This window comes from Candoia aspera, chromosome 6 (assembly GCF_035149785.1).
Source record: "Candoia aspera isolate rCanAsp1 chromosome 6, rCanAsp1.hap2, whole genome shotgun sequence".
NCBI lineage: Eukaryota > Metazoa > Chordata > Lepidosauria > Squamata > Boidae > Candoia > Candoia aspera.
The window spans coordinates 41,661,128-41,729,687 of record NC_086158.1 but is presented as its reverse complement, the minus strand read 5'-3'; the positions used below and the strand labels follow the sequence as shown (position 1 = coordinate 41,729,687).

The 68,560-nt window shown below is 40.2% G+C and overlaps 2 protein-coding genes across 2 annotated transcripts; both read right to left on the bottom strand.

Moving 5' to 3' along the window:
• Window positions 1–4,438: 4,438 nt before the first annotated feature.
• On the bottom strand, window positions 4,439–5,466 carry LRRC3 (leucine rich repeat containing 3). Its single transcript, XM_063306124.1, has one exon. It carries the CDS (start codon window positions 5,270–5,272, stop codon window positions 4,487–4,489), a length of 786 nt encoding a protein of 261 aa, XP_063162194.1. The 5' UTR covers window positions 5,273–5,466; the 3' UTR covers window positions 4,439–4,486.
• An 11,082-nt stretch (window positions 5,467–16,548) lies between these two features.
• TRPM2 (transient receptor potential cation channel subfamily M member 2) lies at window positions 16,549–68,049 on the bottom strand. Its single transcript, XM_063306835.1, has 33 exons — window positions 67,968–68,049; window positions 63,093–63,280; window positions 62,604–62,689; window positions 58,744–58,912; window positions 51,175–51,355; window positions 50,652–50,815; window positions 47,759–47,939; window positions 46,593–46,654; window positions 44,755–44,955; window positions 43,262–43,364; window positions 41,986–42,107; window positions 40,484–40,828; window positions 38,868–39,005; window positions 38,294–38,423; window positions 35,622–35,767; window positions 33,976–34,088; window positions 32,837–33,050; window positions 31,971–32,089; window positions 31,175–31,307; window positions 30,868–31,039; window positions 29,919–30,102; window positions 29,354–29,535; window positions 26,493–26,625; window positions 26,036–26,123; window positions 25,431–25,518; window positions 23,382–23,533; window positions 22,105–22,178; window positions 21,790–21,891; window positions 20,748–20,834; window positions 20,034–20,139; window positions 18,600–18,701; window positions 17,391–17,507; window positions 16,549–16,852 (listed from the first exon to the last, which is right to left on the bottom strand). The coding sequence occupies exons 1-33, from the start codon at window positions 67,969–67,971 to the stop codon at window positions 16,727–16,729; spliced, it is 4,512 nt and encodes a 1,503-aa protein (XP_063162905.1). The 5' UTR covers window positions 67,972–68,049; the 3' UTR covers window positions 16,549–16,726.
• Window positions 68,050–68,560: the final 511 nt, after the last annotated feature.

Sequence of the window (68,560 nt, the reverse complement as noted above, 5' to 3'; positions counted from 1 at the left end):
GATTCAGTTGGCATTTATAAAAAGTAAAACAAAGTGAGAAAACTTAAGAATTCAGTACAGTACTTGTATTTACTTTGAACAATGGATAGTGAAATTATGGAATTGCCCTATATATGGTGCAGGGCATGTGTTTAAATCACAAACACCAGATGGAGCAGGAAATTAGTGCACTGAGTAAGACAGATCTGTGTTTGCCTTGGAGCCTGCCTTGCCCATGCCCCCAAGTTAGACTGTCTGCCTTCAGCTGCAATGGAGGATACCGTCATATTTTGTTCTATCTGTGGAGAGTGGTATAGAGAACTTGGAAAAGGAACACATGGGCTCAAGTCCTCACACCAGTATACAGCTTAGTGGGTGACTCTGGGCCAGTCACTTTCTCGCAGCCCAACCTACACATGAAGACATGGTAGCAGGGATAAAATGCATGGAGACATCCCCCCCCCCCCAATGCACCATTTGACATTCAATTAAAATGTCTTGGTGTCAAGGACCTTTTGAAGTGCTGGGCACTGTCACTTGATTTCACAGGATCACCAAATTCCATGAAGGTCTCATATGTTCATCCTTGAAAACTCATGAAATTTTGTCAGTTAGCCTTAAATCCTGAGGATACCAACATCTCATGAGATTTGGTGACCTTACAATGTGAAATCTTTTTGCCCTATTTTTTAAAGACTATATCTTCCATTTTTTGAATCCTTCGATACCTTCTAAGGCTATCATGCATGCTCTGTCTTCTGCAGGTCCTATGCTGCCAATCTTTGTAGTGAACCAATATTACTCTTTAATCAATATGTATTTGCACCTGAGTAGCAATAGCTAAACGTCTTTCTTTCTGCTAGCTCAACATCATAACTGATTCTTATATTAAGCCAAATCATAAGCCATTTAGGTAATGTTTGTTTCCATATTTTATCATATGTTTACATCAGTGTTATTACCTGGTGCCTTGTAATGATTCCTTACTCTAAAATAATTGATACATAATCCCTTGACAATATAAATGAGTTTAATAGTATTAATGAATCTATTACTTTCCCAGTCTGTTAAAATGGAATGCTCAGAATTTATCAAGTCTGTTGACCATACTGACCAGAAATCTTGGGAATTGTTGCCACTGTCCATCTGGAGGGCACCAAGTTGAAGAAGGCTGAATTATTCACTATGCCACTTTGCTGCAGAGCATGGGTGGGTGAAAAAGTGTCAGGAGCAGGAGCAACTTGCAACCTTCTGATGACTTCCCCATTGAAATTGTGATCACATGACAGCATCTTGCTATGACATCATAATTGAAAGCCAGGCACCAAGTGCCCAGATCACAATCACATGACCCTGGGGATGTTGCAATGGCCGGAGCTCCGAGGACTGGTCATAAGTCCCCCTTGTAACTTTGAATGGTCACTGAACAAGTGATCATAACCTAAGGACTACCTGTAGGGACACAGTCCAAAGCAACTGTTCCTACTTGATTTTCAACAGCCAATGTGACTAGAGATAATGGAACTGTAATCCAAGGGTGATCAGAAAAATCTGCCCTGTGGAGAAGAACAGGCAAAGGCAAGCCAAGTGGGAGAAAAGAAGCAAGGGAAGGAAACAGAGACTTGCCCTTCTAGGCAGGGTCTATTTTCATGGTATTATTTCCATATACATTCACACAAATGTTTCGGTCTTGGGTTCCGTTTCTAGCTCTGATAATACAGTAATTGATAGGGCTACAAGCAAAACAATGAGGTTTTTTTTAAAAAAAAAAAAGACTATTACACAGAGCATATGATGAAGAGTCACAACTCCTCTGTCTCATAGACTGATATACCACTATCCTTCTAATTTTCCTTTGCAAATGTTCCATTCTTCTCTGCTTCTTCCAACCTCTTCATATTATAGCACTAAACTCTAGTTCACGCCAAACAAGCAAAATATTGCAGATAATTAATTTAAGGCTATGTAATCTGGTCTTAAAAATCCAGAAGGCCACTAAATGTCAGCAAAGAGTATCTTTTGGCTGCCATCTAGTGGTTGTCCAGATTTTTGCAGCCCAGATATAATAGCCCTAATTAATAAAGTTGTGTGTAATCAGTGCTGCCAAGTTTCTTCAGCCCAAAGTAAAAGGGTCTATTCCTTTACAAGACCAGTTGGGGGCAATGCAGGCATATGTTCCACTGGGAGGGGAATTGGCCTCCTGCAGGTAACAATTATAATAATTATTTCCAAACCCACAGGCAAGTTCTCTGGGCATTAGGATCTGCAGGTAGGAATTATGTGTCCTATATGAAGAATTAGCACTTAATTTAACTTGTCTTCCTGTTCCTTCCATCTTCCTTTCTTCTTATGGGCTACATTTATTAAATTGTCAGCTTGTAGGCAGAAATATTACTGATTTTTAATGTTTGCGCAGCACCTTTTTTAGTAAAAGGAGAGGAGGATAACCTTTTTTAAAACTGTTTGAAAGAAAAAAGGTCCCATTGAATGACCTCTTCAGGATTTAACTACATAGTAGATGGATGCACAGCCACCAGTATTTTCTAAGTTCACAAAATGGTGCAGGAATCTGTATTACTCATTATGAGAGATGTCATAGCCACATTCTACACCAAGAATTATGCTTTTTCAGGAAGAAGATAGAACAGTTCCAACATCAGACTGAATTATATCCCCATAACTCAAATGTTACCAGAAAAGAAAACATCTGTACCCTGCACAAAAAATAGCAAAGGTACATAAGCAGTAGTGTAAAACCAGTAATCAGAAAAAGGCCCCAAACGTCTGTCCTGAAAATTGTCAGTGTTGATTAGTCAGCTGTTGCACTGTGGGGCTTCAGATGTGATCTCAAAAAGTATTCAGAGTGCACAGAATTACAGATGTGGCCCCTGCAACAACCTTACACAGATCACCTGCAATCCAAGAAAATGGCCTTGATGTTTTAAGGTGTTGCAGAGAGGTGCCACATTTGTGCTCCCACATGTTCTGAACACTTTTGGGTGAGTGAAGCTGTAGTACTGCACAACCATATAGGATAGTTATAAGGAAATCTGCCAAATACATCTAAAACCAATCTCTGTGTGTTGGGTAATTGGAACATACATTTTCCAAAAAGTAGCCAGCCAGAAAGTTGGGAGCCATGATAGCACACTAGAACAGTACGGCAGGGAGTCGAAGGTACAAACCAAAGGTTCTCAGGTGTCTTAAAATGCATCACAACTGGGTCCACGCAGGATGAAGACTTAATTTGGAATGCTGTTCTTCAATGGCAAGCCCAGCATCTTTCTGTGCCTAGTGCAGTGTGTGAATACTAAGTAGTGTTGCTGTCAAATCTACTTGCTGTCAGTAGATTCTATTCAGTTACTGAACTTGCTTTACTAATGTCTGCCAAATTCCAAAAAGGTTGGATTCAACCTGTTTTTCAAAGACATTCTGCTAACTTCACAGAGGATCTCTTTTAATAGAGATTTTGAACCTTAAAATCATGTAAAGAAGCATTCATAATTTTATATTCACAGCCTTATTTACTTTTTCTATTAGCTCATTCTTATATTATTATTTTTTCTTAGCCTGAAAATGTCTCTCATTCTCACAAACAGGAACTGTTATCAAATAGCAAGACTAGAGTTTTTTTAAAATTAAAACTATTATTCATTTTTCCCTTTTCAGATTTATTAATCTCCAGACCAGCTGAACTTTTGGACCACCATTTGCAATACATAGTAAGCATATATAGAAATAGACAATTTCACCATTATGTATCTGCCCCACCTACCTAAGGGGAAACTATTCAGCACTGTTGTTTATAACATGTGCTTACTTTTTCCTTTGTTTCCACTATAATGTTTGTGGAATTCAAGACACATTATTAATCTGATGGAGAATGAAGAGTTATGGGCTCCAGATGCAGTATAAAGTGTATCCTCTTTAGATCTGCAGCACACACACAAACATACACATCACATGTATCATATTAAATTACACCAATCTATACGGGTTCTTGTTTGCAAAATCTATGAATTTGGAGACAGAACTTTCTGTAAGCTTTGGAGAAGGTGTTTTGTTTGTTCCTGCAGAGTATCAAGCAAAAGTCAACCATGTACATACTTCCATTAACATTATGAGAACATTTGTCAGGATTATATTGCTCCATTTGAGGGTTTTTAGATTTCTCTCTTGGAATCAGATCCTGATTGTGAACTTCAGGGAGCCATAATACACCATGTACTGTCCAAATGTCTTGCCAAGGAGATCTTTTTATATGTTTTCTCTATAGAGTTTGCTGGGTCCACTGTGATAACAATAGCATAGAACGTAGGGAAACATGGTTTAGACATTCTTACTATGTTTATAATGTCAACATTTTTTTACCTTTTATGAAACATTTTGTTTTTTTAAAAAACTAGAAAAGTCCTGGCTGAACTAGCAGGAAATAAACTTTCTGTGTTTCACCCAACATTTTCTTCTTTAGAAAACAGGCTGTATAGCTGAGGGTCAGCACTCCTGTCTACAGGATTGTGCTGATAGTCTCTTTAGGAACTCTTGTGCTAGGTAGTGACTTCAAGTATTCCAGATGCTTCTTTGTATCCTCTTGGTTGTGTCGGACATAGTATACCACATAGCTAATGACCAAGGTAAACCAGCTGAACATGGTAACAAACATGGCAACATCAGTGGTTTTATTGTGCATGTTGCAAAAGTTGATGCCTGAATCCAGGATGTGGAGCAGAGGTTTTCCAGCATATTCCTCTTGCACAGATGTTTGGCAAGTGATCTCATTGACTGAATCAGGGTCCAGTTTCACTTTCCACACAACTTCCTGCAAAGTACATTCACAATGCCAAGGGTTGTTGGATAAGCGAATCATGGCACTCAAGTTGACCAGGGCTTCCTTTGGGATTCTCTGTATGTGATTGCCAGAGAGATCCAGCAATCGCAGGCCATCAGCAACACCTTTAAATGCTGCTGAGTCAATCTCCTCAATGGCATTTTTTGAGAGATCTATTTCTTGTAAGTGGGCAAGGTGCCTGAAAGTGCTGTTAGGAACTGCAGTAATTTTATTTGCATCCAGCTTCAGAAACATGGTATCTTTGGGAATATCTGTTGGAATCTCTTCCAAGTTGCTAGCACTGCACAGAACAGCAGTTGCTCCTGAATAATTGGTACACTGACACTGTTCGGGACAGGACGTACAACAACAGGAAGGGGTACAAAAGAAGAGGCAGAAGAGAACTTGAGAGCAAAGGAACAGTGCAGGCCAAGATGTCTCAGTTGCCAAAAACATGCTGGTCATCCAATCAGAAGTAGGCAGTCCTGCATGGTTGCTAAGGCAAAGAAAATGAGTCTTTTCTTCACGCTCCTTTGAACTGGGAAGCCCCACAACAGTTTCTTCAGACTACAGATGGGTTGATTTGCACTGAGGTCAGGTGTGTCACAGCCATCCACTTACTCTTCTCATTTTCCAGAGCACAGAAAGATGGGGAAGTAATCTCTATGGGGCAGACAATATGAATACATTTTCATCTAATTCCAGCACAGAAGTTAAAACTGGCACCTACGATCAGACAAATGTTGATGACCTAAATATCTGTGACCACAAATTTCTGTAACAAAGCCCTGATAGATAGCTAGTTAGCTTTCCTTCTTTCCTTCCTCCACTGGAGAAGAAATGGTGGAGGACAAAACCCTTGTGAACATTTCTCTCTCCCTTTTTCAATTACTCTGTTACTAAAGGTGATGGAGAATGTTAGTGCTGGTGTTATTGCTTTTTGGAAAAATATGTTTTCATCACTGTGAAGCAGCCCAGCTTGCCCTATCCCATTCTAAAATCCCCCATGGAAGGGATCCCCTCTTAGGATTTAAAAGAAGCACGGAAACCAGGGAAGTTGCAGATCAGTGGCATAAATAAAGTGAAGCTAGGGGTGGCAGGTACCATGGCTACTCCGACTGGGGTAGGGTTATTTTATCTGGTCTGCAAAAGTCTGTATGACCAGCAAGCAACAGCAAAAAAAAATTTTCATATTTCTTTGCTTTATGGGTGGTGATTGTCCAAGTTTTTGCAGCCTAGATGTGGTAACCCAAAACAGGGCCCCAGTGGGAGTTGTAGCAGGTGAATGCTGTCTGTGGAAGGAAGGCGAGAATAAGTGAGGGGATAGATATCTCCATTGCTGCTGCTCTCAAATAATTTGTCACTTCAGAAGCAGCAACATATTCTGAAAAAGGAGCAATGGGAGGTCCTGGTGGCTTCCCCACCACTTGCTGCTGGCTGCTTTCTTTATCTACTCATTTGCTTCCTCCTTTCTGCTTGTAAAGGAATGAGGAGAGAGAATAGGCATACCATATTTGGGCTGCTACATTCAATATGATACAAGATACAAACAACTTTATTTATCTGCTGCCATCAGGTACTTATCCAGAACTTTGCAGCTTATTTACAGTATGGCATGGGAAGGGAGAGGAGATCCACCCTAAGTCTAATGGTCAAGTAGGAGGGGAGAAGGAATATCTTGGATGACCAAGGTGATGAGGGAAAAGCCTCATAAGCCTCACATCCTTAAGGGAAGAAGCAACCATGTGGCCCTGTTCATTCCACCAGACTGCCACTGCTACAGCCTTGGGGGAAGCTGAGTACCTCAGACCCCTCAGCAGTGAAGGGCCCATCTGAGGAGTTTGTTTTGGGTCTATAATGCTATAAAGTTACAAGACCAACTTTTAACTAAGTAAATGCAAGAGCAGCATACTCCACCATGAATTTGCACCAAAATTCTCTTTTCTTTTGAAAGAAAATTCACTAACAAATTCTCTTTCATCAAAAGAGGAGAGGGAGATGGAGGGGGGAGGAGGAAGGGAGAAGGGGAGGGGAGGAGAGGGGGAGGGGGAGAAGAAGAATTTTCTGCACTAATACAACATAGTTGTTTTATTTAAAACATATTCTGAAATATATGTCAGCTGAGCTAATAGGAGTGCAAGTGTGAGAACTACAGGGGAGAAAGGAAAAAATGCCTGTTCAGTTTGGATTCACTGCAGTGGGAAAAAAGTTTGTCCATAATAAAGTCAGGAGACTTTTGCAGGGAAGAAGCACTGAGTGGGGAATGATTAACATTACAAGGAAACAGGGAGCTTGGGAATGCTGTTTTCATTTGTAACATGTTCTGACCTTAAGGTGGAGACACCATAGAAAGGAATTCCACTTGTCCATACCCTGTTTCATATTCTACCCCTGAAATGAATTTGCTTGTTGAGGGTGGAGACATTCACAGCATGGTAGTTTGGCCAGGGAAAGAGATGGGTGGGAAAAGGCTAAGCATCTGTTCTCTCTGCTACTTTTCTGCTGTAAAGCACAGTCATCAGAAACCTTTTCTTTCTGTCTGTCTGTCTGTATTGGGATTACTTTGCTGTTACGTTTTTTGAAGCTCTCAGATCCTAGAAGGGGAATCTATACATCTAAATCCTTTTCTGTTGATGACGTAATTCTTATAGTTGAGGAAATGGACAAAATAAAATGGTGCACATGACTGAAAGTAATTATAAAAAAACTATGACTGACATTATATGCCAAAGATGGTAGAAGCAATTAGCCTCACCACCAAGCTGTCTCAAAAGACATAAATAGGACCACAGAACTGTATGTGTTCTATACCAATTTAACTGTCATGGCTTCTGCTGTCGAAGAATGCTGGGAATTGTAGTCTGGAGAGGATGCAGAGAATTCTATCAGGGATCTTTAATAGCTAGTCACAGAACTACAATCCCCAGAGTTCCCTGAGGAAATTGACTGACTGATAAATAAATAAATTGAATTCTGTGATATAAATAGGCCATTTTGGGGATCAGCTACAGCCACCAATTTGGTATTTGAAAATCTAGATTTGTAGGTGCTGCCTATATGCAACCTGCTATGGCTCTTAGGATCCTGCTGGTTGTAGTGATGGGGGAAATCTCTTGGATATGGGGGAATCCTCTCTATCCCTGTAAGAATGCTTCCTTCTCCTCTTCAACCTTGCCATAACCTATCGCCTAAGATGAAGCTTTCAGCACTCAGGCTCACTGGGGAGGGAAATGTTGGCAAGCAGATTTTCAAACCCCTGTAGCACTGTGACATGACAGGCAGGGCATCTGCTGCCTTTCCCCCAAACTATTAAAGGTACATGAGTCATAATGTTGAACTGTTGGCAATCCCTGCTCTAAGCATAACAGGGAAAGCTGCTAATCTTATTTTCCTTCAGGAGATGTAAATATGACACTAAATCTGGCTGCAGTCTCCACCTACATCTTCCTCTCAGAGTTTCAACCATGATGTCAAAAACAAGAGCAGCACAGATGTTAGACGCCTACCTAGTCACAGCAGAACCCTCCCCCATGCACACACACACATTTGGCTTCTTGGGTTGTGCCTCTGAAAAGAATCCATATAATCACCTTTCACTGCTCCATCGTGGGAATGTGCCATCACTGGTCTGCCCTATTCACGCTGCCTTCCCTCCTCCCTTTTTGACCATGATATCTGAACTGAGGTCGGCTGAGTCCCCTTTACCTGAGGATCCCAAGTTTCTCCAGCATCCAAAGCTCACGGCTCTTGCTCTGCCTTCTCTCGCCACACCCTTGCCTGGATGTGGGGGCAGTTCAGGGCGGCAGCGGAGATTCGCAGCCTGCACACAGCACTTGTTGCTGCCGTCCTCTTCTCTTCCTTCCCATCAGTCGCACAGAAAGCCATTCGTGGCAAATGCCGGCTGTAATTGGATCGCATCTGCTTGTCACTGCCACCCTTGCTGAGCATCCTGGAATTTTTAAAGGGGCCGTTCAGTAATAAAGGGCGTATAGCACGCAGAGGAAGCAACATAGCGCCCTATTGCTTGCTTGGGAGTTACACATTACAGGATCACATACTTGGAACGCAGTAGCTGATAATCACCAGGCATAGACCAGAAAACAGGCATTCAGTGTTGCTTTCCATTATTGCACAGATGCCAAAATGTTAAGCTTGCGGTATATTTACTGTTAGGGGTGCTTTGTGTTATGCCAGCATGACATTTCCCCTGCATTAGTTTCAGGTCATAATATCTCCTACTCTTCCTTTTTTATCCTAAAGAGCAACACTGCAGGCATATTCTTCCACTGCTATTGTGAGTCTCTTTAATACTGAAAGAAAAACTCATATTGCACATTGCAGTACATGCATGTCAGTCATCTGCTGTAGATTAATATTAGGAGGCTCATCATGGAACCCATTTTAAAATCATAGAATTAAAAGGGTCTGTTGAGTCGAACCTGCTCAATGCAGGAATTCAAAGCCCCACTGGCCAAACTGCTATCTAGCCTCTGCTTAACACATCCGTTTCTGGGTAATGGATTCTGCCGTCAAACTGCTCTGTCTGCTAGGAAGTTCTTCCTTATGTTCAGTCAGACTTTACCTTCCTGTAACCTAAATCTATTATTCCAAGTCCCACATTCTGGAATAGAGACAACATGTCTTGGCCATCATGTGTGTGACATCCTTTCATATATTTGAAGAGGGCTAGCCTTTCCTCCTTAGCTGTCTTTTCTCTAAACAAATCCAGTGCCTTCAATTTCTCCATAGGAGTTGGATTCTAGTTCCCTATTCATTCCTGTTGCCTTTCGCCAAACCTATTTCAATTTCTACGGATCTTTACTGCAATGGGCAGAACTCAATACTTGAAACAGAGTCTCACCAAAGCAGAATAAAGTGAATTGATTACTTTAGTTTTTAAAAATTATACTTCTGTTGCAACCTGAAATTGCATTTGGCTTTTTAAATAGTCATATAGAAGAAATATCTCATATTCAGTTTGTAGTCAACTGCTACTATTTATATAACTTTGTTGTTGGGCCTAGATTGTATTAATGGGCCTCACATACTCCCAGTCATCTATATTATCAAACTGTTCTGTAGTGAATTGGGGTACGGTCTCTGCCCAGGCTGGAGCTGGGGAAAAGCAAGAATGACTCTTGGCTACTGTATGCACCTTCCAGCCATTGATTGCCGCAAACAGACCCTGTGCACAATCTGGGGGTCCTCCTGGACTCACAACTCCTGCTCGATGAGCAGGTAGCAGTTGTGGGTAGGAGGGCCTTTGCACAACTTCATATTGTGCACCAGTTGCACCTGTTCCTGGATCGGGGGACCTATTTGCAGACTCATACCCTGGTCACCTCCCAGTTAGACTACTGCAATGTCCTATACATGGGGCTGTCCTTGAAGAGTATCTGGAAAGTTCAGCTGGTGCAAAATGCAGCTCCACAAGCAGTTATGTGTGCCTCTGGTAGAACACACATTATACCTCTGCTTTGCAAGCTGCATTGGTTACCTGTTTGTTTCCAGGTCCAGTTCAAGGTGCTGGTATTGACCTTTTAAAGCCCATCATGGCATGGGACTGGGTTACTTGGAGGACTGCCTCTCCCCAGTTTCATCTGCCCATCCTACCAGATCCAGAAGAGAGGGCATGCTACGGGTTCCAATGCCTAGAGAGCTACATTTGGTGGGCCCTAAGCAGCAGGCCTTTTCTGCTGTGGCACCCATGCTGTGGAATCTTCTTCCCCTTGAGGGGAGGTTGGCCTCACCACTATTGAGCTTCCAAAGGTCTCTCAAGACTCCAGGGGAGGGGTGATCTAGTGAGGTGGCTCCATTATTTTTAACATCCCTTCATCTATTATTCTCTGTTTTAATTGGGTTTTATATATTTCTTATACTTTTTAATGTGTTTGTTTATTGTTTTTTAGCCCTGTTGTATGCTCCTAGAGTCTCTTGGAAAAGTGAGATGAGCGGCTAAGAAATTGGAATAAATAAATAAATAATTTCTTTGGCTGAAAACCCACTAAAAACCCCAAAGGTTGCCATGCCCATGTTTATCATACGAACAAAACCATGAACTAACATATTAGCCCAAGAACTAGACTGCTGTTAATGAGATCTGCTTATGTGTGATTTAGCATGATGAGTAAACCTAGACAGTATGGTTTGTAAACCATAGTTTATGGTTTAGCATGTTGTGTAGTTTAAATTGTAGTTTATCCAGTTAACCATGGTTAACACATTGTCTTAGTGTATTGTGTGAACACAATACCAGAGAAAATTTGTGTGGATAGGTTTTGGGGACTGGTAAGGCTATTCCATGAGAGCCAGTTTGGTGTAGTAGTTAAGCTACCAGGCTAGAAACTGAGAGACTGTAGTCCCTCCTTAGGCATGAAGCCAGCTGGGTGACCTTGGGCCAGTCCCTCTCTCTTAGCCCTAGGAAGGAGGCAACGGCAAGCCAATTCCGAAAATCTTGCCAAGAAAACTGCAGGGAGTTGCCCAGGCAGCCACTGACTTGAAGGCACACAAACAAGCCTATTCCATAGCAGCAGCAGTGTCTATAGATGCATTCTTCTGATAGGAGAACATAAAATGTTTCCTAGAATTTACAAAACCCCAGAGAACACTGTGTGTGTGTGTGATGAAACGTGCATTACAACATTGCAAAGCAAATTCCACCCTTTAGGTACTTGCATGTGATGTCACAATGTAAGTATGAAAGAGTGGAGCTTATATGGTGATGTCATAATATTTGATCATTTTGGTGTCCTTGTGGTTAGGAATACTTATCAACTGTACATGAAATAAATTGTTATACACTCTAAATCTATTGGTCTTCAATGAACCATAAACTAACTACACAAGCTGAATTCCCTCAGCATTCTAGTCTAAAATGTGGTTGCCTAGTTTGTAGTTCAATTGTGCTGTATTTGCACAGTATCCTTCAGTGTACTACTGTTTGCAGGATACGCTGCATTCATATAAGAAGATAGTCTTGGTTACTTTTGACCTTGGTTTGTCTCTTTGTGGCTTAGCATATTATGCAAGTCCAACCTGGATGGTTCATGATTCAATGAATTGCACAACATCAGTAAATGAGTTCATTTCACTAACCAATTTAAGCATATTGTTTAAACACAGGCAGACTGTTGTGTGAGTGTAGCTTTGTTGTTCTGCTGATATACAGAGAAAGAATACATGTATGATAGGAACTCAAGCCTTAGAAGTCCCAGGACTCAGTTATAATATCTGCACTTAGTTAGAGCTAAGGTTCTTTACTGAACATTACTCCTTTACTGAACATCTGCTTTTCTTGCATAGAACTCAGTCTTTTTCTACCACAAGAAGCACATGTGTATTTGTAATTATTCAGATTAAAAACAGACACTGTTCAGGACTGTCTGAATAATCCCTTATGGCATCAACCACATCATTTGTGAAGCTTGTTAGAGTGCGCCCTTAGCAAAAATTGTTGGGAGAAGTAGGAAGATGCTACTTTAAAACTGGAACTAAAAGTTCTTGAAGCTGCCTCAGCTGTGAGATGCAGATGACATTAAGGCAGTGCTGTGAGGACGTGTCATACAAAAACAGTCTTCTTGGGATGTTGTGTTGTGGTTAGAGTGATGTGAGGAGATGGACCCTTTAGGAAAGCGGGTCATACTGATGGTTTTTCTTTGGCTGCTAGTGGAATTAAGTGTATACATGATGTTAGAACGAAAATACTGTTTTTGTTGTTCATTTTATGTCCTGCCTTTTCTCCAGAGTTTCATCTCAGAGTACAGACTGCTCCCTCCAAGTTTACCTCCATTATGACCACTTTATTAAGCAGATTAGGCAGAGAGAGTGACTGGCCTAAAGTTAGCTTCTGGGATTAAGGGTGGATTGGAACCTGCACATCCCTTCCTACTCCTATACTCTACCACCACAACAGCCAACTTGAGGTTTTTAACCAGAGTCAGGGCTGGATTTAGACATAAGCTAGAGGAAGCTGTAGAGGCTTTATCTGGCAAATGCTAACAGAGAGTAAGGCTGTGTAACAATTGACCTTAGCAAGAATGCTGTGATGATGCATAACAAACCCATGAGGGAATGGGGAGGAATAGTCTTTGAAAAGAAGGTGTGAATCCATACAGGAGGACTTAATTTATGGAGACTTTCATATACGTAATTATAGTAAAACTGTAATAAATGAAAAAAAAAACCCTGAAATTTTGAGTGGCCCTTACAGATTGGAGGCCCTAAATTGTAGCTTGCTTAACTTATGCCTAAATCTGATTCTGACCAGAATTTGTTTGTTTATTTCTACTTGGAAGAGCTCAAGGAATTTTAGAAGCTGTTTAGCTATTTTTAAAATTATCATCCTGGGAACCGCACAGAAAGAAGATACTGTATAGACTGCAATCGTAAGCAATTTACATGGTTGCTATGGTTGAAATTCTGCTTCTGGAACATAAACATAATTTTTGGGCACCTGTATCTGTATCTGGGCCAGGTCACGCATCGATTCTGTTTGTGAAGGCACAACACATCTTGGTCAAGATCCAGTTCATGGGCAAATAGAAATATATACTGTATACATTCAGCTGTAAAGTGTGTGGTCTTTTTCTACACATACCCATACTTTATTTGTAAAAAAAAAACAAAAACAAAAACTTTGATAGAGATGAGAGAGCAGCCTTGTGATTTGTGCTCGGTCCAACCAATCTGCATGTGAAAATGCAGCTTTGACTGAAAAACAGTAATTCTTGTTTCCTTAGCTTACTTTGAGATTGACTAGAAAGAACTACAGTATAACACAAATGGTGAATTGCTTAATCCTTCCCACCACATACTTCATGTGTCAAACCGTGCCAAGTATGGTTCAATAGTGGATATGCTGTTGAAATAATGTATATGAGAATATTTCACATTTTTGGGGAATTGTTTTATGACCACAAATATGTTTGCATACTTTCTGTGGACCTTCTCAGATTATTTTTCTCATTCTCCTTGAATATTTAAACATAAAACTAGGAACACAAATTGCTATTCAAGCTGCTTTGCTTCTGATTAATAGAATGAAATCTTTGAGGAAAAGCTGTTTATAAAGCAATTTATTCTACAGTCTTTCTATCTATAAGTAACAGCAGTAAAGTTAATGGCATTGCTGGCACTGATATATCAACACATGCTGAAGCAAATTGTTTTATTGAGAAGAACAGACCAAAATGAAGCATAAGTTCAGATTCCATTAACATTACAATTATTGGACTAAATTAAGAAATATCACAAAATCCCCATCTATTATGAGTATCAAGAATAAGTATTGAATACTGTTGGCAAGAAAAAATAGAAGCAAAAAAGACCTCAACAATGACATTTTCAGAAGAGAGAAGCAGCTTCTTTTAATTAATTTTGCACATGTTGAATTAATGATGCCTTCCATAATTAGACCAGCACCATTTCAATGAATATGTTCCTTATATTCTTTGTTAAGAGTGAAACATTCTATCCTGGGAGGATCATTTGATGAACAAACTGGGAACCTCTGGAAATAGATAGCTCTGGCACAAGGGTGAAGTGAGGTTTTACAATTGCCTTTCCCCTAATTTATGTAAAACAGCTGTCATTTGAATTAGAATGAAGAAAGGGAAAACCTGTAACCCTTTCCTTACCAGCCACTTCCTCTAAACCTCTAATTCCAGTTGCTTTTTGGATGGCGGATAGACTAATTTTGTAGACTAACCATTTTTCAAATGGTTTAAGAGGTACTGTGCATTTTTAAATCATCAAGTGCTCTTTTCGGGGAGGCATACGACAGAACTTTTTTATGTCTAGGCCCAATTAGTCTTTGCTAGTTGAGATTCATTTCACAATGGCTTTGAGGTCACTTGATTTTTCTCCCCATTTTGTTACTCTGTTATTTTGACTATTGTGTCTAATTCTGTCATTTGCTTTTAATGGAGACAGGATTCTACATGTTTTAAGACACTATTTAAATTGTTGCAAAAATTCCTTATATTATGTGTGCATTAATGTATCCCATTTATTTCAACTGAAGGATCTTATGATGTGTAGATGAATTTGAATGTGGAGATGTATTTGCATACACACCTCACCTTCCTTTACATTAAATAAATAGGGATTCATAAACAGCAACTTCAGATGTACACTTGGGATATCCCCATTCTTTTCAAAGAGGGGAAACTAATCTACAAACAGCAGGCCTAGAAATATAGCCTATCACTTAAGCATATGAGATATTCACAGCAGATACTCAAACTCACAGAATTGTGAATCAGGCTACCTGTTTATCAGTGTAGCTTACTGTAGGGTTTCATGGCTCAGGCAGAGATAGAGGATCTCACAAACTCCAAGGCAGTGCACCTCCAACTTCTCTTAGTAGATAAGCTCTGATGGCTATTAGAATAATACAAAAATAGTAAAAACTGGATGGATGGACGGACAGACAGACAGACATAAATGATAGATGATAGATAGATAGATAGATAGATAGATAGATAGATAGATAGATAGATAGCTCACCAAAAGATAACTACATTCATGGCACAAGTTAATGCAAAGTAAACCTTTTTGTATCCAAATGGTAGTACAAGATTTATATAAGAACACATGAGCTTAATTGCTTTTTATTGCTCTGGTAAAACACCCAGAAGAGTCTGGAGGTCTTTGTTTTAGGACATTTTTGTTTGGTATATTGTTTTTCTGCTACAGGGATTAAGGTTACTATGGTAACTAATCATTCTGGCTGGGTGAAGAGGTTGAATTTAATTTTCCTCAGTTTAGGTGTTAATAGTTGCATTGCCTAAGGGAGGAACCTTGCCTGGACTTGTTTTAGTTTCAGTTTTCTTTTAGCCTTGCAGCCAGTAAGCAGCTCTCTGAGAGAGCTCTCTCCTCTCTGAGAGGCTGTGAAAATACACAAGCCTGTAAATACGTTTTTGTGCTTTCTGTAAATAAATTTATTTTTATAGAAATGCCTGGTGTGTGACTTTTCTGATCTCTCCTGGGCCAAATGTTTTCCAGCACTCTGCCAACGATTTTTTCTAACAGTCAATTGGAATTTACTGTCCTGTAAATATGTCTCTTATTCTGTGTCCTGCCTTATGTAATAATGGAGAACAAGTTGTGACCTTCTTCAGAGTAACATCCTTTCAAGTATCTGAAGAGTACTATCACATTCCCTTTTATTTTTCTCAAGATTAAATACTCCCAGTTCTTTCAATCTCTCTTCACAAAACTTAGTTTCTAGTCCCCTGATTATCCATCTCAGATATTCTTTCAGTTTCTCCAAATCTTGCTCAGAATGTGGGGCCTAGAACTGGACACAATACTCAAGGTAGGGCCTGGCTGACATAAAATTAATGTGAAATAGTTAAGTAGCCTAAAACTACATTTGTCTTTCTTGCTGCAATATTTCACTGCTGACTTGTACTCAATTTGTGATCAACCACTATTTCAAACTCTATTTCACAGCTAGAAATTTCCCCAGTCCTATACCTTTGCATTTGATTTCCATTTCCTAAGTGAAGAACTTAGGAATGAACTTAGTAAGTTTCCTTTAGTTATTGTAAACTGATCAAGTATTGGTTTATAGTAAGTGGCATAGAAATGTTTCAAATAAATATGTAAATATTTTAGCCCATTTCTCTAATGCAGCAATATCATACTTATTTTTGATCCACAGGAATATGTGTGGCATAGTTAGAAAGGGAATTCAGGGCTCCAGTAAAATGAAGGAAAGCACTGATCCTTCTCTTTTGCAGTTCAAACAGACATACATTTTTGGCCAAGTCAAGAAGAATTTCATCTCTAAGTTCAGCTGGAATGGAAAAATGCACCAAGAGATTCACCGAAAAGCAGGGCACAGCTTGGTTTGCTGCATTTAAAAAGAGCTGAGGGAGAAATGCAAATGCAAAATTTGGCGCTGCTGATTAGTCATTAGAAATATGCTCCCAAAAGGACGGATGCTTTCCTCAGAAGTTCTTTGTGATTGACATAAAGGGGGATCTTCTTGTCCACCATCTGCCATCGCACCATCACATCAAGGTCACAACCCTGGAGAAACTGGAAAAAGAAATGCCAGAAAGCAAAAGGAATTTGGTCATAATTAGTTACCCTGCAGCCTCATGAAAGCCAGAAGGAAACAATCTTGGGACATGTGATATGAGTAGAGTTGCTCAAAAACCTCAGTGAGTCTATTAACCAGTGATTGATGAGTATATAAAACACTCCTAAGGGCTGCACTTTTTTTCTCTGCTCAGCACTATATACAACACAGTGCTCTTCATCGGAGCTGCTGAATGTTCCTCTTATTACATGCTCAGGGATTGTGACCCATTCTCTATCTCTCTGTCTCATACATGCACACACACACACACACACACACACAGACAAAATCTCTCTCTCTTCTCTAATATGTGTCCATTTCTTTCTTTTCCATGCTATGGTCTTTCACCTTTCAAAGTGCTTTCCTAAATTTCCCCTAGACACCTCACCTACCTCTCTGGGCATCCACCCTGGGTTTTGTTCACAGAATCTTAGAATCTGCATCTAGAGGATAGCTCTATGGCATAATGGTAAGAAGTGCCCTAGTGACATGTACCGAATTTAGACGCTTCATTTCTACATCATTCTGATCTTCAAAGTGTACACTGATGGCCACTGTCTCTATCCAAGCATTGTCTGTGTTCCTTGGATCATCCACATACCCTTTGTATATCTAGAAGAAAGTAGGATCCAGGGAGATAGAGAGAGGAAAGACAGAAAGGCCGGTATCATTCAGAGGATAGAGCAGTTTCTTATTAATCTAAAGCACAGCTCTCTCAGGATAGTGGGTAGGAGTAAATATTTTAAAAGTACCATTCCCTCTGTGAAAGACGCTGGTGGTACTATTATTTTACTATAGAAAATAGCCTTTAGTTCAGATGCCCAAGAAGGCAGGGCATTTTTCTGTTTTTTGTATGCATGTGAGATTAAGGAGTTTTTATCGTGTCTTGCAACAAATGGACAGAATCAACCCAGGTTTTGACTGGAAAACGGCTAACATTTTACATCAAGCCAAATCCAAAAGTGCTTACATACTATTTAAAAGAGACAATCAAAAGCCTAGGAAGGAAAGAAACAGCCTAGAACGTATCCCTTCCAGCAGCCAACACACAGATAAGCAGGAACCAGCACCAGATAAATTACCAGGGAAGGAACAATACCCTATCCAGGAACCATCAAGGAAGAGCCACATCCCTACCAAAACAGCAGAGCAAGCTGCTGTATGTAAACAGCCAGCAAACTCCACTCTCCCTCACACCAATGATGTTACCCAGCCTGGTTAATGAAAAGTTGGCCAAAAAAGCAACCAAGCTCAGATAGCACCAAAAACCCAACCCTGAGCTTCATACATTCTCTTCTATTGGATAAATCATTGGATCACAGGCTTGTGCAAAAGGATAACAAGTCTACATTGCTAAATACTGGGGACCTTACATAGTATAGTTACATAGTATAGTTGCATCAGTGCATATAGTAATGCCCCCTAAACTCAAGAAATAAAATGTGCATGACCAATTCTGTGCCTTCAGTAAATTGCAAAATACTGTGATTTGTCTATTGTTCAAAAATGTGGTCTTTAAAAAAATGTATCTTTGATTCAAACCTACATTATGTGCATATTTATGCACTATGTAACTCCAGCATCACAAGTGCAATTCTCTACTACTGTTATGTCTTTAGAAAGGTAGTGGGAAAAGTTCACCAACAGTGTCTATATGACCCTTTTCTCTCCTTTTATCAAGCCCCAGCTGAATGGCCCAAATACCTCTGTTCCTTGATTCAGCAATTTCTGAAATTGTGGCCAGAACTCTCGTCTTAGGACCTGTTTTATTTTTTGTGGCAATGCTTCCCCAGGTTCAAGAGATCCCTGGAAAGAAACAAAGTATTATTTAGTGTAAGAGGCAGCTAACACTTTACACGTACTATTAACTATAATGCTACTCAAAACAGGAGTTTCTATTCAGTTTTCAGTTGACAGTTTTTTGGTGTGTGTGTTCCTAATAAATTTAAAACACAACAAAACAAAACAAAATAATAAATCTCCTAGATGCAGGAAAATATGAGTTGGTTTCTTGGCTACCAGCTTGGTGAATAGTATATACAGTGATGGAAACTCAGATAAGAATTCTGGAATCCTTTGCCTGAGTTATTAAAATCAAGGATTTTAAATACACATCTCTCCCCTGGAGCCCACCAAGTGACGCTATTGAGGTGCCAGAGCTGGAGCGTATGGAGCTGGTGCTGGAGGCTGTGGAGATCTGAAAGGGGAAGAACAAGCTTCACTCGACGCTAGCAAACTGGACAGATTTGGGTCTCGAGGCCCTCTGGATCCAGAGATTTACCATCCTTAGTTCTTTGTGGGGTTGCCCTGCCCCAGGCAGAACTGGACACAGTTTGGGGATCCTCCTGGAATTGTGGCTCCTGTTTGAGAAATGGGTAGCAGCCATGGGCAGGAGGGATTTTTGTACAGATTTGTCTTCTGTGCCAATTGCATCCTTTCCTGGATTGGAAGGCATTACTAAGGATCATTCATGTCTTGGTTGCCTCCTGAATAAATTACTGCAGTGCACTCTAAATAGGACTGACCTTGAAGATCAGCAGCAGCTGCAGCTGGTTCAGAATGCAGCAGCATGGGTGCACCTCAGTGTGCCCATGTTGCACCACTGCTCTGTGAGCTGCATTGACTCCCAGTAGGCTTCTCGGTGCAATTCAAGAGGTTGGTTCCTACCTATAAAGCCCCTCATACCTTTTTCCAGTTGTTTATGCCCAAGCCACTAGATTTGGCTAAGTGGCAATGCTCTGGGTTTGATCCATTTGACATTTCATAATCTTTAAAGACCTGGATGTTTCCCCAGGCATGGGGCCCGTAGATGGGATGAACCTGTCATTGTGGGGTTTTTTTGGCATGATTGTATTTATGTGGGTGAATTGAAGTAAGTAAGTATGTAAGGTTCTTAGACACATGCCACATTGTTGGAATCAAGCTCAGACTACAGCACAGAACACACACTTACCTAGTTAATGGAAAATGCACCCAACTCATATGTTTTCCTTATGAAAAACTTCAGAAGGCAGCCACACTTTTCTCTTTCTATAGATGCAGCTGATTGTTTTAACAGTACGTATTATTAAGTGGCCTGACTTTATTAAACTATCAACTTAGAACCTACTGGAGATGGACTGCCCCATATATGCTTACCCCAGGCAAAGCCCAATTATCCAAGAAAGGGAATTTGACCACCAGGACTTCCAGCATTTTCTTCAAGTTTTTTCTATAAATGGATCCATCAACATTCCTCCGCCAACTATAAAGGAAGAGATTACATCTTGCTTTTGTATGCTCTAAAGGTACATGGTAAAATCTATAGTACTAAGCAGACTGAGCTCTGAATATTATCTAGATGAGAGGCAGGATACAAATGTAATTACATAAATATATACAGTCAATAAACTTTATTACACCAGTGTCAGATATTCATTATGCACACACACACCCCCAAAAAAAGATACAGGCCTCTGCATAGTAGATTAGAAATCACTGTAATGGATTTTTCCAGTGTCTCTATCCTATTCAGCCTCAAATATTCCTTCAGTAACTTATCAATTGCAAACTTAAGATGAATGCTCTGCTTTGTGATATCAAGAAAAAGTCTTCTGAAACTACACACAGCTTCTTATGACCTACATCAAATCATGAGCATCCAAGTTTTTTTTTCTTCTCTGCTGTTGTCATGGATACCACACTTCAGCTGCAAAGGTACCTAACACCTAAGGCTCAAAAGTGCGGTAAAAAGAGGAAGGTAGATCACAATACTGACCTGTGAAAACAAGACTTCTGCTTCTAATCTCTCAATGAATATAAAACTGAAATAAGAAAACAAATCACAAAATGAAGCAGATAAAATTTCCTTACCGTGTCACAACTGGATGCAGGCCATGATTGGGTCCAAAGAACCTAAGGATTCCTTGGCCCCTCAAGCCTGTCCTGCCCATGGGATTTCTGAAAGAAAAAAATAGTTCTGCAATGAGCTAGGGCCATAGTGATGTTGCTTCTCATGGGATCTATCATCTCAAAACAAATGCACAAGGGAATGACCAGAGAATGGTAAGCTCAACAATTATTAACAGGGATTTAATTTGAACTATGGCTCACTAGTACTTACTCTTGAAGAAAAACCCAATTGCTGACAAAGGCAACTGGATTGACTATCATCCAACTAAAAAAGTATTATTTGACTGACCTGGCTCTCCCTATGGAGTAATCCATCTCTAGATAACCTGCTGAAAGAGAAGAGGCTGCCTCCCAACAAAGTAGGAAAGTAATTGATTTTGTCTCTTAGGAGTCTCCTTAGCCAGCATGGGGCTGGGGAATTCTGGGAGTTGAAGTCCACACATCTTAAAGTTGCTAAGGTTAAGAAACACTGCTCTAAGGAAACAGACAGAGGTATTTCACAGAGCTATGACATCAACTCTTTGAAGCTGGGGAGGTGAAGTTCAGCACCTGTGACTATGAGCCTTTTATTCTGAGACCACTGGACATTTTCACATTATCCTTTCACTAGCTTTATTGGTATGATCTACTATCAAGCCGAGTGAGGAGAATGCCTGGGTGCAAATGCGGTAACCTGTCTTCCTATTTCATACTGAACAAAATACTGTGTATCACACCCATCTGACCCTGGTTTTGTCCTGGCCACTCTCACTGCTGGAATGTGCACTCCCAACAGATCTGATCAAAATACTGTGAAATTGAAAAGGAGAACAAGATACTTCCAAGTATCTTGCTTTGTTATCTACTGTAACATCTGCACTTGAAATGGGATGTTTGAGTTCAAGCATAGACATTCAGCACACCCCTGATAGGACTCTATCTGACTGCTAAACTTCCACAATAACTAATTTTCATCATAAAGTGGACAGAGTAACCAAGACCCCCCCTGTGTTATCAGACTCACAGTGGCAGGCCATCCTCAATAGCATAGGTGCCGCGGAAGCTCTGCCTGTTGATATCTCCATCCAGGCTGTTGAAGTTTATTCTTGAAAGGTTCTCCAGATTGCTGGAAGATAGGCGCAAAACTTTTACCCTTTTAGTATTTCTGGTCACTGAAAAGCAGCCTTTAAACCAAAGGACCCCAGTGTAACAAGAAATAATCGGTAGAGAATGTGTGATAGAAGCAAACAGAACAAAAAGCACCTCCATAAAGAGGATAGGCATGGTCAGGTATAGTGAGAGGAACGTAGTGGTAGGAAATAGCTATAAGCGCACTTACTCTCTCAGGAACTTTGGTGTAATCTCTTGTGTTTCGGAACTGTAGAAGGGTGGATTATAGATATCAAACTCTATCTGCCAGGAAAAAAAGGCTATTTTTGACTTCCTTCAGAGCTTTGCATAGCAGTATGTACTCTCATTTCAAGCACCAAGTATTTTGGAGAATTCCAAAGTGAAAACCCAAATTCTGCCTGATCTGTCTTTCCTTAAACTCACCCAGTGGATCAGGACTCTTCTTTCACAAATATGATACCATAATTGTTTATTTTTTCTATTGTTTTAGAGTTCTGCTTTGTTATTCTTGTGATCTTGTGAGATGAACAGCATACATACCTTCTAATAAACAAACATGGTTGTTCATGCATGAGCAATAGTTACGTACTGTACATATGCATGAGACAAGAAAAGGAAACAAAAGAAAAGGAAGCAAAATTTAGTTAAGCCAACACCATTTGCTGTACCTCTCCATATCATTTTTTTACCCTTGCTTCCACCATGTTCATATACTGTTTATACATTGCTTTGTGTTCTTTAAACTTCTCAACTCACAACTCTCCCTTTTAAAGGATCTCATTAATTCCTTCCAGCCATGACTTTCTTGTCTTCCCCTTCCTCACATTGCGGTCTATTGCAATTCAATCCTTATTCATTTTTGCTATAGGATCAAATCACCTCTACATTCTTTTTGTCTACTTATCATTTGCTTTTTTATTCAATCCACATTCAGGACCCGTTAATTCTTGGCTCTATCTCTTTTTGTTTTATCACACACACTTCCATGCCTACTGCATTCAGCTTAATTTTATATTTCTCCTAATATATCCAACTTTCAATTCCATATAACAAAGTCAGAACAGGCACACTCATACATGCAATTTTGACTTCTTTCCACAAGCATTAATTCCTTGCTATAAACCAGATACTACCCATTACTTTTCTACCAACGTTTGCAGAGCTTAAAATTTCTCCACTTACATGTTGAGTTCAGAGTCAAAGCTTCTCAGACAGGGCTGATCAGGTCCCACCAACTATATTTATATCACTTTATATGTATTTATCTAGCTTGTAGTTTTCCAGAATTCTCAGAATTGTAGACTGGTTAATTTATGTAGAATTCTTTACAGGAGATCCGTAGCACAGAATTCAGATTTGCCTGGTAAGAGGGTAACTTAAATATGCACTATTAATATGCCTCAAATCAGTCCTAGCTGATCCATTTGGCAATCATTCCTTTTGACACAGACCCTGACCCAACTCTCTTAAATTTAAGATTCCTACCTCCCATGGCACCTTCTCATCTGGCACAGGAAAACGAATGGCAATGGACTTGGGATACAAGAGGTTCCTAGCACTCACATGGTACAGGGTGAGTACAGATTCTGAGACTTCCTCTGCATGGTGCTCCTTTGTTTCAGGAGCTCTGCTAGGGACTAGAAAAACACAGTACTCTATTTATTGTATGCATAATCAATCAATGCAACATTTTTTCTGCATCTCTGTACTTTTGGAATAAATTCTATTTGCACTTGAGGAGCATTAGTGACTTACACTATTCTAAGATAGAATAATATCTATCATTGTACTAGCATATGCAATCTTGGATAAGAAACACATATACTGTAAAGGCAAGTCAAGTACCTCAGCTTTCCCCAGTAATGTACTGTATCCTCTGGGTGTATTAAGTGTTCAACTTCTATAATCCCCAATCAACATGGGCCCTTGACCAGACTATAGGATTATATTCACATAATATATTTTTTGTTTATTTTTATTTTATTTTATTTTCTCTATTGATAACTCTTGCAGATCCGTAACCTGCGTGTCCTGCTAGACTCATGGCTACCACCTGACGGCAGATAGAGACCATGGCTACAGGGAATTGTGTCCAGTTGTGACCCTACCTGGAGCAAGGGGCCCTTGCCATAGTAACTCATGTTATTATCACCACCTGTTTGGTTTACTGCAATGCACTCTACATGGTGCTGCCTCTGAAGACTACTCAGAAATGCAATTGGTGTGAAGCATGGAGGTGGCCCACCCAACTTCTCCAATATGGATCTTTTGCTGATATCTTTTAATGAACCCCCTAAAGTGGAGATGAAAGGGGCTGGGATTACAGGCAATGTTTTTCTACTGCAGCTCCCATGTTACGGAACACCCTCCCATGTTGCAGAACACCCTCCCATTTGAGATTACATTGTCATTCTCATTGTAGGGCTTTCAGACAACATTGTACCAGAAGACCTTTGAGGGTTCACCTACTGGTTTTATGGTTGTGTTTTTTATTGGCTGTTATGTTTTTATTCTGTTTTTACATTTGTGTTGTAAACCACTGGGAGTCCTTTTTGTTGAATCCAGTGGTAAACACAACAAACAATTAAATATAATATAGTACATAAGCAGGAGAGAAAATAGAATTATTTTCAGTATTGAGAACCCTTCTCGCTAAAGAAAAGTAACACTACTTTTTCCTTCTACAGCGTGAGATACTTGTCATGCTATTGAAAATTCTTTGGAATAAAAAGCAGACTCCCTAAGTTCCTACTCAATTCATTCCACATCAGGCTTTTAGATCCAACAATAGTAAAATGTGTATGTAAGCAATTGAGACAAATTCTAACATTCTCACGTTATGAACACTTAAGTGGTCTTCCCTCCTGAGAAAGTGCCATTGGGGAAGACACATACTGCTTTTCCTCTTTAAAAATTTAAAGAATTTAAAGTGGTGCTTATAGAGATCTCTTCTCATTTTATCTAGGTAGGCTGGTCAGAGGGATAGTAACTGTCCTGAAGTCATCTAATGAGCTTCACAGTCAAGTGAAGACTTGAGCCTGAAATATCCCTCATTGTAATCCAGTACCTTAATTATATCTGATAGTTTCTCAGCACTGCAGTAAGGATCAACATGGTATGGTCAATATTTGTTGCAGGAAGTAATACAGCAAATTAGGGACCTGCCATCTTCAGGAAAGATTCTGCCCATAATATCACTACAGCTGAGATATATGGCAGATATTCCATAATGAAAGTCAGTGCTAAGCAAACTCTACATGCATCTTCAAATGAGGTAAAGTGAGCAGAACAAAATATAGCTTGGAATACTAAGAATTCCTTGTTTACTTCTTGTGGTATTTTATATTCAGATTCTAACAATTAGAAAAAACACAGTTCCACTATAAAGGATGTGTATGTATAATTGTTTTTTTCTCAAAATGGAAAGTGTCAAAGAAAGATTAGGCTCCCATTTAGGAATATTTCAGGAGAAATGGAAAATGATACATACATGTGTACCAAAATACAAATCTGGTCCTTTGCAGTCAAACATACCTAAAACAGGAATATCTTCCTCTGTACCAAACCCACTATGAGACAATGATTGAACAATCCATTGCAATGCCTTCACAAACTGGAATGTCTAGAGAGAAACAGTTCATTGCGTTTGTTAATTACTACATTCATCAAATAGCGACTCTGTCTAGAAAGGAGATTGGGAGATATGGCTGTTAAGTGCATTTAATCCCCCCAAAAGAACTCAAAAGTGATGTTTATAATGTTGGTTCATGTGATAGTCTTTCTACTAGAGACCATTAAAAATTGGTCATCCCACTGAGAAATGTGTCTACTTGTATAACATAGCTTATTATTATATAGCTTAATCAACAACTTACCGTATTTCCTGACGCTGGGGAATTTAATGACAAGAAGCGTCCGTAGAATTTGGGGATCTGCAGAGACCCCTTTACTTCTGAAAGCATGCAATGTTATCTTGTAAATACTATAGTATGGCTGACATGATACAGTCTTATACACTTCCAGATCTTTTCAGTTCTCTGAGAGGGCTGCCTTATGTTCGGATGGACCCATGCTTTGCATAACTCTTCAATTTTCTCCAGCTACATTAAGCTGAAGGAAGCTTCAGAAGTCAGCCTCACCTGTTCTTCCAAGTGCAACATCCTTTGTTCCAATACCCCTATCATTTTCCCCTGATCAAGGTCCAGCATTTCTGTTAGTGTATCCACTCTGGGAAAAAAACACACCAGAGATTAGCATTTGAAGCAGGATCAAAGGGAGAGTGACTATGCCTTCTAAATCTGATGTTTGGTGAAATAACCAACCAACTGCCCCACATTCAATTAGTTAGGGTGCTCTTCTACTACTGAATATATGCAGATCTCTTCTGAAGTTAAAAAAAAAATCCTACCAACTTGTGTTCTGAATCCTAATGGGAACGCTAGGGACAAGTGGGGCTTGGAGTAGTCAGAAGGCCTTAAATGAGGTATGCATTAGCAGGGCTACTCAGACCTTTCACGTTCTTCTGAATTATATTTGACAATCATGATAATAAACTGACCTGATGACATTTACTACCTAGGCAAAGACAGTCTTCACCTGTCTGTGATGTGCTGGATCTTCTGCTCAGGAGTCTGCTCCTGTTGACACTGTTGGAGTTGCAAGTAGTTTTCCTTCAAGTACATCTCCCAGGACAATAAAGCTGCCTCTTCATTCTTCTCAAGTTTTTTTTCTGCAGGCCAAATCAAAATTGATTAGGAATATAATACATAGAGCTTTCATCTTCATTTCTTCCTGCTAAGTATCACAAGGGCACTCTCAGCCTTTATGTGAGCAATTGTTCTACATTCATAAAATCCCCTTGTATGTCTCTGTTTTAGTTGAGCTGTTACCTTATCAGACACACTTAGAGGGTTTCAAGTATACCATCAAACTTTCATTGACATTGATATGGTATTGCAGCATTTCAGATTCAGAGACAAAAAGAGCACATAGAGGTGCCAAAGATAACACTGGGGGCTGCAAATGTAGTGTAAACTCCTTAAAGAAAAAAGATCTTTTTCTGGAATTGTACACCAGCAGCCACATAATCCTGGAAAAAAAGAGATGCAAGGAGGTGCTACATACTCCGAAACACCCTTTTGTCTGAATCCAAAATGCTGCACCATCCTATACACTAGTTTCTTGAGGTCTTAAAGGCAAATTATCATTACATCTTTGATTAGGCAAAACCAAAATTCTACTGCAGGTTAAACCAGGCAATAGTAGTATCAAAAGATTATATGTTATTTTAGCAATATTCGCACAATCAACATATTTCTGTGTAAACACTTGTAAAGTACTTGTTTAAGAGGTCCACCTGAAGCACAGCCAAGTAAAAATGAACTGTGGTGACCATTTGTAACTTCAGCATGTGTGCCCTTTTATACTGTTCCTAATTTAGTATTTATATGTACCTTAATGTCTGATAGTTATTTATGAGCAGATAACTTCAGATAAACAACCCAAATCTCTCCCAAACTGGAAAATGTTCTGATATCAAAAATCTTGATGAATGTATAATCTTCTGAGATAGAAAATTTTTGTCACAGGTTTGGCCCAGAAACATAAAAACCCCTTCTGGTCCTTCTCCTCTGTCATGGGCTGTAAAGGGGGGAGGTGGAGGATTGATTGCTGTGTGAGAAACGGAGACATCATTGACTGATCCAGCAAGCTGACGCCAGAGTGTTGTGGCTAACACCTTATCAGCAAACGGACAGTGGAGAACGCTGCTGGGAATCATGTTGTAAAGCCAATAGCAGCTGCAAATATTCAATTTCAAATGAAGGCGGGAAACTGGGGCATGTAAAAGGAGAGAACTGGGGCATCTTATTCACTTGCATCTTTAGATGGAGATGGAACTGTATCTTACAATAAAGAAATACTTTACTGAAACCTGATTGGTTCCAGAGAGATTTCTTACTATTGTGATATCTGAACCCACGATCCTCACAAATTCAGATAAAATAATACTCTGAATATTGGATGTGTCTTTAACAAAATTTCTGCCATTTTCTGAATGTTTACCTAACTAGGAATCAAAGAAGGAATTGATAATTCTAACATCCCTCATGTTATGGGCATTCTGGATTCTCTGTTCCATTGATATGGTATCACAAGAAGCAAAGATCAGAGTTAGGAAAAGAAATATAGAATGCTTTCTATAAAATTAACTGTCAGCTTCTGTTCGTAATCCTTTTCATTTGATAGGTCTCTGGCCAAGTGATTTCTTTTGGAAAATTTCTATATTTGATTAACTGACCCAAATTAAAGTCTGCAGACAGTGCTTCCTCTGTCACATAGGACAGACTGAGTGGTTCTTTATTCTGTCCATAGAATTCTAGTAACTTTCCCCATAGGTCTTCCTTCCTTCCTATTCAACTTCTACAGTCATAAATTACCACTGGAAGAAGTATTGCTTTAATTATTTTTGCTGGAACTGAGATGCTCTTATCCATCATGATTTTGTATAATTTTGTCACTGCCTTTCTAGAATTAGCTTCCTCTTTATATCAGCTCCTTGATCCTTAGAAAACAAAACTCTGTATCTGCTTTGTACTCTGCTTTTTAGTCAACTGTCAGTTCACTAAACATGGGAGTGGGCATTACCTTTGTGTACTTTCTTAATATTTCACATTAACCCAGGGTTTCCATTTACCAGTTCTGTTTATGGCCAGTTGGTATTTCTATTTTTGTTCCTTATTTATTTATTTATTTGTTTGTTTATTTAGGTTCTCATCTTTGCAATGAATAAGAAACTGCTGTAAGAACTGAATTTGGAGAAAAGAGTAGAACAGAATAAGGTAGGGAGTAAGATGAAGGTACATATTGTTCCCATACCTGCTTAACTAGAATTTACTGTAGAAATTTATAGGTGGCAGGACTGAAACCAAAATCTGAGGTCTTTGATTAACAATAACAAATTGAGATACAAAAACACTCCTTTTAACCAAAAGTCAGAAAAAGACTTAAGAGTTCATTATAAAAGTAAAAACAGGAAGTGAAAAATTTGGTTTAATATTAAATATTAAGAAGACAAAAGTAATGTTAATGGGCGTGTTTAGTAAACCTGGAGAACATTGGTTCTGTTGAATGGTTGGCTGATAACCTCCATTTTGCTGAGAACAACTACAACAACAAAGAAAAGTACAGAGGCGCACACACACACAACAAAAACAGCCCCAAAATTTTATAAATAGAGGTACCAATTAGTTAAGTCATAGTGCTGGTATGCTCTGAGATCTATAAGAGGTCCAAAGGCTCTGATGGCCTTTTCTACGCTCCATGTTCTAAAAATCACCCCTTTCCAATCTCTTCTTCCCTTTGTTTCCAGTGTTAATGAATTACAAGTTGTCACAAGCTGTTGACAGGCAGAAGCTCAACAGTGACACAGCATGGCTCAACACAACAGAGCTCCTTACTGAGCTGCTTGTGCTGTGTGGTTGGCTTCCGACAAAACACCCATTTGACAAATAGGTGCAGGTGGTTTAGGAGGATAAAGGGTGGTGGTGCTGGCGGCCTGCCATTATACTCTTCTATCAGGTCATGACGCTGAAATTTCCAGATCTGGTCAGTGTGCTCCTGCACTTGCTGGAATGTGTAACTGGGGGAGAAGAAGAGCACATGTATTAGTTTGCTCTGCCATGCAGTGAGTTTAATCTTCTAAATACCCCATTAATACCACAGAGTACAATGGTGCTTTCCCATGTTTCCCACTAACTAGGGGTCAGTACAGAAACAACATCTCTATTTACAATAGTGGAAGAATGGATATTATAGAACTATTTATTACTACTTATTAATGCTACCTCTCTTTAGCTGCCTTTGAGCCAATTATTTTTGGTTCACTCTCTGTTCTATACCAGTTTATAGTTGTTACAACAAATGTGGGAGATTCAGCAGCAGACATGTTCATTTTCTTTTCTTGTGAGCCTCAGGGCCCTTTATGATGATCAGGCAATGCAGAATGCAGAGTGTGAAACTTACTTGAACATAGCAATGAGGAGATTGAGAAGGAGAATGTTGGTGAAGAGTAGGAACAGGCAAAGCAAAATTACTGTCAGCCACTCCGGAAAGATGGGCTTCTGGCTGGCTTCACTGCTTTCAGGACATTTGGGCTTGTATGGATCAGTCCCATTTGGGCTGCACTGATCAAGGTTGAAATTCACTCCTGTTAGGAAACACAGTGAATCCAACAAGTGCTGGGTGTTACTGCAATAAGAGGAAGCTCATCTAGTTCTCTGATCCATCGTAAGTAGCCTGTATTGCCATATGAACAGCAGATTTCTATCACTATAAAGGCTTTAGAAACTTTTTTTTTTAATGGAAAGGCCTGGAATAAATGACTCAACCCTATATGATTTGATTTTTAAAAGACAGTGCTACATATGAGATGATTCAGACCTGCACATACATTTCTTGGTCTATGAAAAGCTATTTAGATGTGCTGCCATTGAAATGCTGCCAGGGACAGGTCACAACTCATCTGAGGACCTTGTGGTTACTTGGTCTTATATTTATAGCCACAGTCTAAAACACAAACCCTGGAGCACAGCAATGTAATTGTTTTGGGAGCAAGAAGAGAATCTGGAGGCATATACTTCATACATGTCATTTAAGCAGACCAGAATTGGATTAAAAGAGAGGGCTTCATCTGGTTAAAATTCTCTCATATAAAGACAAGCAAAATGACATAGTTGCTATTTATGCTGCAGATTTATCTGGCATAGCATAATCTATCACATCTACCTACCCTGTTAGCCATTCATTCATAGTCAGGTTTTGCTGATTCTTGCACACTATGAACTTTGTACAAACACTCCTCAGATAAGGTCAGTTGTGGGATAAGATGTTTAGTGATGAATAGATATTTAATGACAATCAAACAAACTGGCCCTTGCTAGTCCAGAGTATGAAGTAATTCTGTATTCCATACCATCAATATAGGAGGGGATCTGTCCAAATAATGTCAAGTACGAATGGTAAAAAACACCTCGGAAGATCCAGTCTACCCGTTTCTCATTGTGGATTAGGATAGCTTGCTTGGCTACTCCAAAGGATACAATCCAAACAGCCAAGAAGAAGAGGAAAAAAAAGACATCCTTCATCTGTAAACCAACCAACCAAAGCAAAAAAAACGGTCACTCAAATTTTCTTTGGCCGTGGTGTCCTCATCAAAAAGTGAATTATGAAGAATTACTATTAAGTTATCATGGTGCTTATCAATAGAAACAACAACTTACCATTCTCTTCACTATTATGATCTTGGGGCCAAGAGTTTTACTGACTGTGAAAATGTGCAACAGACGCAGGCAGAAAATGATGAAAGCTAGGGATAGTATAATTCTTCCAGGGTATAAAGTGGCTGGAATCCATCTTAGCACAGAGGATAAAAACAAAAACACATCTATTAATTGTATTACCAATGTAACATTGGGGCAATATTCCCAAAGATTCCTGGTCTTAATTATAAGGAGGTCTTCATTACCAAAGGATTCAGAAATCCAAACTAGTATTTTTCTTGAGGCAAAAAATCATTCAAACAGACAAAGACGATTACGCATACATTCCCTCTACAGCAATATCTCACAGCATGCTTAGCATATTAACCAAATTATGAAAAAGGATGAAAGAAGTTGTGGGGACTTAACAGGATAGTAATCTCTGTATAGGAAAAGGCTAGCCAAAAAGGCTGTATACTCAGGACAATTCTCTGTCCAACTGATCAAAGAGCTAACAACGGGGAATTGCATACAGATGAAACTTCCTCATATGTAGAGCTAAAAGGAAGTGATTTTAATTCTGAGGTAAATGTTGAGAGAATACGATATAAGCCTAAGTCTGATCTTAGGGTACTTAGAGCAAAAGCAACTGGGTGAAAATGATTTATATTTTGATTACTTTTTCTTCTGTAGATGATATCAGGTATAAAATAGTAATTTAATTTAAAAATAGTAATCAGCATACTGAAACAATTCTCCCCCCCTCCCCCAAATTTTTCTCAGCAAAATAGGGTGGTACCCATGCACAGTGACTTACCTACAGATTAACCCAACTATAAAAATCAGAATGGCACACACATCCAGTTTATTCCAGAAATCACTGAAATATAAAGAAGCCATTTTCACCAAGCCAAACCCATTAGGTTCACAAAAAAGCTGTCAAAAAAAGGAGAAATGGGTTGGTTCAGGCATTGTGATCCTACATAATAATCCATAGCTTATTGAAAAGAAAGTAAGTTTGGATGTTCTTTCTTCCTCAGTCTCATGCATTCTTCTAAAAAACAGATTTCTGGAGTTGTTAAATCACAGTTCTTGTTACACTGAAACTAGTAGCCCATGGATTAATCTGATTTTGAATTAGGATACTGAATGCAATGCCCTTAAATGGTTAGGGAGGTTTGTTCCCTAACCATTTAAGGGCATTAAACAGAGAAAACATTCCTAGCATACAGAACACACAGATAACTTCTCAAATTTATATATATTTATATATATACACACACACACACACACACACACACACACATATACATATAGCCTACCTTCCCTTAAGGTCCTAGAATAGAAAGAGATACAGATACTATATTATGTCATGCCCCCATGTATGGGGTTTTACATGAGTTCTCTATGTTTACACAATGTATATCCTCTGAGGTATTTTTCAATTATATTGACCACCAGGAGGCACCACATTATTGGTTTCATCCTTATTGGGAATTGTCAGACATGGGTAGCTAAATGTTATTCTATGGGATTCATACTCTCTACTGGGTACCTGCATCCGACAATTCCCAATAGGGATGAAAATGGTAATGCGGTGCCTCCTGTTGGTCAATATAACTGAACGATCAGGTGACAGTCTGAAGCTAAAGAGCAATGTTGTGGAGATTTGTGCAACAATACCTGCCGGGTCTCTTCACACACCAAGGAGAAGAGCCAGAAATAGATGACATATTCTGCCCAGGATGGAGTTGACTGGAAATCTGTCATCAACACAAAAGCGAATAGCCAGAGAAAACTGAAGTAGGAAAGGATGTTGAGATGGAAGATTACTACAGGGGCAGTGAAGAAAGCTCTGAAGCGGTTCAAACCAGTAATTGGCTGGGTCCTGTTTTTTCTGTGGAAAGGAAAGAAGGATGGCAGGTTGACATGGCTGTAATTGCAGCAAGAAGTTAATTTTGCATACCTCTTCCACATATCACTATGTCTACTATATGGTTATGACTGAAATACCACATGGATAGTCTTAACTCTTGGTCAATGATCTTAGTTTTCTCTTCATCAAACAAAGCTTGTCAAGACTCACCTTGGATAATTGCTGACAATGCTTATATTTAGCTTTAAAAATTGTGCCAACTTTTTTTTTTATTCCCTCTTGGAATAGCACGAGTACCCCATATTTTAAGCATAATTAAAAGGCATTTGTTAACATGGAAGCTACACCTAGACATAGCAAAAATATATATAGATACATGCTTTTATTGGCTATTGAACTGAATTTGATTCTGTGTTTCATCAGCTTCAAGTTGGACATAAATCTATTGCTTGATTGTGTTACTAGAAAGTGGGAAATACTAGACTATTTGTTGTACTTATTGTATAGATTTCAATAATCTAGAGAATGAAGAAGCTGACTCTCTTATGAAAGCCGCATATTGCTGAAAAACATAACTGAAGGTGCTTCACGCATGATACTAATATGGCTGTAGAGGGAAAAATAACAAATCTAATAATTAAGGTGATGGACATATTTATTTTGCTATCTACATATATGCTGGGAATTCAAAATAATCAGGACTTCTTTAAAAACTATCACACACAATTTTTCTTGCAAGTATTATAGGGGTGATAAATAAAATGCCACATAACATATAAGTTAATCAGCCTTTTGGAGAGGAGTAGGGTAGTTTATAGGTTGGGCACATCTGAATGTTGCCCTAGTGGCATTTTATTTTCCACAATGGGGAGGTGAAATGAAGTTACACAGCCCTATAAATCTCCCTGTACTGCCATAAGACAGTTCAGCCAAGTTCTGTAAGTACCTGAAAGTTATGAGGCCTGTATAGAGAAGAGGGAAGAACAGCATGCACAGGATGACCTGACATATCCCATTATCGACACTCAGCTTCCCCCACCAAACTCTGGTTAAGAAGGCCTGAAAAGAGAAGTGGCATTGTAAGAGTTAGATGTCCTGGATATGAGACATACATGGGAACCAGTTTGCAGAAAAGACTGAGACTGAACTCACCAAGGGACTTAGGCCAAAAAAAGTGAGGCTAAGTAATGAACAGATGGACAATAAGGGATTATGCAATACACTTTGGCCATGGTCTATCAAGACAGAAGGGGTCACCATGGGTGTATCCCAGCACGATACAAAATTCTGAGCTGAGTTAGAAACAATGAATCCCAGTAAGCCGCTACTGGGAAAATATAATCCAGGTATGATGGGCTGCTATGCGACAGCTGGATTCCATGTTTCTGACTAGAAACATGTGCTTCCAAAATAGCATTGTTTTCTTTTGTAAAAGTTGTTTTTCAGTTGTTTCCAAAATTCTAGAGCTTTTTCCTTGAAAATTTCTTTCTGTGTGTCTTTTTAAAAGTGCTTCTTCCTAGAAATGTGGTTGGTTTTGTTAAAAACTTAATCTAGGTCTTTTTAGTGTGAAATTAGTCATGCTGTCTTCTGGTTTAGAAATACTGCTTATGAAATGGTGGTGACTTTGTATAATATTCCCCTATCCCCTATCCCCACTTCAACTTCAATTGCCTGCTCAAAAACTGTATTGTTCTTTGTTCTCAAATGCCATTTCACTGGTACAGAGTTTACATAGTGCAAACCATGGAATGTCTTATGCCAGGAAGACATGGGCACTTTTATAAATTGTGGAAAGAAAACATCTCCTGGTGAGAATTCTATTTAAGATGTTAATTCTTCTGTATCCTTGGGGGTTTAGCCGCAGTAGGTTGTGTGTGTCTGTGTGTGTGTAAATATGCACTGTTTTCTAGGAAAGGTAGCAGCAGTAACAGAGGAAGGTGAATTGGAAATTGAAAAGGAAATAGTGGATGAGGTTTGTTCAGCAGTGCAATAATTCCTTAGCAAAAGATTTATTTGCAGAGGTTACATATTGTGCAATTGGCAGTAAATAAGGTTGACATCAAGCTGGCAAGGGCTACTTAGACCCACCTTTAAAAAAAAACATATTCAGTAGGAATCTGAGTTTTTATTCATTTTATCCTTTTAAAATCCATTATCCTACATTCTGGAATAATAGAGAAAAAGTTTTGACCTTCTGCATAATGTATCTTCAAAGACCACAATAATTTCCTCCCACAGTCTTCTCAAATATAAATATTCCCACTTTTTAAAATCTTTCTTCATGTTATGTAGTTTCTAGTCCTCTGATTATCCTTACTGTCTTTCTTAAAAGCTCTCAATTCTTCTCAATATTTGGTACCCAGTACTTGATACAACAGCTGAGATAGGATCTGATCCACACCAAAGAAAATGGATTGTTTTATTGTAAACTGCCCAGAGTCGCTCTTTGAGTGAAATGGGTGGTGACTAAATTTGAAATATAGATAGATAGATAGATAGATAGATAGATAGATAGTTTCCCTTAATTTGGAATCAAAACAACAGTATTGTATTCTTTGTTGTCTGAAGGGATCATAAGTAAGTGAATCACACCTGAACACCCCCATGAGAAACAAACTTCATATTTTTGCCTTCCAGGGCTAACTGCAGGCATGTGGTCTTTCCCCAAGCATCAGAGATACGGATCAGGAGCTTCTGGGCTCTTTCTTCATCCTTCCGATAACATTCTATGAAGACACCTAGAAAAGCAAGCAACATTAGAAATATTAACTCCTATCACATTCCTGTCCCAATTTCCCTCTATGGAATGGAGAGGCATTTTTGCTTCAAAAGCCCGTGAAGTAACTTATACTGAAAGGCAGCAAAGTTCCCTGGGCCCACATAACTGATTTTATAGATAAGGCTAAGAGAGGTAGGAAGATGTCTTTTTTTTTAAAACTTGTTGGCATCTCATCTTGAAAGATAACTTCATGATTTTTGTTCTAGAAATTAAAGAACATCCATAATTCATATTTTAATAACATTTTTTTCTTCAGCCCAAGCATCATATTAAAACAAGTCCTACATTAATAATAATAATAAAAAAACAATGGACTTCAAGGTAGGCCTTATTAGCCTGTCAGATAATCCAAACTATATTAACACAACTTCAGTTCTTTTCAGAAAAATAATAATAAGAAGTGCAATACAGGACTGACAAATTGTTTTTGAATGTTCTGCAGCCTTTCTGCAGACTACTTAAATGCAGTTCATGAACCATTAGTGGCCTGTGGACCAGAGCCTGAGAACTTACAGCTTCTTTTCCTTGGAGGCTGAAAAAAAGTGACCCCTAACTGCAAAACTGTTATCTACTCATGTATTAGTGGAATGAACTGACCCAAAAGGATTCACTTGGAGTAATCAGAATCCTAGTTTCCTTGTCCTCTTCATCAGAGATTTTAATCTGATTTCGGTCCTCTGTTTCTGCTGATATCTTCACTTGACTCCCTCCCCCCACCCCAACTTCCCTACAAGCTTCAGGAACAGAATTCTAGCCTGGAGGTAGAAAAGCCACACCCCAAGGCCATATGAATCTCTCTCTCTCTCTCTCTCTCTCTCTCACACACACACACACACACAGATAAATTAACAGGGAAAAAAAATAAAAGTGATTCAACAGCGACAATACAATTAAAAGGAATAATGATAATAATAAATTGAAAAAGAAGGAAAAGAAGATCCATATAACAACTCCCACTGAGAAAGATTAATATATAGCAAGCTTGGTCCTTTACCATATTATTATATTTAGACCATACAGAAATATAGTAGTCTAGCCCCATGTCAACCACACAATCTTCATGACCATTATGATGTTAAAAAGAACTTTGCCTCCTGCATATTCAGAATAGAAATGCGACAGATTAGTTCAGGAAAAAATTCATTGTTCTAGCCATCTTTGACCCAACTGCCTGGTTTCTGTGCTGAGGAAAAGCATCAATTCTATGAAATTTGACTGATAGGTAGTGGTGAGTGGGAGAATTGATATTGTCAAAGTCTACTGAAAATATTGCCTTTTCCCTACCTATTCACCCAGACCAAAACCACTACTGACATCAATTCTATTGAACCCCATCCTGTGAAGATACCAGCTATCATCAAATCAGCTGCCTAAAGAAGTAACTAAGTAGAAACAGTCTTGTCTATGTGACTTGGATACTATATAATCTATTCTTGAACTAACATGAGGCAAAATTCCTTCCTTCAAAAACAGGTTTTGAACATTGGTTATAAACAGTACTTAGCAAGAATTAATAACGGTGAGCACAGTGTTTATAAATAAGTTACTTTATATTACTTTCAATTATTAAAATTATATAACAACATTTTAAAGAAATTAAACTTCATCCAAAATGTGAAGAATACCTGTAATTGTATTTCTTATGAAAACTATCATGTTCTTTAACTGTATCCCACCCAAAACTTGCCACTTTTATTAGTATGGTCTCATTATCCAAGGCGCTCAACACTCTTTTTTATAAGAGCCAAACCAATCAGCTTTTGTTCTTGAAAGGGGATCAAAAGTTTGTAAATGTGCTTCAGGAAAAGATAATAGGAGAATTTTTTTGTATTACCAACAACAAAGGCACAAATGTAGCAACCAAGGCACAAATGGAAGGTATATGAGATTTTAAAAATTGCCCATTATATCCAATAGTATTTGATGCATTCTTAATTTAGTCAAAGCAATTCAAGAATTGGAACTAAATTTATTTTTCAAAGAGTGCACACACTTTAGTTTACTTCTGAAAGTTGCATATGAACAACAATGTTATCACTGGCATTTGCACTCAATTCTGTTAGCACAGATACCTCATAAACTCTTGATTTAAATCTGATTTGCATTCAAACTATCTAGAAGCTAGAAATATTCCACAGAAAATCCATAAACATGTATACATTTACTATAATAAATTTAGAAAATCAAGGAAAAAAACTCCATTTCTATTTGCTACTTTAAACAAAGATTCAGCAGTCAAGAAGAGGGAAATGCCATGATGTTAGTCCAGTACTGACATACTCTAATTATGACATTTGTCCTAACTAGAATTGAAGCAGCTTGTGTTCACATTAATGGAACTGTAGCACTTGCTACAGTTTCTTTGCTTGATTCTGAAAGAGTTGTGTGTGAATAGCTGTCCCAGGTAAGACTGCAAGGAATTGAATAAAGCATGGTTGTATGTTATGATGATAATGATTCATCTACAAAACCAGCCTAGACTCACCTATAGCTCGGTCCTCATACTCCTCTGCCAGGGTTAGCATTTCCTCAGTACTGTCAGTGTCATTTTCCTCCTTAGATAATTCCTTCAGCATCTTGCTGCAGGCCAACGCTGCTACAATGCAGTCCCGGCTCTGAAGCAAAAGGATGGGTTAGCATGAAGACAATATTTCTGGCCCCAAGCAGATTGTGTAATCTTTGAGAGTCTGTTTGGGAAGGGAGAATGCACATTCCCAGACTGCAGGGATTCTTGCCATTTTCCTTCTCAATTCTGTATTTATTTATATTTTGAATTTCATCATCGCCCATCTCCCTCAAAGAGCGAGATGCATATTCTGACTATGGCTCTTTCCCCCCAAAATGGTAAATCTGTGTCTAAACTATACCTTTTGCAATTGCAAGTTAAATCTTCTATCTACTGATGAATCTCTGTCAACCATAGATATTGAAAAAGAACTTTCAATAAAAACATTTACAATGCTACATTTACCAGACCTAATCTGCATTTCCAACACTACAAAGCCAAATGAGTTTGATTCAGCCATGTGTAGAGATGGTTTGAAAACAGAAGACTTTACTTGGGCCCAGATGATATCAGCCAACTCCTTGCGGTTTTGAACAATTGCCCATATGAGTAAATCCCTCACGGGATCCATGCTGAATGGTGCCTGGGCAGCAGAACGCTTATAGAAGGGTCGAAGATGTACTCCTTGCACCTATAGGAAAGGAAATACCATCTTTAAGGAAATGACATCTCCTTGCACCTATGGGAAGAAATTAGCATCATCAGAAAGATGATCAATGTCAGACAACAGATCAGAAGATCTAAATGAAAAAGGCAGCGGTGATAATACAAGAGCAGGACTTTGAGGCAGCAGCCCAGGACTCTCCTGGCAAAAAGAGATGAGTCCCAGAACAGCATGGCTGGCTTAGCACAATAGGAAGAAAGTGAAAGAAGACATGTCCTCATCTCAAAAGCCCTTCCCCCTACCCTCTCCTGTAAAAGACCATTAACTACACTCTAAAATTCCCTAATCACACCATTGAAAGGCATTATTTCCTATGATATTTACCACCCTTCCTGGTGCCTTCCAGATCTGTTGGATTTCAATTTCCATAGCTCCCAAATAGAATAACCATGATATCCCAAACACCCTATTGGGGAAGACTGGTGTACATACTTGCATCTTTTGTCCTTCAGATATTTCTCAGTAGATAGATTTTTGACCTGTAAGCTCTGTTCCCCATTAATGAGGACAGGATGAATATATACAGAAACAATAACAATGCCTCTTTTAAACAACTTATGGTACTGGAAAGAGAAAGAGTAAATTATTTTTCTCCAATAATAGTCCTCAAACAGATCTCTCACATTAAAAAAAAAACCACTATCTGCCTTGTGCTACAAAAGGCAAGGAAAAATCTGAATTTGATTTTCTCCCTCACCTTGCCTAAATCTTCCAAGGCTATTGCTTGGAGATCAGGAATTTATAATACAGGACTCTTAGCATAACACTTTTTCTGCTTTCAGCCTTGGAATAAATCAGAAAAATGCCACAGAAGAATAGGTGGGGTGCAGAAAATGGAGCTGGGGATCTAAATACCAGTAGGTTGAAGAAAGATAGTGAATATAGCGAGTGAGACCTGCAAGAACAAAATGCTGCAGAATGGAATGATTCTATTCAGCAGTCAAACCACTCAATTCCATTCTCCTTTCCTCCTATTTAATTTTCTCTCTCACGAGTTTCCATTCTGTGGTAATTTAGTACACATACAGACACGTCTCACTTTTGGTTAGGGATTTCCCATTATTTTTACACTTCTGGCAGTACCCCCAAGTCCTCTGTTTCCTACCACTTCTGCACAGATGGTGCCATTTTGACTATAAGCAATGGCAGACATAATCTAAATATCAGAAATAGTGGGAAGGATAGTTGGAAAATCCTAGATGCCAGTGTAAGATTTTCAATATTTTCTACCTTGTCTTCTATTGCTAATGCAAACTGAGGCCAGGAAGCAGGGTAGTGTAATCAACCAAACCAGTTTATCAAGGATCAATGTTGAGTGGCAATTTGCTTCAGAGACCATTGTTGGAAGTAGAGAGACAGAAGAGCGAACTGCCCTACAACTCCATACTGAAATCCAGGGGCTGATGGAAGGTTTAAGAGGTTACTGGCATAAAAAGGTACAGTACCTTGTTCTGGGGCACAGCAATGGGGAGATGGTGTTTCTCAGTGTTCTTCAGCTTTGGATACAACTGTTGTGTGAAATCTCCCAGCAGCTCCCTCAGCACCTGGGATACATGATACAGCTGGATCCTTGGCATTTTGGAGAAGGCAGAACCCTCCTTCTCTTCCAGCAACACCTTCTGCAGCTTCCCGTGGAAGACACTGGAGGTTGCCATGTTTTCATAGAGGTAGATTAAAGTATTCCAGGTAACAAATTCCTTCAACTGTACACCTTGCTCCAAAAACAGCTTCACAAACTTGGGCTTGTTTGCTATGAAGGCAGCTGCCATCATTGGATGTAGATCAAAAGGCTGTTAGCCAGGAAAATAACCAGAATGAGACACTATTGGCACAAATAAAATTGTCCCTGGTTGTCCTCCCCATGATAGGAAGAAAGGGACAGGGGATAAAAAATGAAGCTCAAAGGTAGGGAGGTTGCATGCATGAGTCAGATCAGTGTCTGGTAATGGCAGCTATAATTCATTCCCTGTAGCAGAGGAAGCAGAAAGAAAAATGATAAGAGGGAGGAACTGGCCACCATATATTCAGGCATTCTCATTACCATTTAGTCCACTTTTATCCCTCATCAACATGCATGCAAGTCCAAGCTGTACTGATGATGCACAACATGCATGATGTGATGGATACATGAAATCCATCATGTAAGCCAATCTTAAAAGTCTTTCCTTTGGTGTACAAACATAAAGGACAAGACAACAAGAATGGACAATGTCTATAGTACCAGCAACTGCTTCCTATTCCAAGAAATAACTAATTATAGACAATGACACAGCCTACATTACATAAGTACTAAGTGTGCATTACATAAGTACTAAGATATGAAAATAAATGTTCAGTAAATAATACACTGATTCAGTAAATCAGTGATATAGGGGGCTTGTGTTTGTATATAATGCTAAACTAAAATTGACTTTCCTGTGGTCTGTTTAAAAAACTATAATCAGTCTTGCCAATGAGCAAACCGATATAGGTTGTTTCATCAGTTTCTGGTTTGTTTCCTCCCTTTCTTCTGAAAGTATCTAGAAGAGATGGAAACAAAGAATAAACCAGGATTGTGGATTCAGATGGAACAAACCATGATAAAGACAAATCAGGATTCATCAAACAGCAACAAGCCATGGTTTCAAATTAGGTTTTCTATTTTTAAAAAAATCACAGTATGCTTCTTGTGATGGATTTCCCTATCACTAAACTAACTATATTAGTATTATATGTAAATTCGGCCATCATGATGATATAGCACACAGTTCATGTTCTGGAAGGCAAAGAGGCATGGAGTGATTGGAATGCAAGGAAACTCTCAACTGACAGTACAAGATTTTCAAGATTTTCTACCTCCATGTCTTCCCAAGAGACAAGCTTGCTGTCAAACCAAGCTTGGCACTTGAATCTCAGCTTGTAATTACACAGGTAGTGACTATTAGCATGTCACCAAAAGTCTCCCCACCTTCCACTCATGATCATCAGTGAAAATCTCACTCCGGGCAATATCCAGTCTGTTCCATGCCACTGCAAGCTTTAGCTGGTAGTCCCAGTTCTCATGGCCAAAGTGATCATGGCACCGGGAGGCTACAACGAAGAAGAAACAAGAAAAGGTTTGAACCTGGGCTGTGATCTTGTTTACTAGGTTATTCATATAAATCCAGAATCCAGCAGGAAACATTAGGAAAATAGAAATATTTGCCTTGTAATGTAGAGGTGGCCCAGGATCAGGACTCTGCTTCCACTCAATGGTTCTGGGAACTTAGCTCATATGTACAATACCCAGTATTGCTAACCAGAGGTTTGTTTCAGACAGAGTGAGACTTTCTGCCTTAAATGTATATCTAATGGCTGTGGTTAAGAAGGCATGTGGTCATGCTAATGTATTTTTATTACACAGTTCGTATAATCAAATAAATGAGTATTTCACTATTTTGTTCTGAAAAAGTTGCTAATCAAATCTCTATTAGCCATGAGAGTAATGAGTAGGGTTAGGCAACCTGGCATACTCTAGAACAGTGTTTCTCAACCTTGGCAACTTTAAGATGTGTGGACTTCAACTCCCAGAATTCCCCAGCCAGCCAACAGGTTGCTATGTGTAACAGGTGGCTGGGGAATTCTGGGAGTTGAAGTCCACACATCTTAAAGTTGCCAAGGTTGAGAAACACTGTTCTAGAGTATGCCAGGTTGCCTAACCCTACTCATTACTCTCATGGCTAATAGAGATTTGATTAGCAACCTTTTCAGAACAAAATAGTGAAATACTATTTATGTGATTATACGAACTGTGTAATAAAAATACATCAGCATGATCACATGTTTTCTTAACCACAGCCATGGCTCTAGAAACTAAGCTCCCAGTCAACACAGTCAATAATCAGGATTTATGAAATTTACAAGTAACGCATTTGGAGAATGCCAGACTGCCCATCACAGTTAACTATCTAACTAACAAATCAAATGAAGCATTAAGGCATTTCTACCAAATCACCTTTTAGTTATCTAGGTTTTATTTAGCATCTGTTTGCAACACCACCACTTCAGGGCATGATATTGGGCAACAGTTTTACCACCACTTATGGTGATAGGCAGGATTTTGGCTCACTCACACAAAAAGCTACAAAGTTCTGTTTTGTCCTGCTTTCATAGAATTGGAAAGGAGCATTTAGGCCATCGAGTCCAACTCCCTGCTCAAGATGAGCCCAACTTAAATATTTTTATACAGTGACTGCTCTTCTCACCTTTGAGCATTGCTTGCAAAATGGCCACATCAATATCTTGCTGTCCATCCTTGCCTTCCCTGAAGATGGTCAGGAGCTGCTTGTTTCGTACGATATCCTGGATCTGCAAAGAAAAACAAAGATAATGTAGAATTCTAATAAACTGATCTGTCACAATGTTATTGACCTAAGAATTAATTTTCAACTCTTTCAGTTTCTTGAATCAAACCAGAATAATCACCCCTCGTTTTTTAAAAACCTGAAGCTGATTCTCTGCTTTCCATAACACATAATGAAAAGTCCAGCCCCTTCAGAATGAGGAAAATATTAATATTTTCATACACTGTTTTTTCATGTGTTTAAACACTTCACATACATAAATTGCTTACATATACTAGGTTCCTATAAATTGTAATTGCTCTTTATAGGAAGCCAGTATATCCTGAGCCCCTAAGGCTGACAGAAGAGCAGCTTGCCTAAAGCTACCAATAAGTTTGTAGTTGAGGTAAGAGTTCCACAAAGGACTTCCAGCTCATAGTTTATGGTCACCATCAATACGCCATATTGGTTGCATTTATCCAACTCAAGACATTTGCTGCCTGAATCAGAGCACAGGTCTGGCATCTGCCTCCCACTAAGGGAATCCCATATTCCTGCAGGAGTAATCTCCTGGAGTCTGTTCTGCCAGCAAAGAATGGATGGAGCCAAAGCAAGGGAGAGGCAGAGCTATCCATCTTCTCTCTTTTTTACTTTTTTACTTTTTCTAGCACCCTCTTTTCCACCTTTCTTCCTCCTAATACAACAGGCTGCAGTAGAAGGAGCAGACTGCTCTTATCTAAGACCTACATCAATTGCCTGCTTTTGAAATCCAGCTGAGAACTACATACAGATATAGGGTAGGAATGCACAAAACCTTGGGTAGAGCTCCCAGATTGATACAAAACTGTGTTTTTAATGTGACAGATGATGATGATGAGTTACATGATATAATAATTATATTAACTATATTAAATTAAAATTGTGTTCTGGGCCCATATATTCCTTTAACTTGGTACCATCCAATCTTCAGAGTACAAACCTTGACATGCCATCAAAAAGCAAAGGGCAGCATGCCCTATGTCATAATTACCCACCACTGCATTAGAGCAATCCTGTTAAAAGGCTCACAGAACAATTTAGGCTTCAATTTCTGCCTTCTTCTATCCTACTTCCATGGTGCCACCTCCCCCTGAAAATATTGTTTTATCAAGTCTGCTCACTAGGATCAGTGCAATTTCACTTCTTACCAGGCACAGGGTTCCAACCCAGTAAGGTTTTCCCAAGGAATTGTGGAAAGGTAGCAGCCATCTTGAAAGGGTCCATAAAGGGAGATGTGATAAATGTATTCCCTATTTATATACAGTATATCATGTAAATATCAGTAAGAGGTTCACAAGTTCCATGTTCTACCTAATCTATGATACAATTTCACCAGCACTTGCCACTAGAATCATGATTGGGATGATTAAACTTACCTTTTTGGTCCATTCCACAATCTTGCTATCTGTGAACAATTCATAGTTATCTTTGAAAAATATACTCAGTTTTTTCTGAATTAGGCAAATGCTTATTTTGTGGCTTGGGAGATTAGACACTTGAGCAATGACGTCAGCTACTCGACCAGAGCCTTCCACAATCACACAGGGTGTGCCATTGTTGATTGCATTATAGATTGTCTGCAGAAGAAAATAATAGGAATATGTCAGCATCTGAGGCCATGTAATCTCAAATTGCCAATAAATTAAGTGACAGTGCCAATGTCAATATCCTTCTGGATGTCCCAGTCTTTGCTTTTTTCATTATCTGCACCTCATTTGAACTGGGGAAAAAGAAACCTCTCCCAGCCTGGATCCCAGCCCATGTAGATTTCAGTGCAAGATGGCAACAGCTTTATAGAGCTGCAGTCACCAGCAAACCTGTACACTATGGATTTATCAGGAATAAGTTTGCAAGACTAAATTTATTAATTGTTTTGTTTGGGTAACATTTTGATTATGGATAACCATCAAATGTGGAATGCTTAGTAACATTTATCAATTTCAGCGAAGTATTTGGCAAAGTACCCCATGAATTATTAATAGCAAGTTAGTTAAATGTGGACAAAATGGAATTATAGTTAAATAGATACATAGCTGGGTCAAAAAACATATTCCAAGAGTTATAATTAATAATTTCTCATCTAACTGGAAGAAGGTAATGAATGCAGGGTTACAGTCTACTCCTGAACATTTTTCTTAATTACTTGGATAAAGATTTGCAGATGAGTCAAACTGGGTGGAGTAGCTAAAAGACAGAAATAATATTCAAAATGATTATGCTATGCTGAAGAAATGGTCTGAAAATAACAGAATGACGTTTAACAAAAACAAGTGCAAAGTTTTTCCACTTAGAAATCAAAAATCAAATGCACAAATATAGGTTAGATAATACTTGTGAAAGAGATCTGGCAGTAGCAGTGTGGCTGCAACAAAGGCAAATTTAAGTTTAAACTACTTCAACCGAAGTACAGTTTCCAAATCATGGGAAATAATAGTTCTACTTTTTTGCCTAGTTGGTCAGATCCCACCTCTAGTTCTGTATCCTCCTGGGCCCCACACTTTAAGCACAATTCTGAGGAACTGGAATAAGGAAGTACAATGAGGATGATCAGAAAACTAGTAAGTAATTCCTATGAGTAGAGACTGAATGAATAGGGCATGTTTAGCTTTGAAGAGAAGATAGAGATGAAATTTGACCACATTCTTCAAATCCGTGAAAGAATATTACACAAAAGACCCATTCTCTTTTGTTCCAGAATTCAGGAGATAAAGTAATTGTTTTAAAATATAGGAAAGCATATTCTAATTTAAAGTTATGTTGGGATTTTTTTTTCTCTAACAAAACAATTTGATAGTGAAACCAATGATAAACAGAGATGGTGGGCTCCCCTTTATGGGATATGTTCAAATGGAGGCAAGGCAAAGGCAACTGCCTGGAATATTTTAATTTGGATTTCTGTTCTGTTCAGTGCCTTGGACATGAAGGTCTAAATGCCCCCTTCCCGCTCTGCGATTCTATAATCACCAATAATAGCTGGCTAATCATTGTCCCTTGTCTGAATTGATTCCTCTTTTGGTCCTTTTGCTCACTGAGAATGCAACAGAAGCTTAACTTGCTTTCATTTCTCTTCAGCAACCACAACCATCTAAACCCTTATACTGTAACAAACTCCTATCAACTGCCTTCTCTTGGAATCTCTCCCCTGCGACACACTCTATACGCCTCTATTGCCTTCACAACCATTCAGTTACCCTCATGGCTGCAGAGTACTTACATCAAGAGTCCCAGGGCCACCCTCCAGCACTACACAAACAATTGGTATTTTAATGGAAACTCCTGTGGGGGGGAAAAAAGGCTCAGTTAATCCTCCATGTACTTAGGTGTCCTTCCTTCCTGGCATTCTTTTCCACTGGGTATTGGGATACACACAATTCCCAATATTGGGTCCAGATTGGCAGTTATGAAACTAATTGTCAAGAATACATACATATACACAATAGTTAACATTTATGATGAAGAATCGCCACAGCATAAAAATAACCCAGTCTCAGTTGTAAGTCTCTTGTCTGCCTCTGGTAGTCAGTCTATCAATTTTTTAGAAAAAAATAGCAAAGCTATTAAGTTGATGAACAATAAGAACAGTAACACAATAATTTATCTTATAAAATTGTTGAACTATCTATTTGTAATTAATGACCCTTGTCATTTTATCATTTAATTAAGTTTTCATAGCTACAAATAATTTGGGATCAGAATCAATGAGTCTTCTCCATATTGTGAAACTGGATGGAAGAAATTACATATTACAAGAGACACAGAATGAAGATACCATAATCTCCATCTCCAATAGCATCCTAATTATAACCTCTTACAGCTTTCCCAACCTGATATCCTCCAGGTGTGTTAAATTTTATTTGATAAAGTAATTGTTTATTAATCCTTGGATTCTAGGTTTTTTGGTACCTCAATTTCTCATTTGAAATCAGCAAGGTTTAAATGGAGAATTCATCAGTATGAACTGCTCCAGATGCATGATCAGCAGTAGAGGCCATGTTAAAGATGGCTTCTTTTTCCAAGACACACAAGAAAGGAACTTCTCCTCTGTTGCTCCCAATTTATCGAATGTACTTCTAGAGAGAGTTGCATTTACCCTCACTTTTTCTACTTTTCAGTAAGAGCTGAAGATCTTTGTCTTTAGATTGGCCTTTTCAATGTGAATGACTTTATAGTGATTTTAAATTTTTTAGGATATTCTGTATTTTAATTTTTATAGGTGTTTGCCATCTTGAGTACCTTAGAATCAGAAAGATTCCTGCTTGTCATAAATGAACCCATTCTTGCCTTGCCTTGCAAGCTATACAGACTGAAAAAGTACAGAAAATATTTTGGTGTTATGGGTAGTGATACATAACATTTTTACCAGGTACAAGGTGCCATTACCTCCTTTCACCTTGGTTTGCTCTGAAATGTATTTCTCAAGTTTGGTCCTCAAAGGGATCTCCACTCCATATTTCCCATGTGTTCCATCATCCACCAGAATAAAGTGTGAATGATTGCTGTCCAGGCAAGACAGTCTTCCTTGAGTCTCCTCATCCAAAATATATTCTGCTGGGAAGCTACCCTGAAAATAACCAGGTTGAAAAAACCACACAAATTTATGTATTTATTTGTCAGATTTATATCCCATCTTTAAGGAGTAAAAAGCAGTGTATATACCATTTGCGTCTCCTATTTTTCCCCACAACTGTCCTATGAGGTATGTATACTGAGAGTGAGGGGCCAGCCTAAACTTACCCAGAAAGCATCCATGGTCAAGGGTGAACTAGCATCCAAGTTTTCCTGGTGCCAACCCAACACCCTAAATTGCCACACCAACTGCGTCTCTTACCTGGGGCTCTACAGTTGCTTGAGCAAGAATTACTATACACAATTTTCATTCAAATAATTCTGAAAAAGCCCTTCAAAGAATTTTACTTATTTACGTAAGTTATATCTTGCACTTTACATAAACTCTGGGCAGCTCATATAGAATAAAATCTGAGAGTATTTTTTTTTTAAAAGTATAAAGGTTTCCCTTGACGTAAAGTCCAGTCGAATCCGACTCTAGGGGGCGGTGCTCATCTCCGTTTCTAAGCCTTGGAGCCGACGTTGTCATAGACACTTCCGGATCATGTGGCCAGCATGACGACTCGGAACGCCGTTACCTTCCCGCCGAAGCGGTACCTATTGATCTACTCACATTTGCATGTTTTCGAACTGCTAGGTGAGCAGGAGCTGGGATTAACAACGGGAGCTCACCCCGCCACGCGGTTTCGAACCGCCGACCTTCCGATCGACAGCTCCTAATCCAAAATCATCAATACAATCCCATAGTTAAAAACATAATGAATGCAAGGGTGTTAAAAGTTGACCCCAAACTATAATTATTCAGTTTCCAAATGTTTTTTGAAAAAGTAAGGACTTAATAACTTTCCTAAATGTTAGCAATGAAGGAAATATTGAAATCTCTGGAGGCTGATTGCTTCAAAAGAACAGGACCAATACTGAGAAGACCTATGTACTTCTGTGCTCTTGTTCCCATCACTTCCTAAGAGAGGGGATCTGCAGCATTCCTTCTTGGGATAAACAAACAGGACAGAGAGATTCCATTTGGAAGAGACAGTTCCTAGATAACTCAGATCCATGTCATATAGGACTTTATAGGTGATCACTAGCTGTTTAAATTATATTAGATATATACTGGTAACCAATGTAGCACCTGCAATATTGGTGTCATACTGCCGAAGTGGCTCTCACCTGCCAGCATGTTGGTTGTTGCATTTCGTACCAATTACAGATTCCAAGTAGTTTTCAAAGGCATCCCTAAGTAGAATACTTTGTAGTAATCCAGTCTTGAGGTAACAAGAGTTACTGTCACTAAACTTTCCTACATCAAAAAGGGCCAAAACTGGCATATCAGCCAAAGCTAACCAAAGGCACCCCTGGGTACCTACTGCTCCAGAGAGAGATGAGAGTGGAGAACCTAGAATTCATGGACCTGTTCCCTCAAGGGAAATTTAATTCTGTCTGAGTGATAGTTTTTCATGAATAGCAACTCCATTTTGCTAGAATTCAACCTTGTCTCATCAATCTAACCCTTAATTGCCTCTAGATTTTCAGTAAGAACATCCACACAAATCTGGAGAATGAGGCAGATACTATCAGATAGAAAGAGGTCACTAAGAGTCAACATTGATTTGACAGTAGCCCCCTTCACCCCAGGAAAAAAAAGAATGACCTTCTCAGGTAGTTTCATAGACGTTAAATAACATGTAAGAAAGTGTGGAGCCCTCTGGCATCCCATACTGGAGCAACCAAAGACTCAAATACCTTTTCCCCATCACTACTGACTGGATCTGCTCACTCAGAAAGGATTGGAACCATAGTGTCCTCACAGTGCAGATGGTCCAGGAGGAGGCCATGGTGAAAGGTATCAAACAGCTCTGAGAGATCAAATAGGACCAGGAGGGCCAACTTCTGATTTTTATGTCCTTATTGGAGGTCATCCACAAGACTGACCAATGCAGTTTCCATTTTTTGCCTGGGCTGAACCTTGACTGAAGGGAATCAAACTAATCAGCTTTATCCAGAATCCTTTACATCTGTTGTCCAACCATCTTGTCCAACAGGTTCCCTAAGATACATATGGAAATTGTCTAACACTGCTGGATCAAGAGATGCTCTCTTCAGGCAGAAGAACACCACCACTCCTTGAAAAGTGAATACTATTCCTTCTGTCAAAGAGACATTAAATACCCCTCCAAAAGTTCACCTCATCTCTAGCCACATGAAAGTTAGGTGGAGCACAGATCCAGCCCCCAGATTATCAAACTCATACTAAGTGAAATGCTAAGAATCACAATGCCATTTTTTTCAGTTTTTTCATAGCTACTACATTTTGCCTTCTGGAATGGAATGCATTTAATCAAGAGTAAGAACAAACATGCCATCCACCTCCTTAAGGATCTATTCTTACACTATATGTGGTAGGACTTAGTGAGTAGACTATCACTGTGCTAACTGTGCTATATCCAAATGGATAATTTTATTTGGGGGTACCAAAGATATAGAAAACCAAAGTCTAGCAATGTTTGCATCCCACCATTGTCTTTCTTCACATCCTTTATAGTTATAAAGAAGTACAAAGTCGTGCATGACCCATTGATTTTTGCTATATTCATTTTCTCTCAGCCCAATCTATCTGCAAACATCCTTTTCTCCTAGGTAAATCCATATAGGATTGTACTATGAATCATTTCTTCTAATAGCATGGTCTGAAAATCCTCTGGCTCACCATGGGGCAGATGAGGCTATTACGGTTGTGTACTGTCCCCCAAGCTGCAATGCCAATGGCAACAATCTCGCCTTTATAGGTGCTGCTTATGTTGAAATCCTGTAGTGCTTCCCCAACCTGCTTCATCACACCAGTGTGAGAACCACCTGTGATGATCCAAGCACCTGTAGAACAAAGATCATAAGTATATAAGATCAGACCAGATGCTTTATTTCTCTAGTTTTTTCTCTGGGCCATGAATAAATATTTTATTTAATTTTTAAATGGAATATGTACCTAGGTTGATTAGGTTGTGCCTATTTAGTTTAGGTTGACATTTTTTGATCCTCTGCTGTGGATTTTTTTAAAACAATTCTAAACTTAGCTTCCAGTTTCCACCTTAATTAATGATTGTATTTTGCTTGCTTTTAATTATGGTAGATTGCTTTGGGACCCATCTGGGCTGAAAGCTAAAATATTTTAGATAAAGAAATAAAACATCAACATATCCTTTCTTATTAGCTTTGGCCACTGACTGTTTTACCTGTTGTCTGTACCACTTTGACAAGTCCTTGCCGAAATATATTCTTCAGTCTCATCTTCATGCTGAAATTTTTAGCTCCTCCTGTCACCGATATTAAGAGGTTGGGTATATCAAGCCCCCAGTATTGTGTAATCAACTGGTAAAGTGTTTTTGGAGAAGTGCTAGAGGAGACTCGCACATACTACAAAAAGAAAATAAAACGTATCAGGAATATCTGGTATATCATTCCAGATAGTGATCACTATGCAATTATGCCTAGAATCATCCAAGCCCCAAGCTGAGCTCTGTGGGATTTCTTATTCAAAATGACTTGAGTCTTGTGAATCAATGAGATATTCTAAACAGGTACTGTATAAAGGATACTGATGCAATAGGAAACAACAGAGACAACTGAAAGAGGAGCTTCTGAAAACTTCCTGGAGAAGTCCATTCCATGCCTGACTGGTCTCCTCTTCAGAGGCAACTCTTTACTTTCTACTTTTCCCTTCTAGCAAGTCTAAATGAGGATAAGATATTACATTCTAATGGGGTCAAAGGGTGGTTGAGATGGTCCTGGTCTTCAGTTATTAATTCAGAGTCTCCCAAATCACAAGCCATCAAGAAATATGGAAGAGTTCTTTATTAATACATGTGATCAGTCCAAGGCAAAGATCAGACTGAGGAAAAACCCGTGCAATTGCTATTTCAAAATCCCCAGTACCGCCCCTCCGCACCAGCCTCTCCCTAATTGCTGAATTCTAACACCTCTCTTGACTCCCAACTGTAAATCATTCTGCTAACAGGCACTGATGGTGCCAGTTATGCTGACCTTGGAGCTATTCAGGTCATCTAAACATCCCAATCAACACACCAAACTGCATACCAAACGGCCACTACAAACATGCTAATACAACTGCTAAATACAATTACTGCAATACCCCATCAACTATACTGGAAGGATGCTAAATCCTGACAGTGGCTTATAGAACATGTGTCAGGCTCTGCCTGCTAACCAGTAAAGGCACAGACGCTAGCGTGGGCTTAGGTTCTGGCTTTATTGATAGAACAGAATGCATGCCATTTTGAAAAGCTGAGAGTGAGTGGAGCGCACCAGAACGGGATTTAAATAGCCTGCGCCGGTCAGCGCTCCACCCCTTCTTACTCCGGGTGCGCCCCGAGCCCCGTTGGTTCCATTGCCGGTAGGTGAGGGGTCGTGGAGCCCCTCCTGTGCTTCGGGCGTTTCCTTGACTGTTTTCCCGGCGGGGATGGTTCATTGCCGGGCAATCAGGTTCGTAATCTTTTTGACAGCTCGGGCACGCCTCGTGGTCTGGTCTTGTCAATTACCTTCTTTGCAACATTGTACCTCTCCCTTCCACACCTCTGGCTAGAGTCGATACTTTGTTGCCAGCACCTGTTGCTCTCTTTTGTTAGCTAGTTGACTTTTTCGTTAATCCGCCCGGTACCCATTTCCCTGTATTGTTATGAGAGCCATTGTGATGTCACAAGCATCGCAACGGTGATCGTGACATACTGCCCCCCTTCGGGAAGGTTAAGCCGCAGGTTTGGAGGGGTAGGTGGTGTGGAAGGTGCGGATCAGGTCGGGAGCCTGGACGTCACGGGCAGCAACCCACTCAGGGTGTGGAAAGTGTTTCCACTTTACGAGGTATTGGAGGGAGCCCCGCCGCTTGCGGGAGTCAAGCACCTCCTTTACTTCGAAGTGTTGCTGCCCGTCTATCATCACTGGTGGGGGGGGGCATGCGTGGGTGCCACCGGAAGGGATTACTTGCCGGCTTGAGTAAGCTGCAGTGAAATACCGGGTGCAGTCTCTTTAGATTATGGGGCAGGTCCAAGTGCACCGTGACTGGGTTCACGATTTGTGTCACCTGGAATGGTCCAATAAACTTGGGGGCCAGCTTCTTCAATGGTTGCGGCGATTTTATGAATCTGGTGGATAGATAGACCATGTCTCCCACCTGAAATGTTGGTTGCTGGCGCCGGTGTTTGTCCGCTTGTGATTTGTATGCCGTCTGTGCCTCTTTAAGCGCGTCCTTGATGACTGGCCAGGAATCTGCGATTTTCTCACCCCAATCACAGGCGGCCACTGTTGGGGACAGAGGCTGAGGTAGTTCAGGGATGGGGACGAACTCCCGACCCGACACCACCCCAAAGGGGTTTTTTCCGGTGCTTTGGTGTATCGCGTTGTTGTATGCGACCTCTGCAAACGGGAGGAGGTCTACCCAGTCGTTTTGGTGATAGTTTATGTAGGAGCAGAGGAATTGCTCCAGTGTGGCATTAAGGATCTCTGTGGATCTGTCCGTCTGGGGATGCCAGGAGGTTGACAGGGCTTGCTGGGTACCTATCAGTTTCAAAAAAGCCCGCCAAAACCTCGAGGTAAATTGTGTGCCCCTATCAGTTACCAAGCGGGAGGGGCAGCCGTGTAGGTGGTACACGTGGACTAGGAACAGTTTCACCAGCTGTTGGGCTGATGGGATCGAGGTGCAGGGGATGAAATGCGCTTGTTTTGAAAAGTAGCCTTTTACCACCCAAATGACCGTTTTCTTTTGGCTGGGTGGTAAGTCGACTATGAAGTCCATTGAGATTTCATTCCAAGGGCGGGAGGGTTCAGCCACGGGTTGCAGCAGCCCCTGGGGTTTGCCAGCTGGTCGCTTGGCCATAGCGCACATTGGGCAGGACGCCACATACGTCTTGACGTCCTTCCTCAGCGAGGGCCACCAAAACTGTCTCCGAGTCAGGTGTAGGGTTTTCAAGAACCTGAAGTGACCAGCCTGTTTGCTGTCATGCGATCTGTTGAGGATTGCCTGCCGTTGTGAGTTGGGTACATATAGCCTTCCCTCCGCCCATGCGAGGTCCTGGTCCATGGTGACCTTGTTGGGGTTGGCGAGGAGCCAGGGGTCAGATTTCAATGCCGTTATGAAATCTGCCCGTAGCCCACCTGGTATTTGAGGTTGCCTGCGTCTAGGGGCGGGTTGCGTCGTAGTTGTTTGTGGGGGGGGCAGGCTGTCCCCGAGCGTGACCCCGGGTGACCGCTGCCATACCCAGCTGGGAATCGGAAAGCACCGTCCCTACAATGTCGGAGATAGGCTCCGCATCCTGGGGCAGTCGGGAGAGTGCGTCTGCCAGGAAGTTCTTTTTGCCTGGTATGAACTTCAGCTGGAAGTTGAACCGGCTGAAGAACTGAGCCCATCGTATTTGCTTGGGACTGAGGCGCCGGGGCGTACGGAGCACCTTGAGGTTGCGGTGGTCTGTCCAGACCTCAAACGGGCAAGTCGTCCCTTCCAAAAGGTGACGCCAAGCCTCCAGCGCTGCTTTAACCGCAAACGCTTCCTTTTCCCATACATGCCAGCGCCTCTCTGTCTCCGAGAATTTCCTCGAGAGGTAGGCGCATGGCTTCAGGATTCCCGCGGAATCCTTTTGCAGCAGGATGGCGCCTATTGAGAAGTCAGAGGAGTCCACCTGCACCACAAAAGGTCGTTCGGGGTCCGGGTGAGCTAGGATTGGCTCCGCTGTGAACAGCGCTTTTAGTCTGTCAAACGTGGTTTGACAGGCAGGAGTCCAATTAAGTACGGCCCCCGGGTTTTTTACCTTGCGCGTCTCCCCGACGCCCTTGGTCTTGAGCAAATCGGTTAAGGGTAGGGCGATTTCCGCGAACCCCCTCGCAAAGGACCTATAGAAATTCGCGAACCCGAGGAAGCTTTGAAGCTGGCGCCTGGTGTGTGGGCGTTCCCAGCTCAAAACTGCCTGGACATTCGCGGGGTCCATTTCTACACCTTTGTCAGAGATTCTGTACCCTAGGTAGTCCAAGCACGATTTGTGGAATTCGCACTTGGACAGCGTAGCGTAGAGTTTGGCTTTCCGCAGCTTAGTGAGGACTTGCCTCACTAACCTCTCGTGTTCCCTCTGTGTCCTCGTGTAGATGAGGACATCATCCAGGTAAACCAGTACGCCCTTGAATAGGTGTTTATGCAGTACCTCGTTTATGAGTTGCATGAAGACCCCCGGGGCCCCCGCAAGACCAAATGGCAGTACCTTGTATTGGAAGGAGCCCAAGGGGCAGTTGAATGCCGTTTTCCACTCGTCCCCCTCCCTGATGCGGATTCTGTAATACGCCTCGCGGAGGTCGAGTTTGGAAAACACCCTTCCCTTTGACAGGTGTGCTAGCATGTCCTTTACGAGGGGTAGGGGGTATTTGTTGGATAGGGAAGCGGAATTTAATCCGCGGTAATCATTGCATAGTCTCAGAGTGCCGTCCTTCTTTTCCCGAAATAGGATGGGTGCTCCAACTGGCGAGTTCGCTGGTTCTATGAAGCCCCTGGAGAGGTTTTTATCCAAGAATTCCCACAGCGCCGCTAATTCTCTCTGGGTCATGGGGTAGATCTTGGGCTTGGGTAATGGGACGTCTGGGAGCAGTTCAATTGTGCAGTCCGTCTTGCGGTGGGGGGGTAATTGGTCCGCCTCCTCTTCTCCGAAGACATCTGCAAAGTCTGCATATTGCTCCGGCAGTCCTTCTGGGGGGGGGGGTCGTGGGTGTGGTCGACGACTTCTGCCCTCCCCACCATCGAAGCAGATGGTTTGTCCGGTGTCGGTGCCTGGTAGACCCCGTCTTTGAACTTGATGGAGCGTGTACTCCAGTCTATGTGTAGGTTGTTGCATGCTAGCCAGGGGATCCCCAGCACTACTATGGGTTTCCCTATCTGGGTCACCACAAAGTTTATTGATTCCTTGTGGGTGCCCATTGTCAGGGTGACCATTCCGGTCCTCTGGGTGGCTGGTCTTCCCCCCGCTGTAGAACTGTCTAGTTGATGGAATGCCAGCGGTTTAGGGAGGGGGAAACAGGGCAGTTTTAGTGCGGCGACAATGTTCGGGTGGATCAGATTTCTGGAGCACCCAGAATCCACCATAGCTTCGGCTGCAATGGCTCTAGGGCCGTAAGAGAGTTCAATTGTCCCTGCCAGGATGGAGCAATCGTCACTCACCCTGGGGTTGTTGCGCCCCTTCTTCATCACCTGCCCAGCAGCGCTGCTTAGGGCAGGTGGGGAGCGTTTTCCGCCGCCTCTTCTTGGGCGTCGATCACGTCCCCTGCGAGGTAGGCATCCGCGTCCGGGGTTACTAACGCTCCTGTCAGCCATCTGGGGGGGTTGGATGACTTGTGCGGCGTCTTCGGTGTGGGTCTGGATGGGCGATCCGTTGTCCTGTTTGTGAAACAGTCTGCCACTCGGTGGCCCGTTTTCCCGCACCTGGTACACTGCCCGCGGGCAAGCCTCCATTGTTGGTCTGCGTGCCAGGTTGGGCCCGACTGTGGGACTGGTCCTCTTGTGCTGGGCGGGATTTTGTCATCTGCGATTGCGAGCAGGAACGTGCGCTGAGCGTGCTCTGCTTTTCCGGCTAGGCAAATCCACCCGTGAAGGGAGGCTGGGTCATCCCTGTAGAGTGCCCATTGAAGCGCCTCCGGTTGAGGCCACGCTTGAACATGTCGATCAGGGTGGCCTCAGACCATTCCGTGATTTTGCCTGCGAGGACCTTGAACTCGAGGGCGTAGTCGGCCACCGTTTTTCTTCCCTGGCGCAGCGCTTGAAGTGTGCACTTGGCCCTTTCCTTCGCCAGGGGGCCCTCAAAGTAATGCTTCAACTCGGCGAGGAAGTCGTGGAAATTGGCCAAGGCTGGGGCTCCGGACTCGGACATCTGCACGTACCAGTCTGCAGCCCTGTCTTGGAGCTTGGTGGCCACCGCCGAGATTTTAGCGGCTTCTGTGTTGAAGCAATGGCCGTATTGGGCCATGTAGTCCCTTGCATTTGTTAGAAAGAAGGACAGTTTCGTAGGGTTCCCGTCAAATTGTACAGGGAAGTCTTTGGCGAACCTCCCAATTTGCGGGTCCCCTACCTGTGGGTGGTGAGGGATGGCTCCCACTGGCCTGGGGCCGCAAATCCCTGCGACAGAGTCTCGTGCTTGGCCCCTTCCGCTCGGGGTTGTTGGCGGGGTGGGTATGTTGCCCCGATCCCCTCTTGCCCCCTGTGCCGCCTCAGTCTTGGAGTGCTTGCTGACGATTGTTGCTAGGGTCTGGAGCATATGTTCCAGGTCTTGTACTTTGGCTTTCAGGGTCGTGTCCTCGTCTGCCGATGTTGGGGACAGGAGCAGGTGCTCAAGGTATCATACCCTGGCTTCCAGGGCCGTGACCCTGTCTGGCGTGCCCTGGTCATCCGACGTCGGTGCTGCCAGATGCTGTCCGTTACATAGTCTTGCGCCTTCCTGCTCGGGCGTTTGGGGGTAGCGGAGCCTCCAGGTGGAGTAGGGTGTTCCCGTCCAGGGTCCTGCTCCACCGGCCCAAGTGAGGAGTTGCTGGTCCCCGACTTCATCTTCCGTCGGGGTTCTCCCGTCTGGGTTGGAGCTCCAGGTCTGGAACTGGGGTACGGTGTGGGCAGGGAGGGTGTCTGTGTCCCCTTTCGGGTGCGCTGCCTCCAGCCGCTGTCAGGTCGCCTCTGCCTCTTGCGGGCTGTCCTTCACACCTCTGGTGCGAAGTGCTGGCTCCATCGCTGTCCCCGGTTCCGTTTTTCGCCAGTTGGTCTCTCCCGCGGAAAAATTTTCGTCCGGTAGAGCTTGGCAATTTTGGTTTGGTGACTCTCAGCTTTATGTCAGGCTCTGCCTGCTAACCAGTAAAGGCGCAGATGCTAGCGTGGGCTTAGGTTCTGGCTTTATTGATAGAACAGAATGCATGCCATTTTGAAAAGCTGAGAGTGAGTGGAGCGCACCGGAACGGGATTTAAATAGCCTGCGCCGGTCAGCGCTCCACCCCTTCTTACTCCGGGTGCGCCCCGAGCCCCATTGGTTCCATTGCCGGTAGGTGAGGGGTCGTGGAGCCCCTCCTGTGCTTCGGGCGTTTCCTTAATTGCTTCCCTGGCCGGTGATGGTTCATTGCCGGGCAATCAGGTTCGTAATCTTTTTGACAGCTCGGGCGCACCTCATGGTCTGGTCTTGTCAATTACCTTCTTTGCAACATTGTATCTCTCTCTTCCGTGCCTCTGGCTAGAGTCGATACTTTGTTGCCAGCACCTGTTGCTCTCTTTTGTTAGCTAGTTGCCTTTTTCCTTAATCCGCCCGGTACCCATTTCCCTGTATTGTTATGAGAGCCATGGCAATGTCACAAGCATCGCAACGGTGATCATGACAACATGCTATTCAAAGATACAATCAAGGAGATTCTGGTAGGGATGTGCAATGCTTTGGATTAAAGGGGAAAAAAAATCCCTTGGAGCATGCATTGGTGTGCACGTAGTACCTTTCAGCAAAGTGTTCTTTCCCAGGATTGCACAGTAACCGCATGAGCCAGGAAAAAATGCATCTACTTGAAGGCATTGCCAAAAGGTGCTGTGTGAGTGCTATGAATCTGAAGCATCACATACAATAGCCCTAAGCCAATAGCTAGTAAATACACAAATGGTACAATTGATTGATTGATTGTTGGATCTTATAACTGCAGAAAAGTTTAGAAGTATATAAAGTTTAGTAGTATATAAAGTTCCAGCAAGTCAACTACACGTTCCTCCAAGATACTCTTACAACCGCATGTTAACTCACCTTCCCAACCTTTTGTCCCAAGCCTGTGAAAGTAATGTCCCCAAAGGCATCTGTTGGCATTTCCTGGACATGTCTTCTGGGGTCCCATTCCTTCCCTTGGAACATAATAGGTTTTATGGCTTCCTCTAAGTGCTGTTCCCTGAGATAGCCACATTCACATGCCACTTTCCTGTATAAAAGCACAAACAACTAAATATATATATATATATATATATATATATATTGAAAGTCCTATCATGACACAAGTCATATGAAAGAGATATGAGTATTAGAATAAAGAAGTTTCCATTCTTTAGAATAAATATAAGCTGAATTCACTGCTGCATATAACACTTACGTTGAATACAGTAGTACCAGCACTCCATGCCTACATGACAAATACAAAGCTTGAGAAATACAAGAACATATTTTCACATGGGCAATCAATCGCAATATTTGCCAGCACAATTAGCACAATATAAATTGTTCATGAACAATTTGTTATATGAACAATTATTTTGAAATACCTAATGTGCTTATTACAATTCTAATTAGAAAGCAAGAATAAATTGAAAGAATAAAGATGGCAAGTGGCAAACTGGTTGGGAATTCTGCAAACTGGGATTCAAAGTATCTACAGAAATCAGATTATGAAAGCTTAACTATCGGAGTTCCCTAATTATCATTACAAAAGTAAACATTAGCACCACTCAATATGTTTATACTTGCTTTCTTTACTTGCATTTCAAGTGTTATTTGAATATTTTATGCACATCAATTTTATTTATAAAATTTTGAGCCCCTTTCCCATTTTTAAAAATCATCCCAAAGCAATGTTTTACAGATGATTTTTCTAAAACATTCCAGAGCTGCTTGGTCCTTTAATCATTTTCATTTGACTAAAATAGTTTATCATAATCCTTCATCATTTTTTCTCTGAAATTAAGTACATTAACAACATTCCTTTCTAAAAAGAAGCAACAAGCTTTGCTGTCAACACCAAAAATACCAAAATCTGTCTCCAGTTATGCATTTCTTTCAGTTCTCTAGATGCTGAAGTATTATTGGGATTGTCTGTAGTATCATAACTTCTAAAATGCTCTCAGTAATGAATTGTAACGTTGTCCCAAATTGACAATATCTTCTACATAATTGCGTCTTTTAATGCAGAATGGTTCCGATAACACTGCTTATGAGAGATGTCAGATGCCTTCAACATAACAGGTTAAAGATAGCTTCCTTCAACATTCACCCTGTGAAATGAACCAGCAGATTCTTGTAACCAAAGCATACTCTCTGCAACATACTGTAATGTTTGTCTAATTCCAAGTTGCAGACAGGTTTAACTTAAGGCAACATAATTTCAAGATCACCTTTTGGCTACAGCAAGGATTTCCAGCTTGGTTCATTATCATTTTAAAATAATAAAATCAGTAAAACCAATTAAAAACAAATTTAATGGAAATTTGACAGAAATCAAAGATAAAACAGAAGATAATGAAATGTCAGTTTCTTGCTCCAAGATCACTAAAAGCCACACAAAATAGTTTGGCACCTGACATAGAACTGGAAAATTTGGCACACCCACTCCTGAACACTTACTCCGGCTTGGCTCAAAGATATCCCCATGGCATACAGATAGAGGCTGAAGTAGCAAAATGGTTGGCTAGAGTGCAGGTAGTGGAACAGCTGAATCAAATGCAATATGATAAAAACATTAGGCCCATTTGAGGGGTTATGCCCGTGGTTTCCAAACTGTGCCATGGCACTGCAGTGAATTCACAGGGGCACCACAGGATATTTTACATTTTTTTAAAATAAGAATTGTATTAAGTTTGAAACAAAGATAAAAATGACAAAAAAGCAAAAAACTACAAAAAGAAGAAAAAAAATTAAAAAGTGTGAAACACAAGAAAAAAGAATTTTGAAGATTACATAAGGAGGTGACTTCTGACTTTCAACAACAAGAATATACAGCAATTTCCATAATCAATCCCTTACTCTATAGCAAACCAAGATCACATTATTTCTATAAATCATTCTATTAGCACATTATAAAAATCACTAAACCCAGTTGCTACTTCCCCTTATATTAAAAGAAAAAGAAATATATGAACCTCCAAATCAACTTCCCCCCAAAAAACCCACATTTATTTATTTCCTTCCTACCACTATTCTATATATTTCTGTCCACTACAATAAAAAGCAATTATAAAAACATTTAAATTGTCTTTTATAATTAATAATACTATAACAATCTTAACCGTATTAAACCTAAAACCAAGCAATTATTATATCTTATAAATCTTAAGAATCAAATAAACCTTAAAAGCAATCCAGTAAATCTTAATCCAAATCACAAAAGAAAAATGAAATCATACAAGCCTTAATATCAATCCAAATAAACATTCTTAATTCTTTACCCAACCTCAAAATATACCAGAGCATTTACATATCTCCATATTACACACAAGGCATTTTTCATACAGAAATCAAACAGTCCAACTCAGATTTCTCAGCAAAAAACCTCCCATACAACAGAGCCTCTTCTTTCCCATAGCATTCCATCAAAAACAACAACTCCATTTGTAATCTGCAGCTCAGACTGTCCCTTTAACCCCTTCAACACCAAGATATAATTGTCGCCTGGCATTTCAACAAAGGCTTCAATCTCGCTGTCAGTAGAAACATCTCTATCTCTATTAAAATTTTCAACTTCTTCCACAACGTCCTCAGCCAGATGACACATTTTAAAGCTAATATTTTCTGCAATGTCCAGAATATCCTGCAGAATAGCTTGACAGGTATCATAAAAGATCTGTTCAAACTCACAACGAAGCTCACAACAGAACTCGGAGAAAGTCTCCTTGAAATCACCCATATTTCAGGCAGTAGATTACGGCGCCCCCTAGCTACTTGACCACTGACAGCAGGAGTTAATGCGTTAATGGAAAATTTCCGAAAGTTGACATAAGAGAAAGTATGCTAACAAGCAGCTCCCAGGGAAAGTGGCGACAGAAAGCTGAAGATTCAAAACAGTAGATTCAACGTGTAGGAAAATATTAAATCCTTCAAATTCAATACAAAAATAATAACGGAGACGATTATTTATTCTCAGTCCTCCTAAGTATTTAAATGGGAAAACAAGCCAAAACTTTAAAAAGATTTTTAAAAGTTAATCCCAAAAATAATGATAAGCATCAAGAGAGACCGCTAGGATATTTTACATTTTTGAGGGAAATGCAATGATACCCAACATCTGCTAGACACTGTGCAAACTAGGGGTGACATGATTTTGTACTGCAAAAAAATTTTTTTTTCCTCCACATACTGTATCTGCAAACTCAGAACCTGCTGAATTGCTCTAGACTATGAAGGGGTAACTGGTATTTCTACCTCCTCCTCCCATAATTCCATGACATAAGTTTTTCTGGATCAGGCCAAGGCCTATCTTAGTCTAGCATTTCATTTCTCACATGGACCAATCAGATGCCTAAGGGGTGCTCACAAGATGAAGAGACATACCCTTCTCCCACTGCTGTTCCATGCTGCTGCCAGCTGGAGACAACACTCCATGAATTTATCCAATCCCTTTAAAGCACCCTATTTAGTGGCCATGAACACATCATATGGTAATTAATTTCACAAGTTAAATATACATGGGTGAAGATGTGCTTTCTTTTGTCTGTTTCAAATGCCCTTCAATCAAAACCACTGGATGGCCCTGATCCTTGTGTTATAAAAAAGGGGGTAAAATCCCTGCCCACTTTCTCTAAACCATGCATGATTTTATGTACAGTACAATACTTCAACTATGTTTCCCCCTTAGTCCTCTTTTGCAGTTTTTCTAGCGATAAGGTTAATCAGAGTAGTACTCTTACCCAGAATCTGACAACTGTGAACTTTCAATAAAATAAATACATTCTTTTTTCTGAATGTTTTCAGGGATCCACGAGCGGAGATTTTCCTGTGGAAAGAACAGGGAGCAGAAGAGCAGTTTTTACTTGGAGAAACAACATAAAATGGTTTCCTTCCTAGGGCAAATTCATATTCTTTGCAGAAAACACAACAGTATGTTTTTTGTGCTGCTTTTAGAGGACAAACAACTCCAGTATTACATGTAATTAATTACCATTTTAGAGACAAATGGTTATCACATCCAAGGAAAGCAACAAGCATGCAAACTGTAGACTTTATATGGCCAACTACAATATTATTCTATACTCCAGTGGCAACAACTTATTTGAATAGCTGCCCTATTTTTTTTCTCTCCCCCATCTTTTTCAGGCCTAGGCTTGTGATTTCCATCCCATAATAGGCCAGCCCTACAATGAACCACCATCTAGCTCCTAAATTTTTCTTGTACTTGCCTTTTCATTTGTGCTGGGGATGAAGTGAGCCTTGCGCTTGCTCTTACTGAAAGTACTGTTGCTTCTTCTGAAGTTGGAGACCATAGTGATATCATAGTAGCTCTCAAGATCAACAGGATAGCCATCTCCTTCATCATGACAGATCTTGTTCAGCTCTGTTGGTATCTGCAGACCAGACCCAGCCATGTCTACGTTTCTTAGATCGATCACCAAAGTTGTTTGAGTACATTTGGAAGACAAGTTCTTGAAACTATCATCTCAAAGATCATGGACTACAACTGTGTATTCAGCCTAGATTTCATAAACAACAAAAGATTTTTTAAAAATCTCCTGGCTGAAGCACCTCACAAAGACCTCATCTTTCAACTTGAGAATTTGGGGGATATTTGCTATATTTCTTTGTGTTCACAAAATACTGTTGTTATTGTTATGTTCCATCAACCCAACCCTGACTCTTGGTGATTGGATACATCTCTGCAGTTTATTTGGCAACATTTTCAGGTGTAGTTTGCCAGCATCTTCTTCTAGGGCTGAGAGAGAGCCTACTTGGCTTCTGTGCCCAAGGGTAGACTAGCATATATGGTTTCATGGCTTCTAATCCAGCACTTTAACCATTAGACCAAACTGACTCTCTATAGAATACTACAATGTATATACGCCACTAATGCTTTTTGTGTGACGGCTGAAGTGGTAGTCAGTGGTTCTCAGGCCAGAGATAGCAGTTACATAAATGTACAATAATAACTGGCTTCAAAGTCGCCAAGTGCTGCAGCAAGAGATAATTAATTTGTGGAAGAAGAAAGAACAAGTTTAAACTACTGAAGGTACAGTACATATTCATTAGCACACTCCCAAAGGTAGAGGTAAAGCAACTATTTTGTATGACCTCATTCTACTCTGCAGTATATTCTTATCTAGCTGACCCATATCTGTGAATGAACTGCCAAGTCACACAAAAAAGGTTGCCATGTAGTGTCAGGAAATGTATGAATTACTGTTATGTTCTGATTAGGAAAGCTTGCCAACTTGCAAGGTTATTCCAAATATTCAAGGTATGTTTTGGAACCACTTTGACCTACAAGAAGAAATATCCCTCTGCTTAAGCCAATTGAAAAAAAGAGTAAATTGAACACATTGAATTCCTCAGTAACTTGTTTGGACAGAATGCATTTGGCTCCCTCAATTATTCAAAAACTAAGCATCAGATCAATTCTTTATTATGGTCATAGACCAGCATTAATTAAGCATCATTTTAGAGTTGTCATCGAGTTTCATTAAACATTATGTTATATTTTTTTTCATTATGTTCCCCCACTCCCTAAATTCATTCAGTGCCATCAGAAGGAGATTTGATATTCAGATATTTAAATGTGGAGTCCTTGGTGCTCTCTGAGCCTTGTTTTTTTGCAGACGTTTCATTGACAGACTAGGCAACATCTTCAGTGCAAAGAGGGAGTGGGCCTTGCTCTGTCCTTGAAATTATGGCCATTGCAGCACCCCCACAGTCACATGAACATGGTTCAGGCACTTGGCAACTGGCTTGCATTTATGATAGTTGTAGCATCCCATGATCACATGATCATGATTTCTGACATTACCTGCTGGCTTCCCACAACAAACTCAGTGGGGAAACCACAGGAAGTCAGAAGTCGCGACCATGCGGGGTCCTTGCTTAATGACCCGCACAGTCCTTACTTAATGACAGCAATGGGGATTGCCAGGATTGCTGTTGCTAGGTGATGTGGTCACATGATGTTGTGCTTTACAGCTGCATCACTTAGTGATGGAAATTCTGGTCCCAATTACCATCGTTAAGTGAGGAGTACCTGTACTATGTTTTTATGTTGTATTTTAAATTCTTTCAAAACCTCTTTGCCTCTGTAGTCCTGCCCCATTACCTCATAGTTACACCCTAATGACCTCACAAGGCGCATGATATGTTATATCCAATGAAATCCCTGGCTGCTATATCCAATCGCATTTATATTCTAATATGCATATATCTGTGAAGAGAGATTGTAACCTCATCCCACATCAATTTGTGCTTCAATGGAATGTCTTCTGGTCTCCGTTCCAAACATACCTCTAAAAACCAAATAACTTTTATTACAGCCACAAGGCCAGAAAACAATGATATAAAACCTGAAAAGTAAGTGAATATACATATGCATATACATATCAATTGACAAGTATGTATAGATATAAGATATATACCAAGAAATAAGAATGAAACATAGAATATAAAAGTACAGGGATAAAAGTGCAATAATAATAGAATAAAATAACATAAAGTACCAATAAGTAAGTAAGTCACAAACTTCAACTACAAGCAGAATGAATAGTAGAGGCACAAAACTGGGCAGCTTGGGAGGAGATACTTGGGTTCTTATCAGATAAGAGGACTGACAAATTAAAGTTGTGCTGGAAATGTTTTCAGGATGGGGTGGATGAGAGTCATCCTGGAGTCCCTGTAAAGGGAACAAGAGAGGAGCATTTGGCCTCAGGACGCTATTGAACCATCCCCACGTGGGCTTAGGCGCTGCTGCACTGGAGTAAACTTATACTGTTGAAATTGGACTGATGAGGTCAGTGCGACTAGCCTGGATAAGGTAAAAGGCCTACAAAATGTCGATATCGTAATGGATGATAAATAGGAGGCTGGCGCAAACCCTTTTGGAAGAATCTCCCAAATTATAGGACTCTATCTCTAAACAATTATACTACATGGCCTTCAGTTGTCATCCCTATCCTATAGGTTCTTCTGTCAGGGTGTCTGACAGCCCTGATACCTGAAATCATTTTAACTGAATCTTCTGGGGACTTTGTGACTTTAAGTACTGTACTGTGAAAAGGTGAAAGGTCCCCTGTGTAAGCACCAAGTCATGTCTGACCCTTTGCGGGGGCACCGCTTTCACAACATTTTCTTGGCAGACTATAGCAGGGTGGTTAACATATAAAGTAAAAGGCAAGTCTCCTTCATATTGAGCTCAACTCCTGGTAACTTGATGGACATGCCTCTGCTGTTCTCTTAGTAGCAGCATAAGCATGACTCCTCAATGTGTAATTCCAAGAGGTTTTTTTAAATTCCCAGTCTAATCTACTGCTTTGGTGTTCTCTGGAATTCTCCCATCCAAGTACTAAGTAGGTTTGACTGCTTAGTTTCTGTATTCAGAGAAGGTCAACCAGGTGTTGCCACCTGCTCAGCCATAAACATGTGTGTGCTCTTCTACTAATGACAATTTCTCTTTTATGTATCATATTGTCTTGTCAACACCCTGTAGCAGCCTAACAACATGCTATCCACTGATTTTTTTTATTTGTTCGGTCCTCCTAATATTTATGCTAATGTATAATCATACAATCCAACTACTCAAGAATTCTATAAGTATTTCTGCAGTTTTACAGATAGGCAAATATGGCTGAGACATTACAGTTTTTCAGGGCTATCTAGTTAAGGTAATAACTTAAAACAATTGTTATCATTAGCTATGAAACTGGACTTCAGTACATACAGTTGGTCTTATTTATCTTGCAGCTTTCAAGATGCCATAACATGGGACAATATTATCAAAGGAAGCCAAATGGTAAAAGATAACAAATATATTTAACTATTTCTGAGTGGCTGTGCTTTGAACATAGATTCTGTTGTACTGCAATCCAGAAGTTAGTGTGCAATATCCTACTGAAATCAGTGAAGCAAAAAGTGGAGACTATTTGTATTCCATGTCCCACAGGTTTCAGGGAGATGTTAGTATGCTTTGTTCTCTTTAAGCAGTATCTTCAGTGAAATTTTGCAGTAATTAGTTTAAGCATAATTTTTGCTATTCGGTTTGATGATTCCAATTTGGTGATTCCACTCTATGATATCATTATATCATCAGTTTCAACAAAACCTTCCATCAAGTGTTAGTTTCACTCAGGGCATAACATAAAATATTCAAATTATAACATAGTTTCTTTTATAACATAAAAGAAACCATAGCAGTAGTAATGTCCAGGAACTAATTTGCACCTTTCAAATCAACAAAATTATGTACTCAAGTAGTTTAAGAGATACCACTAGTTAAAATGACTTAAAATGAAATGATTTAAACGAACAGATACCTGGTTAACTGGATGCTTGAAATACAATGGTAGTACACAAATATAGGAAAGTATCTTAAACCAAATAAACTAACAGATCTATCAAGCCCATAGATTCCAGTGGTTCCCCAGTGTTTCAGACAGGATTATTTCCTTAATTTATTTAGGTGCTAGGCCTTCTGCATGCAAAGAAAAACGTTATGGTAGTGAGCTACAGACCTATGATAAGAACCTATAATTTTTGCAGAATGGCTTCCTAAAAACTTAGTTCAAGCTCTCAGAAGCCAGTCTGAATTTTCCCTGTCCTGGATACGTCACGAATATGCTCCTTTTGATCACACTGCAAATTCTCTTTAGACACAAGCTGCAAGCGTATGCACGTTTATGAATACGTTGTACTGAATGCAGTATACATCCATGGATTTGATACACAGCTTAAAAGGAGAAAATAAAGGGCACCACCGATTCTGTACAAAACCATGGCCAATAACTTGATGCATGTGCTTACAGATCCACTTGCATATGCAACACACTCAGCAATATTTGCTTAAAATGTGACAAGGATTTCTTCTGACCTTGCAGTGCAGAATATTTTGCTATAGAAAGAACACTTACTAAGCAATTTTGCACTGCCAGATCAACCCGGCTCAGAGTTACACTAGACATTGGCTGGGATACAAATTCCCAGCTTCTGATGCTTCAGGACACTATCTTAGAATATGCAACAGAAAACAACCCAGACAGCTGTATTTATCTTTCCAACAGCATCCTTCCAATCCCAATTCTACTCACACATTCCTTGCCAGTCAGATGTGAAGGACACACCTCTGTTTCATGCTGTGAACTCACCATCTCACTGCTGAATAATACCAGGAACCCACAGGAGCTTGAAGCAACTGCAGTTAAAAAGAGGAGGAGGAGGCAACAATCAGGGGCTGCATTTTGCCAGCAAATCACACTGCAGAAGCTGTTCCTAGTCATTCTCAGAAGCCTGGGATGGATAGGTCAAATTGAGTTTCCTAGGCTGAATAGCAAATGACTCCTGTTTGCCTTGATTTACAAAGCGGACTATCTTTGGTTCTTTAATTGAACATTACAAAAAAGTGGCTAAATTCAAATTGCTTTAAGTTGTTCAAATATAGCTTCTTTCAGAATGATTATATAAAAATTAAGTTATGTCCTAAATATTTAAGAAGATGCCCAGGACCAGTTTGACATAGAATATGTTCTGGTACAGCATACTTTATTCCATATTTAGAATGCATTCTCAAAGCTTCCCCCTTTTTCAATTAATATTAAACTGGTATTTGATAAATTGCATTCCAAAAATAATAGACTAATAATCCTCCATAGGATGAATAACTGTGTTTAGCTTGGCTTCTTCT

Excerpts from the sequence above, each read along its gene's own strand:
- LRRC3 (XM_063306124.1), bottom strand. The coding sequence starts at position 5,272 with ATGACCAGCATGTTTTTGGCAACTGAGACATCTTGGCCTGCACTGTTC.
- TRPM2 (XM_063306835.1), bottom strand. Across the intron at positions 31,040-31,174 it reads TCATAATAGTGAAGAGAATG|ATGAAGGATGTCTTTTTTTT; the intron begins GTAAGTTGTTGT and ends GTTGGTTTACAG. Across the intron at positions 20,835-21,789 it reads ATTGAGGATGGCCTGCCACT|AAATCCCATGGGCAGGACAG; the intron begins GTGAGTCTGATA and ends TTTTTCTTTCAG.